Source organism: Malaclemys terrapin, chromosome 4 (assembly GCF_027887155.1).
Source record: "Malaclemys terrapin pileata isolate rMalTer1 chromosome 4, rMalTer1.hap1, whole genome shotgun sequence".
Classification (NCBI taxonomy): domain Eukaryota; kingdom Metazoa; phylum Chordata; order Testudines; family Emydidae; genus Malaclemys; species Malaclemys terrapin.
Window position 1 is genome coordinate 4,467,055 of NC_071508.1, and position 70,190 is coordinate 4,537,244.

General features: G+C 46.7%; 4 protein-coding genes across 10 annotated transcripts; 2 read left to right on the forward strand and 2 right to left on the reverse strand.

The window, feature by feature from the left end:
- The first annotated feature begins 845 nt into the window (after positions 1-845).
- Positions 846-7,814, forward strand: LOC128835576 (up-regulator of cell proliferation-like). Its single transcript, XM_054025123.1, has 3 exons — positions 846-954; positions 1,088-1,210; positions 2,925-7,814. The coding sequence occupies exons 1-3, from the start codon at positions 846-848 to the stop codon at positions 7,643-7,645; spliced, it is 4,953 nt and encodes a 1,650-aa protein (XP_053881098.1). The 3' UTR covers positions 7,646-7,814.
- Positions 7,815-13,213: 5,399 nt separating this feature from the next.
- LOC128836902 (olfactory receptor 1019-like) lies at positions 13,214-22,102 on the forward strand. Of its 4 annotated transcripts, none has more exons than XM_054027618.1 (2): positions 13,214-13,225; positions 21,167-22,102. In XM_054027618.1, exons 1-2 carry the CDS (start codon positions 13,214-13,216, stop codon positions 22,100-22,102), a joined length of 948 nt encoding a protein of 315 aa, XP_053883593.1. The 4 variants fall into 4 exon arrangements, with proteins under 4 accessions (XP_053883593.1, XP_053883592.1, XP_053883591.1 ...); XM_054027617.1 differs by lacking the exon at positions 13,214-13,225 and adding an exon at positions 16,657-16,677; XM_054027616.1 differs by lacking the exon at positions 13,214-13,225 and adding an exon at positions 19,862-19,932 and having other exon boundaries at positions 21,134-22,102.
- A 2,643-nt stretch (positions 22,103-24,745) lies between these two features.
- LOC128836905 (olfactory receptor 1019-like) lies at positions 24,746-28,596 on the reverse strand. 2 transcript variants are annotated; one of them, XM_054027627.1, is made up of 2 exons: positions 28,546-28,596; positions 24,746-25,636 (listed from the first exon to the last, which is right to left on the reverse strand). In XM_054027627.1, exons 1-2 carry the CDS (start codon positions 28,594-28,596, stop codon positions 24,746-24,748), a joined length of 942 nt encoding a protein of 313 aa, XP_053883602.1. The 2 variants fall into 2 exon arrangements, with proteins under 2 accessions (XP_053883602.1, XP_053883604.1); XM_054027629.1 differs by lacking the exon at positions 28,546-28,596 and having other exon boundaries at positions 24,746-25,702.
- Positions 28,597-35,175: 6,579 nt separating this feature from the next.
- On the reverse strand, positions 35,176-43,569 carry LOC128836904 (olfactory receptor-like protein COR8). Of its 3 annotated transcripts, none has more exons than XM_054027625.1 (2): positions 43,554-43,569; positions 35,176-36,116 (listed from the first exon to the last, which is right to left on the reverse strand). In XM_054027625.1, exon 2 carries the CDS (start codon positions 36,112-36,114, stop codon positions 35,176-35,178), a length of 939 nt encoding a protein of 312 aa, XP_053883600.1. In that variant the 5' UTR covers positions 36,115-36,116; positions 43,554-43,569. The 3 variants fall into 3 exon arrangements, with proteins under 3 accessions (XP_053883600.1, XP_053883599.1, XP_053883601.1); XM_054027624.1 differs by lacking the exon at positions 43,554-43,569 and adding an exon at positions 41,790-41,801 and having other exon boundaries at positions 35,176-36,105; XM_054027626.1 differs by lacking the exon at positions 43,554-43,569 and adding an exon at positions 37,224-37,241 and having other exon boundaries at positions 35,176-36,081.
- Positions 43,570-70,190: the final 26,621 nt, after the last annotated feature.

Here is a 70,190-nt window from a genome sequence, read left to right on the forward strand (position 1 = left end):
TTGCTTACATCCAGTGCCCTCTGTATGCCATTCTACAGCCACAGAATTCCCCCTTTGCTGCAGAATTATGATTCAGAATCTGAACTTTTTCATTTAAAAAAAAACATTTATAGCTTTTGTGCTTGCGGAGATAACCTTGAAAACGTGAAGTGCGAGCGAGTGTAACTGCTGTGGTGACATCTGCCTGAAACAACAGCTCTGAGAAGTGTGAACTTGCCCCTTGAATCTCAGTTGAGCCCCTCAGACATCCTGATTCCAGAGCCATGGAGTCTGGCATTTTTCCAAGGTGCCCCAGAATTTAGTATTTTTCTCATGGGGCTGGACCATACAAGAATATACATGAATTTCACACAAGAAGAATATACTTCAAATGGTATTCAAACAAGAGTTCAGAGGTCAGAATGCTACTGAGTCCATTGCATTCTTTATCCAAAGCGTCACATGCTGTGTACCACTGTGTTAGATAAGTAGGTCTTCTATTATCAAATAGAAACTATGTACAGTAACTCCTCACTTAACATTATGTCAAGAATCAGGGGGTAGCCGTGTTAGTCTGTATCTACAAAAACAACAAGGAGTCTGGTGGCACCTTAAAGACTAACAGATTAATTTGGGCATAAGCTTTCGTGAGTAAAAACCTCACTTCTTCGGATGCACTTAACATTATGTTATCTCTACGTTATGTCCCCCTTTCCTCCCCTGCCTCCCGAATGCTGCAAACCAGCTGATTGCCGGGGGCAGGAGGCGGGTGGAGCAGGGGGAAGCCGCTGATCTATGGTGTCCGCCGGTGGGCAGGTGGTGTGTCGGGGGGGGGCATAGGGGAGCTGATAGGGGGGCTGCCAGCCATGGACAAAGCAGGCGGCCAAACGACGTTATTGCAGAACTTTAAACGAGCATGTTCTGCAAAGGAGCAGGGACGTAACATCGAAAGCACGTTAAGCAAGAGGACGTTAAGTGAGGAGTTACTGCAATGAAATGCAGAGGCAGTTGCAGTGTACTAAATAAAACGAACACACAAAAACAGGAAGTGATTGAAGAGAATTACTCATTAAATAAGTCATTTCTCCTCTTGTTTTCTTGCTGGAAGGATTAAATCAGGAACCTCAGACTCTGCAAGCCCCAGAGCAGGGGGAGAAAGGTGGTTTTAATCCACAGCTGGAATTAGACAGTCAACAAGCCAGAGAGCCGGAGGAGACACACCTTTTGAAAGGTAATTTCCTCTTATCACCCTTCCTTCTGTAGTGGGAGTGAACACCTTTAGAAGAGCTTGGCACTGCCAGGTGTGAATGGTGCTTGTGAGAGTGAAAAATTTTCATGGTATTCTGCAGATAAAATTGCTGAGATTCAAACCGAGACACCATGGAAAATGGTAGGTGACTTGGAGGCACAAATACAGGGGCTTCTCTGTATAAGCTTTGTCCAGTATTGCTCAGTGGGGTGCTTAGAGCCACAGCCTGTTAGTTGATCCCTGTTCTTCCTGGCCAGTAGGAAGCCACTGAGTGGAGTTCTAGCCACTAGACATCTCCTCCTGCCTCCACCTACCCCACACCTACTCTCCCCTCCCACCTTCCCCTCCCCACAATCGGGGCAACCAGATTTTTCAAGTGAAAATATAGGACATCTGTACAGGGAGGAAGGGAGACAGTTGTTGGGAAGAAAAGAAATTCCCTGCTGCTAGAACCCTTCCCTGTATAGAACAATTCTGGCAGCAGGGAAAGGCTTTGGCAGAGATGGAAGCAGTGGAGTAAAGGCTCGGCCTTTCCCTGCTGCCTCCCTGCATACCAGAGACTTTCCTACGTGTAGTGAAAGGCTCTGGCATGGGGAGCAGCTGAAGCCTTTCCCTGCTGCTGCCCCTTGTAGTAGAAGGAGAGAGCCTGGGACATGAGGCCTGGTATGAGGCCTCAGGCCTAAACTAAAGTAGTACTCAGGCCCTGCCAAGTGCGGGGTATGCACACCTCTCTGACATAGTTAGTTACCACCCCCCTGAGGTGGTTTGCTACCACCCATTACCTTGTACATGTTGGTTCGATCAAACATCTCTATCCATCATACTGTCATCCTGACCTTATCTTAAAGGGGGGTCTTGTTATCTTTGGGAGTGTGTTTGTACCATACTTGGTATCAGGGTGTTCTGGTACCACTCTTCTGGAATGTGATTGCGTGAGTGTCCTGTGCCTAGCACTTCTTAGGAATGTATGTGTTTTTGCAGTGCCAATTCTTTTCTTGCCAAGTTCTGTGAACTTGAAAGTAGGTGTGTTTTTGTAACAGGGCCTGACTTTTGCTCATAGTTTGACTCTTGCAAATTTTGCTTTATATCAGCAGGGCCTGAGTACTACTTTAGTTTAGGCCTCAAGCCTCATACCAGGCCTCATGTCCCAGGCTCTCTCCTTCTACTACACTGGGGACAGACTTTAAGTTTGCAGTTTTCTGAGCTGTTTGAGGATTATGGTAGGGTTAAAATGTCTCTCTGGTTGGAGGAAAAGAGGTTGTGCAGTGTTCATCTTTTAAGTTCTTTGCTTTTCAAGTTTTGTGTTAGCTGTGTTTTCTGTAGATCATATCTGATCTCAGCCCCTGCCTCCTCAGGCAGCCAGTCCACACACTCCACATGTGCTGCACTGAAAGGGCTAGAGGCCTTGAGTCCCTCCTCCCCATCCCAACTCCGGCTGCTCTCTTCACTGTGCTTCTGGAGAAAAGAGGGGAAAGAAATGAATGTGAAACAAAGTATTTGTCTAAAGAAATAAAGGAGCGGGCTCTAATGGGTAGGTCTTAGTCCCATATGCCCCTCCTTGCCAGTTACCATTGTATTTTTCCATTAAGTTAGTACTCAACGTTTACAACATGAACTGCAACATAACAAAAGTTTCTGTTTGGGAATCCCTGTCTTCAGAAAGCTGTTCAGATCATCTTTTCATTTTGTTTTCCAGGGAAGGGGGAAGCTTTTCAAGAACTCCTTCGTAAGCTAGAACTACAGGAACATCTGAGTAGGAAACTCAGGGTGAGTGATGTCCTTGAAATCAGCCAGGAAAGTCTAAAGAATGGAACTCCAGAGACATTTGCAGATTTACCTTGGCATTTCCTGAGGAAACTGGTGGCTCTGAATATGATGGCCAGAAACACAAGCCTTGTGCACAGGGCAACTGATGATAAAGGAGGCAGTGAGGAGAAACAGAGGTTAGATGATATTTTGAATTTTAGTGACACTGACACCAGAGTTTCCCTGCACCCCCTCGATGTTCTCTGTGCTGTTCTGCTTTGCTCAGACAGTTTCCTACAGCAGGAGATCCTGTCCAAAATGTCCATGTGCCAGTTTGCCCTCCCTCTGCTGCTACCCGCCCTCGACACCCCCAAGTGCACCCTAATGCTGTGGGCCATGAGGGACATTGTGAGGAAGTGGAGGCCGCACTCCCTGGCAGAGAGCAGGGGATTCAGGGAGGAGAGCCTGGTGCTCACCAAAATGCCAACCATTTCCTTTGTGCGGATGGGGAGCTGCAACTTCTCCAAGTCCAAACTTCTCAATGAGATTCTCAGCCTCTCCCAGCAGCACCACGATTTCTTCATCCATCGGGACATGGAGTCTGGGAATGTCCCTCGGGAAATCGCAGATGGGCTGGTCGAGATTTCCTGGTATTTCCCTAGTGGGACGGAGAATTCAGACCTTTTCCCAAAGCCAGTTGCGGTTGCAAACCTGCGAGGAGACATTGAGTCCCACTGGCTGCAGTTCAGCTTTTTAACAGAGATCTCCTCAGCAGTGTTCATAGTTACTGAGAGCATCAGTGAGAGCGAATACGCACTCTTATCATCTCTGCAGGGATCAGCCACTAAATACTACTTCATGGTTAATAATCAGGCTGTGACATCCAAGGAAACACTGGGATTCCTGAACAAGTTGGCCCCAGTGCTGAAACTGAACAACTCATGTGTGCTGCAGAAAGGAAGTGCCACAAATGAGGCGGCATATGTAAAAGTTCTGCAGTCTGCAATGGCAACTATAATGAAGTCTTCTCCCAAGAGAGTGAGTATCGAAGCCATGGCTGAGACTGCACGTCAGTTAGGCATCCAGGTAGATGAGGATAATAAGAAATGTCAGAGTGCCCATAAATATGCCAAGGAAATCACCATACACATAAAAGATGTGGCAAAGTACAAGAGGGAAAAGCTGAGACTCCAAGGGGAGCCATGGAAAAACTTGGCTGAAGTGGAAAAGGAGCTGTGCCGAATGAGAAATCAAGGGGACATCCCTCTGGAGAAATATAAGTCTCAACTGAAAGAGAAATTATTAGAGTTACGTGTTCAGCAGAATACACATGACCTGACTGATAGTTTGAGTAAATTTATTACTGGACTAGGCCTGCTGCCTCCCGAGGAGAAACATTACTTCCTGAAATGGATGAAGTTTGACCTGGATCACATTGCTCGGGAGAATATTTCTAAACTACGGGATCAATATAAAGAGAAATGCAAAAACTCAAAAGACGACCCCAAAATGTTTCCAGAACACGATAAACTAATCTCTACCAGTTCCTTAGGGGTGGAGCATTTCATGCGTGAGTTGGGGCAGTTCTATGAGGCTGAATGCTCCATAGTTCAAGAAGGTAAAATAGCAGAAAGCCAAAGACAATTCGTCCATCTCCCAGGCATAGCAGCTGACCTGATGCTGGAAGGGTTTCCCTTGGAGCTGATCGATGGAGATGTGTCCAACATCCCACTGCAGTGGGCGACAGATGTTCTGACCCAGCTCCATGCCAAGCTGGGGGGAAGGTCCAGAATGCTGGTTCTAACAGTGCTGGGAGTGCAGAGCACTGGGAAATCCACCCTCCTCAACACCATGTTCGGCCTGCAGTTTGCAGTGAGCAGTGGCCGATGTACGCGAGGAGCCTTCATGTCACTCATTAAAGTGGCAGAGAACTTTCAACAGGACCTGGGCTGTGATTTCATCCTGGTGATAGACACAGAAGGCCTGAAAGCCCCTGAACTGGCCAAGCTGGAGGACAGTTATGAACATGACAATGAGCTGGCCACACTGGTGATTGGACTGAGTGACATAACCATCGTTAACATGGCCATGGAGAACGCCACCGAAATGAAGGACATTCTGCAAATTGTGGTCCATGCATTCCTCAGAATGGAAGAAATAGGTCAAAAACCCAACTGCCAGTTTGTGCATCAGAACGTCAGTGATGTGTCTGCGCATGAACAAAACATGAGGGACAGGAAACACCTCCTGGAGCAGATGGATGAAATGACCAAAGCTGCAGCAAACATGGAAAAGAAAGGCAGGGAGCTGAAATTTTCTGATATTATGGACTATGATCTGGAAAAAAACAACTGGTACATTCCTGCTCTGTGGCATGGAGTCCCTCCCATGGCTCCCGTGAATATGGGATACAGTGAAAAGGTTTATGAATTAAAGAAATATTTGTTTGAATTTCTGAAAGGCTGTTCACAAAACAGATCTCCCAAGGACATCCCCCAATTTCTTGAATGGGTGAGGAGCCTGTGGAATGCTGTAAAACATGAGAACTTAATTTTCAGCTTTAGAAACAGTCTCGTCGCTGAAGCCTATAACCAGCTGTCTGTGAAGTATGCAGAGTGGGAATGGGGTTTCCGCAAGATGATGCACCTCTGGGTATCTGAAAAGGAAACTTTCATCCAAAATCAACCACCAGATAAGCTAGACACAAGTGTTTTAACCAAACTAAAGAATGAAGCACAGGAGAAACTGAGACAAGAAGCAAAGAAGATTTTGGATCATTTAAAACAATATTTTGAAAGTGGAGCAACAAATCTGCACCTGATAGAAAAGTACAAAGAGGATTTTAGGAGAAGTGCAAATGGTCTGAGGAATGAACTGGAGAGTTATTCATTCAGCAAGTTGAAAGAAGCGATTGAAATTAGAAAAGGCCGACATAAAACAGATGCTGTCCTGTCACAGTACAAGAGAAAAATTGAAGAGAAAGTTGACAGGCTTCTGAACCATTGCAGGAAAAGCAAATGCAAGCTAAATAATGATGAACAGGAGAAAGAGTTTGAAACCATGTGGAGAGAAACATTGTCAGAATTATCACTCATTCCTTTACAGAAACGCATCATATATAAAGAAATGGAGTTACATTTGAGAAGAGACCTAGAGAATAAGGGGAGTGCAGCATGGCGGATGTTAGAGGGTGCGAGAAGCTTGCCTACTTATAAAACACAAAATTTCAAAATGAAAAATGAATACTTAAAGTTCAAAATATCAGTGTCAGCTGTGAAAGAATACTTTACACAGGAATGCTGGCATAAAACAGAGGCTCTTGCTACATCCTTAATAGATGAGTGCAATAGTTACACTGAAAAAAAGGCAAATGGCAAAGCAGATTACGATGATACTTATTGCAGAGAGTTGTTGCGGATGATTAACGAGCAGCTTCAGCAGGCTACTGTTCAAAACCTTCACCTCACCGCTTGCTTTGAAGTTGACCTGAAGCTTCACATTTTGGGGGATGCAGCTCATGCATTTCAAAAGATGCATGAAGAATTCATTAAAGAAAATGATCCTCTGCAACGTCTGAGGAAACTGGAACCTCAGTATCTCTCCACATTCAAAGTTCTGTACTTAGAGAAGGATGAGTGTCAAGACAGGGCCTGGAATTTCTGTGATCAGTGTCTCAGACCAGCCTTGGTAGACTATATGAACAAGAGACTCGGTACAGAAATAGTGGACAACATTCTCAGCAGTGAACAGTCTGCTGAATACAGCACCCGGAGCTTTTTCCAATTATTTGTTCTGAAGCAGCTGTTGGAAGAAAATGACTTTAACAATTATTTGCAATACACAAGGAATTATGTATATTTTATCAAAACTCGGATATGGACACACTTGTTAAAACTCTACAAAGAGAAGGCAAGATTGAGAGATTTGGAGAAAAGGATTTTATCCTCAATAATTAATAAACTTGGCGATGTTCTGAAAAACTCCAAAGGTGAGATGACTGAGACAATCTCTGCCTTTTTAGACAACTTGTGTGAAAAGCTGCAGCAGGATCTCGTCATTCCCAAGGACAGCTTAGAAGTGATACTGTTTAAAAACACAGCAAGTGCAGACCAATTTTCAGCTTTTATAGAACAGTTTATTCCTGATCTGGAAAAACAAGTTTTATCTACCTTTGAAAATCTGGATATTGAGTCAAAACTCTCAAAACTTGCAGTGAAGCCCCAGGATGAGATCTTCAAGCGAGTGTTTGGCTGTGGGAAGCAGTGTCCATTCTGTAAAGTCCCCTGTGAAGCAGGAGCCCCTGCGCATGACGAGCATTTTGCAACAGTACATCGACCTGAAGGATTAGGGAAGTTCCAGTGGAATGAAACAAGGAGACTTGCCTATGATATATGCTCCTCTTCTGTGGCTTCCAATAACTCATTCAGATGTACAGAGACAAACGGGGTATTTCATCCTTTTACAGATTATCAGAAATATTTTCCGGACTGGTGCATCCAACCAGATCCCAGCATCACGGCTTCCGATTACTGGAAGTTTGTTTTCAAGGAATTCAATCACCAGTTTGCTAAGGCGTTTGATGCTCTCCCTGCCGATCTCCCCGAGGACTGGTGTAAAATAACCAAAGAGCAGGCACTGAAGAGCCTAAAGGAAGCCTTTATATTGAAGTAAAAAACAGGCTGAGAAACTCTGTTGTGAGTGGAAAGTTACAGCAGTGAATTTTCTTTAAATGTGGCATGTGAAAAAATCCCATGTCTTCTAAATATGGAATGTCGTTTCTCTTTTAATATCAGACACAGGTTGCAGCTTCCAAACAGATAAAAAACCAATGCTTTTTCACATTTCACATCCCATAGCAAGGTATGGCAAAATTAAAAACGATGGAAAGACCCATATGTGGAGTTTCTGCATCTTTGTCTTCAGGACCAAATGACCAAAATCCCAAATTTGTCCTCACCACTGCATTTTGCTGGTGCAGGGGTACCATGTAGTGCCCTGCAAACCCACAAAGAGCCCCCTGAATACCAACCATCCACTTCTGCTACTTAAAGAATCAATAACCTGCACTTTTGCAGCTCATCTGACACCAAGCAGCCTGGCCCTGATGCTCACCTTCCACGGGGAACCACCTGGGAGGGAAAAAGTACTTCAGAGACACCAATGAGGGAGGTTTGCAGCGTAACGTAATGGGGAAGGGAGGGATGCAGGCAGCAAACCCAACAGACCCTGAGGATTCAAAGGGAATGCCCACAAGCCCATCCCATCCCTGAGAATGGTCTTTCCATCTCCCCTGCGCTCTGCCCCGCACACCCCTCTCACCCAGGGCAGTAAGGCTGAGGCACCCTGGTGCTATTGGCTACTCCCCCTGCGATTGCCGGCCACCCTCTGCAAAGGGGTGCTGTGGGGATGGGGGGATGGGCGAGGAAGGGAAGTGGTGGATGCTGCCCCATCCAAGGGATAAAAAAACCCTAGAAATGTCACTTTTGGCCAGGCATGCAACGCCCTTACACCCCGCTTGGTGCCATTTCTCTGTCTGTCTCTCTGTCTGTAATGGGATAATTTTTCAACACCTCATCTGATCAATTCCAAAATTTCAGGCAGTGCCCTGGGCACCAATGGCCAGAACCCTTTTGAGTTTAGGGGAAATCAGTAAACCAGAACTGGGAAAATGGGGGACAGATGAAGTCCCTGGCATCTGTTTAGCACAGCCACATCTTCAAGCACCTTTGAAGTTGTCTATAGATCAAACAACTAGCTGATGGCTGGATTAACGCCTTCCAGCATCATAACACCCCCAGCTCAGCACTGCCCATCCTCCCAGTGGAGTGTAAGATGTTGGCCACCTGAATGACTGATCTCCCAGAAAAAAATAATATGGAGGAGGGATGGAAGAGGGAATGGGGAGAATAGGGACATGCACACAGCCCATGACATGGGGTGGGGAGAATGTGGGACCCTGGTGTGAAGGGCTCACATAACTCCTGGTGGCAGATGTGAGGCCGACAAACAAGCTCAGGCCAGAGCCAGAGGCCCATTCACTTGTGTGTGAATATCAAAGGAGTTAAATGTATTAGTAAATATTCAGCCAATTCACTTGTGTGTTAATAGAGATCAAAGGAGATGTTAATTGTATTGTTTTTGCCTAAATATATCTTGTTGTTTACTAGTACATTACATTTACATTACGCATGCCTGGTAATTAGATAGGCCTAGATCAAAGTGTGTGTTAATCTAAGAGTGTATTCAGATGTCAGCACTTCATGAAACTAATGGAATGTTACTTGTATTGTTTTCATTTATCTCTTCTTATTATATTGTAAAGGCAGGCAGTTATATTGTCTAAGCTTGTAATTAAATAACTCATTGAATGCAAATGAGGAGTGCTAAATTCAAAGCAATTGGCCATGGTGTGAGTAAGAACACTGCTCTGATTGTTGTGTGGAGAAGAAGCTATAAATACTGATTCAAAGGAAGATCCTTTATCTCTGGACTGTTTGGATTCTATCAGGGTGGAATAACTAACCGGGAAGATGGAGATCCCCAGAGTTATTCTGGGTAGCCCTGAACTGGCAGGTTACTACATCTCTGCTATCCTTTTGGGTTTACAACCTTTGACTCACCTGTTAATGTATTTTACCTGCTTTTACGTCTCAAGAACACTCATTTCTTTTGTCAGCTAATAAACTTGTAGTTAGTTAACTATAGAATTGGCTACCAGTGTTGTCCTTGGTGTAAGATCCAGAGTACCAATCAATGAGGGGGAAGTGACTGGTGTCTTGGGACTGGGAGCAACCTGATGTGGAGTGATTTTTGGTTTATGTGACTATTATCACTAAGTCCAGTTTGTCTGCGTGGTAAGATGGGCTGGAGAGATTAAGTGGACTGTCTGTGACTGGTAAGACTGGAACAGTGATCCAGGAGTTCACATTTGTTACTGGTTGGTGAAATCTAACTATAGACCACACCATCGACTTGGGGTGGCTGTCCTGTTTTCTGACAGTCTGACCTGAGATTGGCACTCACAGTTGTAAGCCACTCCAGACAGCATGAAATTGCGGGAACCTGGTATGGGCAGAATGGGGCACACAGAACCCCTGGCATGAGGGGAATTTGGGAATGGGGGGCAGACAGCGCTTCTGGCCTGAGAGAGAAGGGAGCTCTTTTATAGAGGGAGGGAGAAATGGGGGCACACACAACTCCTTGTGGGGGGGGGAGACTAGGGAATCCTGGTATGGAGGGAGTGAGGGGATATGGGGGGGAATGGGAGCACATTCAGAGCCCCTGCCATGGGGGAGAACTGGGGACCCAGGCATTGGGAGAGTGAGGAATAGGGGACACAAAGCCCCTGGTATGGGGGCAATGGGAGGCACACAATGCTGCTGGCATTGGAGGGGAAAACGAGGTCCCTAGGATGGGAGGATGAGGGAGTTTGGGGGGCACACAGAGCCCCTGCAATTGAGGGGCACGGGATGGTGGCGCACAGGAAGGTTGTGGGTGGAAATGGAGGGATGTGAGAATCCTCTGGTGTGTGCAATAAGTTCACCCGCCAGCAGCAACCGAGTGTGTGACCCTCTAGGACACGTACACTAAACCCAGAACATAAAGTTAGCAACATCAGCCTTATCCACAGGCCTGAGCCGGGGTGACTGAATGGCAGGATGTCCTCGGCCGCGCAGGGTGACCATTGAAGAATGAGACAAATGAAGGAGGGGGTGGGGCAGGCTCGTCTGAGCCAGAGACAGAGCTTTCCCGGAGCCATCCAGGGCTGGGAATGAACTCCCCCAGGATCTAAAACGCCCATCGGTTCTAAACTCCAGCAGCAACCTCACCAGCTTTTGTTTGAACTGCAGGATGGATTGTTGCTGTCACTGATACAAGCACCCAGCCCAGCAGACATAAAAAATTCACATGAATGTTACACTTGCTCACCCAAAATCTTACAGCCTTAGCTTTTCCCTCAAGGTCACGCTACTACTGCTTCTCTGGCTGTGTCTGGGGCTCCTTCGCTCCTTCTCTGTGTCCTCCTGTCTGGGCTGCTCCCCGCTCACCCACAGCCCCAGCGCTCAGTGCCCCAAGCCCTGCGTTTGCTACCTCCGTCTCCAGAGAACCCCTTGGAGCACACGGCTCAGCTTTTTTATGTTTATTTTTTACTTTTTAACTTACTGAAAATTTCAAAAAAGTTGGTTTTGGTTTGACCCAAAATGATTTAAAAAAAAAGTCAGACTTGCCAGTGAACAAAAAAATCTGTTCTTCAGGTGCTCGCACATGCTCCTTCCATGTTAGGTGTGTGTGCTGCATGGACAGTCACAGGATATTTTTTCCCTCGGTGGTATCCGCCGGGCCAGTTCTAGCACCCTCCTGTGCTGGTAAAAGGGGGCCCGGCCGGGCCTGAACCCTCTCAGTTCCTTCTTACCACCCATGACAATCACTAGAACAGCTCCTCCTTGTTCAGCAAGGTGATTGTCAGTGGTTCTCACTGTTTTTCCTCCATCCCTCTTTTCTTTTTTCCAAGAGTTCTTGTCTTCAGTTTACCTTTTAAGCAGTTGTGTAAATAGTTGGATTCTCACATTTGTTTAGGGGGCATCCTCCACGTCTGGAGCCAGATGTGCCCCGGTCTCTGGGCTTCAAACCCTGCGGCAAACCTATGCCAGTGAGCAACCCACACGCCCATCGGCGCCGACTCCATGGGTGCTCCAGGGCTGCAGCACTCACGGAAAATCATTAGAGTTTGGTGCAAAGCCGCGTATCAGCTGTTTCTCTCCCAGTTTGTGCAGCTCCTGCAGCTCCCAGCCGGGCTCCCGCCTCCCCCACTGCAGGCAGGTGAGTCTTTTCAATGTTCAGGGCAGAGGGAGCTGGGCTAGGGGGACAAGTAGGGGAACAGGCAGCTTCTGGGCTGGCCGCAGGGGACTGGGGGGGCATATGGGGGCGTTTCTCAAGGACTGAGCTAGCCATTTTCAGCCTCTCCTGGTGTCTCCCCCAGGGCCCCTGCCCTCCTCCAGCCAGGAGGAAATGGTTGCAGACCCCCTTAGTGCTGGGCCGGGGGGACAAAGGATGTGTCTCCTTTAAGAAGCTCTTCTTGCATCTGATGACTAAACATGGGCTGGGCCCGGTGCTGCACTCCCCACCCCACGCTCCAGCCAGCCGGGTGAATCCAATGGCAAGCGGGGCTTCACTGCAGTCCCGGCCTCCGGTGCAGACAAGTAGCCTCCACCTATCACCTCCCCCAGCCTGGACCCGGACGGCTCCTGCCTGGCCATCTCCCACGAGGGCTCTGGGACCTCCCAACCCTGATCCCATTCTGCACGGTTCCGCACTAGGTCCCACTTTGGATCGGGACCTGGCTGGGGCTCCCCCAACTCTTCCCCGGTGTGTGAGTGTGTGTGTGTGTGGGGGGGGTGATGGGAGTTCGCTATGCACCATGGGTACTTCTAGCTGCATCCTCCCTGCCCTATGCCAACCTGCTTTAACGCATCCTCTATGGTAAAGGTCGCAGGCATACATGGAACTTATGCTTTAGCTCATCACCATCTATCTAGGTGAAAGGTCCCAAACATATGTATGAGAACTTTGCCTTAGCTCAACATACAGGATGTGGCCTGCAGGTCTCTTGTGTTACAGCCAAAATATTCTCTAATATAAACCTATAAACCAGAGAGTGACAGCTTCTGGTTAGGCACCTAGCCCAGAAGGCAGCACCACCGCCAGCAGCAGTGGAGAAGTAAGGGTGGCAGGGTATGGTATTGCCACCCTTACTTCTCCGCTACTGCTGGCATCACCACGGCCTTCAGAGCTGGGTTCTTGGCCAATAGCCACCACTCTCCAGCCACCCATCCCTGAAGTCAGTGCTGAAGTAAAGGTGGCAATACCATGACCCTCCTACAATAGCTTTGCTCCCTGACCTTCTTTTGGGTCAGGACCCCCAGGGTTACAACACTGGGAAATTTAAAATAGAACACAAATCTAGGAACACAGCACACTGTGCACTGTTTTGCATTCAATTAAATACGTGCAGAGATTCCATCACAATATGAGAGATTGTCCAAATCTGAATCCTTCCCATGCCAGAGATGTCCCTTAGGGCACAGGCCTTTGCCATCCCTGTCTCTCCCACACACCCTCTCTGTTGTTAAGTTAAATTAGTTTGGAAAGGAGGGAAATCATCTCTTGTAAATGTATAGACAATAACGAATGGTGTAGGATGTTTTCATTTACACTGGCTTTCTCTTCCGGCTTCCAACAATGTCAGTGGGAGTTGATGGCACTTGGCACCACTGAAATTCAGAGAAAGGGTCCTACGAAGGATCTGTGTCCAACGCTGTGAATCCCCAGCAGAAAGGTGTTGCAGGGATAGTATGTAGCTGTAGAGACATTCATGTCACTGAATGTCTTTTTTCTTCCTGAAGGCTAGATATTAAATGGAAAGATCTGCTCAACTTTATAGAGTCACTGGCATCAAAGGGCAATAATATATTTAGGTGACCATAAGTGATAGCTAACATAAGGACCGTAACAGGTTCTAAAAATTGGTTTTTTTTCTGATTGGGTCTATCTATGCACCATTCCAAGGTGTGATTTCAGCTTGGGTGTTCCTCAATCCCTATGGCAGTGGGTACAGAGTAGACATGGGTAGGAAAAGGATTTCCCATCCCCTGAACATTTTCAAGATTTCAAAATATTTTCCCATTCTATATTGGGATGAAACCTGGTCTTCTGGAAAAACTTCACAGAAAATGAGAGATAGAGAAGCCCAACCCACGAATAGCCAGTAGCCCAGTGGTTACGGTACTCATCTAGGATAAGGGATGAACTGGTGGATTTTCAACAGCTCCAGGGAGACCAGCTGACCGTCACTAATGTGACTTAGCCCTCCAACTAAGCCCCAGATACCACCACTCAAAATGCCACCAAGCAATTGCCTGGTGGGTCAGGATGACTTGACCAACACAGAAAAGGTTGGGGGAGAAAGGATGCTGGGGAGAATGTAGTAACATTTATAGAAAGGGGTGCATCAGTTTGTCATCATCCAAGTCCAAAGAGGATGGAGCTTGGCTGTTTTCAGTAGTAACAGGTGACAGAACAAGGAGCAATGGTCTCAAGTTGCAGTGGGGGAGGTCTAGGTTGGATATTAGGAAACATTATTTCACTAGGAGGGTGGTGAAGCACAGGAATGGGTTACCTAGGGCGGTGGTGGAATCCCCATCCTTAGAGGGTTTTACGGCCCGGCTTGACAAAGCCCTGGCTGGGATGATTTAGTTGGGGTTCAAGCAGGCGGGATGGACTCGCTGATCTCCTGAGGTCTCTTCCAACCCCAATCTTCTATGATGCTGTGTCCATCATCTGTAGCGCCATTCCCCATAGCGCTCTTCCCTCTAGGCAAACCCACGCAGTCTTGTGGACGCTGGTCCTGAGGCCATGCCCAACGCTCCCCAAACTCAATATTCCCCCCTCAGGTGATCACAACTCCTTCTTCCCCTTTTGAGAGCTGGTTTATTTTCCCCTCCTTAGCACTCCATCAGTCTACTTAGGCATTGCCTCTACTCCTAACTCTTCTGGACTGAGTGAGGTCTGGATTATATAGTCCCCAGACTCCTTCTACTCACAACAGCCACCAGAAGGAGGAGATCATTAGAGTCAGCTGCTTGGCTTCTATTTGTTTGTTTGTTTTGTTCCCCATGTGGTTCATACTGGCACATGAGGGAGACTCAGATTCAAGACCCCGTTCCAAATCAGGCACTTGGACCTGGGTCTCACGTCCCAGATCAGGCTTACAACCACTGGGCTATCGAGATAGACTTTCTCTCTCTCTGTCCCAATGAATCCTTTATTATTCATACAAAGTGGAACAGCTCCAACAGGAGAGATTGAGAGACTGAGATACGCCATAGAATAGAAAATAGGGCAGACATTAGGGCACTCACCTGTCATATTGGCAATATAAACCTATTTCCCTGCTCTTAATTAGGCAGAGAAGGGACTTGACTAGGGGTCTCCCACATCCCAGGTGAGTGCCCTGATAGCTGGGATTTGGCTATTCTGGGGTCGCTCTCTCTATGGCTCTGGAGTTTAACCAGAAATTCCACCCTGAACCTGAGAAATGTTTAATCAAAACTGAGACATTCCAACTAAAACATTTCGATTTGGCAAATCCATATTTTTGGGGGAAAATCCATTTTATTAAAAAGCTCCCAGACAGTTTGAGTGCAGAGCATGGACAGGGCCCACTTTGTGAGCAGCTGTTCAGGATTTTGTTTTAGCCTCATCACTCAATGTGTGGGCCCAGGTGTGACGGGCGGGGCAAGAGCTGGTCACTCAGCCCCCTGTCACGCCAGCTCCCATTAAGGGAAGCAAATTGGAGCTGGCTAGAAAAACCTGCACCTAATTGGTGAATGGGAGACAGTTACCCACCCAATTAGCCTGGGGCTATAGAAAAGGCTGGGAGGAAGGAAGCCAAAAGTGGGGGAGGCTAAGGGAGGGGTAGTAGAGATAGTGCAGTGCTCCTAGGGGTAGTCATGAGAACCCCAAGCTGTGTATGGCAAAAAGGGGGTGGGAACAGAACCTGTAAGTAAATGACACCAGTGGTTACTGAACCTCAGGGTTTCTGAGTGACTCTGTCAGCCCAGCAGGTGCCAAGAGGGATCTGCTATACCAGGTCTTATTTAAACTATTCTAACCCTGCTCTGAAGACAGAATTTATAATTTGCTTGTGTGCTTTTCTAGGGTGTTCATCACTAGAGTGTCTGAATTTATTTTCAGATACCCCTGTGAGGTAGGGAACTCAAGCACAGAGAAATTAAGATCAAAACTTGCCACTAATTTTGGGTGCCTAATGTGAGATCCTGCAACAGCCCAGATCTGGAATTGCTGGGAAAATCCTGCTCAGCCCCCAGAATCCCTGGGCTGTTGCCTGCCCAGGGCAGAGGGGATCTTGAGGGGATTAAACTGGGAAGCTCTCACAAATCTTCATTGATCCTGTGTGAACAGCCATTTTTCAAATAGTCATATTTGGGCTGATTTTCATGGGAATTGCGTAAGGCACCACCCTATCAAATTGCAAGTCACTGCTGCCAAGCTGGGGGCACCAGAGCTTCTCAGAGGAAAAGGCATCAGATTATATATATATATATATATATATAAAATGTGGGCAAAACAATGTCTTTTTTCCCCCTAGCTTCAGTCTCAGAAATGGCAAACCAAGCTGAAATTTTCCAAATAAATACATTTCAATCTGAGGCAGGCAGCAGCCTTTTAAGTCAGGTCAATACCAAGACATGAAACATTTCAATTTTGGAATGTCCAAGTGTTTCATGTTCATCAAAAATTTCAAACAAAACATTTTGACATTTCCAAAATGACATTTTTCAGAATTTCCATTGAACAGAAGTTCAAAATGTTAATATTTTAACTTTTTTGCCTTGATTTGGGATGGAGACACATGTTGAAAAGTCAGTTTTTCCTATGGCATGGAAATGCTGAATTTCACTCAGTGCTGCCCTGTAGCATAGCCTCGGTTGCAGCACCATGGGGTAAAGGTGTTTTATTCTAGGCTAATGCTAGGGAGAAAGCACTCATGCAATGTGATAGGGAGCTTTAGGGTGCAATGGCTAGTCCATGATCCCTGCTAAAGGGCCTGGTGCTGCAAAGATTGGGGGTTCACCTGAATCAAGACTTTCAAAATTTCCTTTATGGCCTGTGTTACAGAGGACGTCAGACTAGCTGGTTACAATGGTCCTCTCTGGCCTATAATGTATGGACCTATTCCAGTATATGGCACCTTTATATTGGTATAACATCATCAACACTGATGCTTATACCAGTATAATTATATCAGTAGACAAACACATCCCTAGCAGATATAGCAAGACCTGCAAATCTTTCGGCTGTAGGCTAGATCTAAGTGTTGGCACATGGCAGAGATGAAATCTGTACTCCTAAATCTAATTGCCACTTTGGGCATCTCAATTCAGAACCAGGCCCCATTGCTATTCCAGAAATCCCCACTCAGCTGAGGCCAAACCCTATAGGTGCCTAAACTCACTTGACACCTACATTTGTGCAGTAAAAGCTCCTTTGTGCCTGTTTCAGCCTCTGAGTATGCACACGGCTACTTCTTTCTGAGCATGGAGATGCTTGGCCCTTCCATCTCACAGGAGAAGAGATTTGACCACCTTTCCTGTGGGCACTCTAGCCGCTGAAGTATGGGATATTCTGGTGTGGTTCTCCCTCAGTCTCTCCTGTTGGAGCTGTTCTACTTTGGACTCTTGTGATTTATTATCCCCAACCTCCAGGAGACATAAAAGCCATTTTAACTATCTCTTCTGAGGTTCATGCTGCTTCAGGGATTTTGTCCCTAGTTGCTACCGATCCAAATAAGAATCACTTGTGTCAGCCACACACCATTCTACTGGGATCGGTGATAACACACCCCTTTCTCCACAGGTCGGCTTAATCCACTCAGCTCTGACAGAGTAGGAATAAATATTTTCTCGATCTTTTAGACATTAAATTAGATTCCCTGTCATCAGCTTTTCATATATTTTGCTTGATATTTATTTTTGGCTTTTCTGCTTCAGAATAAAACACAGTGGAAAAAGGTACATGATGCTACAGGATTGCTTATGTTGAGGGTATCTATTTGCAGAAAAACCAAATATTGTAAGATAAATAGCAGACAGAGAAAACCATAAAATATAATCTCTTGTTTTCTTATGTCTTATTTTGCCATCTCATTTATTTAGTCTCAAATGTGTTCTTTTGCATGATGAATTGTGGTGCTAGCTCTAAAATTCTAGAGCAGATCTGGTTCTGGAGTGACAATTTGAAGAACTGAAGTTCTCTATTTACACACAGAATGGGTACAGCATAAATTAAAGTCAACTCAAGATTCCAGTCTACAATAGCACATCTCCTCCTGAAAGTCTGCAGGGCAAGGCTGATGCACACCAGCAGGTAAGAGGACCAGACACAGAGTCCTCAGAAAACTTTCTGTCACACACCTGGTTGTGTGCCTGTTCTGGGGAGGAACATGATATTTCTGTCTCAGTTTAATATCACTTGTAACTCAGTACTCTCGGTTCTGTCATTGACACTGGGGATCAAGCCCAGGACCTTGGGATCTAAAAAAATGAACTACCTGGTTTAAAATGTCTGTTTGTGTTAGCTCTGTGTGGTCCAGCCTCTGGAGGGGGAGAGAGAACTATGAAGTGTGAGCTTAGGTTACACGATCAAGCCCCTTTATCAGCTCTATATTTAATAATAAAAAAAGAATCCAGCATTTACTACTGGGGGAGCTGGTCGTGTTCCCTGTGTTAGGTTACCGAGCACTTTCCATTCTCACAGCTCCTTGCATTCTTGTTTTCGAGAAGTTAAAACACCTCCATTGTTTGCAGCAAGTTTTTGAAATTCAGTTGGGAGAAAGCCCTCAGACTTGAAGAGTGTTTTTGGTTTTGTTGTTTTTTGTTTTTTCCCCATGAAATTCTATTCAGGTTTAGCTGAGTTATAGCTTTTGACAACCACTGTCACCCCTTTCTTGCTTCAGTTGTGAGCAAAATTTGAGCTTCCTGTCAGTATAACACCTGTATTCTAAACAGATGGGCCCGTGTTACCACCAAAAAAAGCAGCAGATGTTGACAATGTTGCACCTGGAATAGTGACTGCTTTTGGACCTGTTCAACCAGAGTTGATTGGGGCAGGAGAGAGCCACCTCTGCATTACATACGTGGCTCAGTGGTTCATTCCCGTCTCTGGGGATTTTATGTGGGCAGGCTCTCCCCTAGCTTCCCCAGAGGAAGAGAGAGGCAGAATACTGGGCCAGGCGCCCCACAGATCCTACACATCTCCCCGGTCAGCTATAGGAAAACAGCCTGCTCTTGCAAAGGCCTGTAGTGCAAGTGGTAGAAGTCTGTACTGCACTGCAGGTGGTTACAGGTGCAAACCAAGAGGATGCAGAATGGAGGTGTCGTGACAGAATTGAGTTTTGCCTTTTTAAAAACCCAGGAAATTACAAATGCAAAACTATATTAACAGAACATCTGTTAAATCTGTATTAACAGAACATCAGACAACATTTAGGTTGTCTACTCAGTCACCCAAAAGTTAGTCTGTTCTATACCCTGAACAAGGCAGGGATCCAGTGGCTCTAAGGAAAAACAGCATGTGATAATGTAATTAAAGACTATCATAATGCAAACACCCACGAGGGCAGAATTAAGGTTGCATGGGCAACCACAAATCTGGCATTTCCTAATTTTCAATTGCGGAACTTTCCAACCTTAATGAAGTCTTTTGAGCAGGTTTTTTTGTACGTTTTATTTCGGGGGGGCGGTGGAGAGGTTGATTCATAGTATAAATATTAAGAACAGTTACATTAGGTATGATACAGACATTTGCAAGGGATGTAAACCTTCATGCTTCAGAGCATGAGGCAACCACTAATTGCCTGGATGTGGGGTGAAAATACCCCTATAGGCATGTTATTGAATAACTTCCTACTGTGAGGACTTTGCCCCTTTATCTGAAGCACACAACAAAGACTGCTAATGCATAGACAATACTCAATTAGATGCATCATTTGTCTGATCTGGTATGGAAATTCCTATGTTCCCTATATTTACTAAAAATAATTTCATTTCTTTTTACTCGTCTAGCACAGGTGTAAAGACAGAGGGAATATGCAGAATCCAGAGACCTGTGTTTTTCCAGTAACTAGGAAACTCACAAATTATCTCCAACTCATTTTCTTTCTATCCTAAAGATTACAGCCGGACATGAGGTGCTTTGGTCCCATCCGCACACATCTCACGTTGTGTTACCATGTCACTGACTAGATTCTGATCTCAGTCACACAAGTGTGAATGTATAGTTCAGCTGAAGTCAATTGGTTAATGAGGAGTCAAACCAGTCCATATCTTCCTCCACCAAATACAATGGAATTTACTGCGTGTACACCTACACCATGACTGGTAAGAAATCTCATTATTATTATCTTTTGAGCATCTTTATGCATGTAGCAGTGAAATTCCATAGAAACATAACAGCCATACTGGGTCAGACTAAAGGTCCATCTAGCCCCGTATCCTGCTTCCGACAGTGGCCAATGCCAGGTGCCTCAGAGGGAATGAACAGAACAGGTCATCATCAAGTGATCCATCCCCTGTCACCCATTCCCAGCTTCTGGCAAACAGAGGCTAGGGACACCATCCCTGCCCATCCTGGCTAATAGCTGTTGATGGACCCTATCCTTCATGAATTTATCTAGTTCTTTTTTAAAACCCGCTATAGTCTTGGCCTTCACACCATCCTCTGGCAAGGAGTTCCACAGGTTAACCTAGTATTTATCCCTAGGAGATGCATTTTCTCATTTCTAGGCTCTGTGAATCTGAGTCAAAAGTAATCCTAGAATCAGTTACAGTCCACACCACCTACAAGTGTAATTACCTCTAGGAGGATTTGTAACAGGGAGGAAAAATAATGCACGTGGTTACAAAGAATGTCTGTAAAACATACGCTGACTCCAATAGGACAGTGACACTTTAGTGATACCAAACTTTTTCACTGGGGCTGCCTCATATTAGGTCCTAAATCTATATTTAGGCACCTATATAAAAGGGGCACTGAGCATCACTTGTGCCCTTTGAGGTCATTTTGATTAGGAAGAGAAAATCAAAGACCATGAATAAATTCTATAGCATTGATTACTTGCATACATTGATAGATTATTTGCCTCCCTTCTAAACTAAACACTCCCAATCTATATATCTCTTATTTTATAGAAGATTTGACCCACTGGATGGTTTCATGCATATTAAAACAGAGTAGGGTGACCAGAGGGGAAGTGTGAAAAATTGGGATGGGGGTGGGGGGTAATAAGTGCCTATATAAGAAAAAGCCCCCAAAATTGGGACTGTCCCTATAAAATTGGGACATCTGGTCACCCTAAAACAGAGTCCACAATATTTCTGTAGCTGGAACATGTCCTATCTGTAATGGAAAGCATGTAGGGAATACAAAGAGAACATTCCCTAGGAGTGTCCTTCGATGTATTTCAGCTTTCCTATGTTTATACACTGTTTCCCAGGAACAATCACAGGGATTATGAGGGATCTGTACTCAGTACTTTATTGGCCAGTGATTAATTTTAATCTTTTTTTTTTTTTTCACCAGCAGAGGAGAGCGTTTCTGGAATAAATGGCAGAGAGAAACCACACCACGGTGACCGAGTTCATTTTCGTAGGATTCACAGATCATCCAGATCTACAGATCCCCCTCTTTATGTTGTTCCTAGTGATGTATGTGGTCAGCCTGATGGGGAATCTTGGGATGATAGCGTTAATCATGGTTGAAACCCGACTTCATACCCCCATGTACTTTTTCCTAAGCCAGATGTCCATTGTAGATATTGGATATTCCACTGCCATAGCTCCCAGGATGCTAATGACCTTTGTAGCAGAGACTAGAACCATTCCTTTGATTGAGTGTGCGGCACAACTATTCTTCGTCTGTTTCTTTGTGACCAATGAATGTTGCCTCCTGGCTGTGATTGCGTATGACCGCTTCAAAGCTATCTGTAATCCTCTGCTATACAGAGCCATTATGTCCAAGAGACACTGTGTCCTATTAGTGGCTGGTACATATGTATGTGGCTCTGTGAATTCAGTTGTGCAAACTCTATTTATATTCAGTCTGTCCTTCTGCAGCTCCAATGTTGTCAACCATTTCTTCTGTGATGTGCCCCCCATGCTGAAGCTGTCCTGCTCTGACACCCATGTCACTGACCTTGTACTTTTCACTTTCTCTACTGTAATTGTCACGACTACTTTCCTGGGTGTCCTAATCTCCTACATGTGCATCCTTCTGGCCATTCTCAGGATCCGTTCTGCCAAGGGGAGACGCAAAACCTTTTCCACCTGTGCCTCCCACCTGACAGTTGTCACTATGTTTTATGGGACGCTGATATGTATATATTTAAGACCCAGTTCTAGCTACTTGATGGACCAAGACAAGGTTACCTCTGTGTTTTATGCCCTTGTGATCCCCATGTTGAACCCCCTGATCTACAGCCTGAGAAACAAGGAGGTAAAAGATGCCTTTAAAAGGGTGATATACAAGAAGATTTTTTATTGGTCATTATAATCATTATATTTTAACCAATAAACAGTAGATGGAATAAGAGTGAGTTCTCTGTCATTATCCTTATTTCTATGACTCAGCCACTCCATGTGATGTACAGAAAATCATATAATGGAACCCAGTCAAATACAATATTAGAAATTGCTGTTTTTAAGATCCATGAATGAGGGTCTGTGACACTATGCAGAATCAGCAAAATGCTCTGACATTTGGCTTAAAGGACAATTGCCGTTGCCTGTTATGTTTTAGGCCAGGTTGGAGTTCCGGTGAGAGGATGAGAAGATTGTATGTATCCTTCCTCGGTTCTGAGATTTCATCCAGTGGAGGGCACTGTTAAACATACTGAATCAAAGCAACCAGAACTGAGGTAACGATTATCAAAGCTCAGCTTAGGTCGATCGGCCATGTTCTCGGAATGTGTAATGATAAATTCCCCAGAAAAGTCCTCTCTGGTGAGCTTAGGGACTTAGTCTGAATAATGCAGAGTTGACCTTCGTCATTCAGAGCTAGCCTGCACCAAATCAGAGTATCTTCTCTCACCGCTGCATCATGCCGACATGAAGAGGACGTTGTTTTACTCCTGAGTTCTCAACAGAGGAGGTTGTTTCCAGTCATCACAACCAGCTGCCCTGTCTTCACGGCTAGATGGAAGGGGAGCATCCCAAAACTTAAGAGGGATCTCAAACCTTTTTTTCTGTTTAACATGGGGTCACAGGACGGAGAATGTTGAGAACCACTGGTTTTACTCATTGAAAACTGTTGCTGTTTTATGTAGGGCTTTTGTTTATTTATCTTCTCTCCAACCTATGAAAGAGTTTCTCTGGCAGTCCTGAAATTACACCTCTACCTCAATATAACGCTGTCCGCGGGAGCCGAAAAATCTTACCACGTTTTAGGTGAAACCGCATTATATTGAACTTGCTTTGATCCGTCGAAACGTGCAGCCCTGCCCCCTGCGTGGAGCACTGCTTTACCGCGTTATATCTGAATTCGTGTTATATCGGGTCGCATTATATCGGGGTAGAGGTGTATATCAATGGTCTGCTTTGTTTGGCTTTCTTTGGACTTTGTAAACAGTGAGACAGGTTCATCCCTGAAGTAACTCCCTTGTCTTGAGAGAATGATATGGGGACAGATCAAGAATGAATGTAGTCCAATCAATTTATAATGATGTATGATTGTGATGTACTAGTACACATTATGAAGTACTAGTGTGATGGGGCTATCACTATTCATAGCACCAGCAAGCTTCCTACACACGGTGACATTTGAATATTCATACTGGATATGCTCTGGTTAGTCCAAGGAAGTTTTGTCTGAATCATCGATCACTTAAATCCACTTCTTGTGCTCCTAGGAATACTGCTTATGATTTTTCCATATATGTACAAAATGGAATGACGCTATAGTGCCATAACATAAAAGGACTATTTTCCTTTCAACACTTTAATACCGGTACAGGATTGGAAACCCCATCGTGCAATCAACCACTGCCCATGAGCAAATACACATTTTCAATGAGCAGTTAGACATCCAGTTCCCTGGACAACTCCCTGGAATGGGAGTTTGGTGCCTTTATATCCCCAATTAAACTCCTGCAGACTGAACCAATATTGACTGAAGTCAATCGGAGTCTTTTCATTGGCTTCAATGAGCTTTGGATCTGTTCCTTGTTGGGCGTGGTTGAAAATTTTCCACCTAAACTTTCAGTTGATGGGGAAGAAATGGAACGGTTGCCTGGTAGGGGTATCGGGTCATCGGAAGAGGCTGATCATGAGGTCACCTGACAGAGAGTAAGGTGGTTATAAAAGGGCAGAAGCTGCTCTATTTGGGCTCTACCTGGCCATGTTTGACCAGCTAGAGCTGAGAGGAGCTGCATGTAGGAGCTAGATGAGGAGGGAGAGGAGCAGTCTGTCTGAACACAGAGGGATACCCAAGGAAAGGATGAGCTGGTGAGGTCCATTGAGGTTAGGATGTGTGTCCTTTTCTAAATGGGCTTGTGCTTTATTGGTGGAGTATTAGCTCTACAGTGTTAGATTCTGGTCCAGAGTGTCCCTCTCTGTGTTACATTCTTTACACATACTGTGTGGCCCTATGGGAGAGTTCAGCTGTAACCCACAAGGCTCACACTGTTCGGTGGCATTCTAGGACAGGGAGTGTTTAAGCTACGGCAGAGTCTGAACAGTCACCCCTGAGCCCAGGGACTAGCCAGCTCGATAGCAGGTTCTAGCTCTCCCAGAAAGGGTGCTAGGCTGAGGGCCTGCACCCTGACTGTGTGCCTAGGAACCCCGAGACTGCAGCAGTGACTGGCTCCATTCAGTCTCTGGCAGCTTAAAACAGCTGGGGATCCAAGCTGGGATTCCCCTCAACACAAGCTGGTGGGTATCCAGCAAGGGGAGCTGAAGGGGGTCTGTGACAAATGCTCCCTTTCAATAGTGATCTTTGCAGCCTCACGGTCATTCCTGAACCTGGGAAACTGAATTTCCAAGATGAACATGCCTGGATTCCATTTTTTGTTTTGTTTTGTTTTTGGAACAAGCCACAGAATACAGTTAAAACAAAGGAAATCAGAGCTATGACACAGAGAATTCACTATTTATTCACCACTTGTTTATTGATAAGCACAAATCCCAATAATTATATTAACTATGAACAAATCTTCTTGTTTATTGTCCTTCTGAAGGCGTCCTTCACCTCCTTGTTCCTCAGGCTGTAGATCAGGGGGTTCAGCATGGGAATTATGAGTATATAAAACACAGAGATGATCTTGTCTGGGTCTGTGGTATAGCCGGAACTGGGTCGTAAATACATGAAGATCACAGTCCCGTAGAAAATTGTGACGGCCGTCAGGTGGGAGGCGCAGGTGGAGAAGGTTTTGCATCTGCCCTTGGCAGAGTGGATCTGCAAGATGGCAATGAGGATGTACATGTAGGAGAATAGTACAATGAGAATAGTAGTCATGACCACTATACTGGACAAGGTGAAATGCACCATGTTAGCGATGTGGGTGTCGGAGCAGGACAGCTTAAGGACTGGGGGGATGTCACAGAAGAAATGGTTGATGACATTGGAGTCACAGAAGGACAGGGTAAATATAAATGGAGTCTGAACAACTGCATTCACAAAGCCACATATGTACGAAGCAACCACTAGTAATACACAAAGTCTCTTTGACATGACGACGCTATAGAGCAAGGGGTTACAGATGGCTATGAAGCGATCATATGCCATTACCGCCAACAGGCAAGCTTCATTGGTCAGAAAGTTACAGACAAAGAAAAACTGTGCTGCGCACGCAGCGAGGGAAATGGGTTTGGCCTGAACCACAAAAGTCATCAGCAACCGGGGAGCAACAACCGAGGAATTACCAACATCGGCAAGAGACAAATTGCTGAGGAAATAGTACATGGGGGTGTGGAGTCGGGAGTTGAACCTGATCAACATGATCATCCCTAGATTCCCCGCCAAGGTGATAACATAGATCATTAGGAACGACACAAAGAGGGGGACCTGAAGCTCTGGATGATCCATGAATCCCTGGAAAACGAAGTCTGTAACCATGGTGTGATTTCCCTCCGCCATTTCTTCCAACCATGATCTCCTTTACAGGGGAAAAGTGAAATGTACAATTAAACAGGAGCCAAGAAAAGACCAAGAGTGGATCCTCCACACTCATTCTGACTTCCCTCGTGAAATATTGTACCAACCCGAGGCAGTGGGAATACATCAGGGGACAATCCTAGGGAATGCACTGTTTGCATTACGCTCACACTGACCACTACATCTCAGGCTTTGTCATGCTGAGAATTAGCGCATACTGTGTATTAAAATGCATCCAACCTGATAGCCTATACAGTCAGAGGCAACAAAGAAAGGTAATGTTCCGTATGAAAAGGAAAGTCAATGAATATACAGAGAGACCAGTGAATGGTCTAGAGTTCATTCACTAGCCCTGCTTTTCTGTTCCTGATCCCACGGCCATCACTGGGAGCTCTGGGACTCCTCCCCTTTGAAAACTAGACCTGGAAAGAAATTTCAATTGAATTTTTTTTTCCAGGAGAAACGCAGATTCAGCAACACCAAAATCTTTTTAGTTTACATGACTTGTAAGTTTCAACATATCCTTCATTTTTTTAAATTAAACAATCATTTAAAAATGCTCAAAAGGAAAACAAAACTTTTTTTTAACCTGAAACATTCTGTTTGACCCTGATTTTTTTTACTTTAACATTTGCTGAAAATTTCAAATAAATTCCATGACCCAAAATGATTTTTTTCTGACTTTTTGAAATTGTTACAAACCAACAAATATGTTATTCACACAGCTCTATTGAAAACACAGGCCAGTTTAAATGCATTAACTAAATATGGATTTAGACCCCTAACAGTGGACATCTATAACAGAGATCTGTTATAAACCCACAGGGGTAACACATACCTTTTGCAGATGTGCATTATAACTATTTTCTCTCACACATTGCAAATCTTTCTACATGGCAGTGATGCTTTTAGCTGGCATAGACTAAAAGCCTTTTCCATGTAGGGTATCAGAGGGGTAGCCGTGTTAGTCTGAATCTGTAAAAAGCAACAGAGGGTCCTGTGGCACCTTTGAGACTAACAGAAGTACTGGGAGCATAAGCTTTCGTGGGTAAGAACCTCACTTCTTCAGATGCAAGTCATCTGAAGAAGTGAGGTTCTTACCCACGAAAGCTTATGCTCCCAGTACTTCTGTTAGTCTCAAAGGTGCCACAGGACCCTCTGTTGCCTTTTCCATGTAGATTCAGCAGGGAATGTGCTATGGTATCAGGCAACCTAGTCTGCAAGCTGCTGGTCTTGGCTTATCCAGCACTAGGCACTGACAAGTTCTTGTCTGGGTGTAGACCTGGGCAGGTCTCAGGCACTCACAGAAAATGGAAGCGCACAGGCAGAATTCAGGGAGAATGGTACCACTAGTGTTCCCGGGGTGATAGGGGTGGGTTAGCTAGAGCATGCAGAGAGCTGCATGGGCAACTGGCTTGAAGATAAACCAGAGCCTGGCCTCACATCCTGTTGTCTGATAGCACTGGTCAGCCTGAGTGGACAGAGACTGCACACTGGATAGAAAATGCTTCTGTGATTAAGCTCTCCCGTAACTCTGATGCATTGATACAAGACAGCCATTGCCCCAGAACACGAGCAGAACAGGGCAGGAAATGGTTTTCCTATCCCATGACAATTTTTGAGATATTGACAGTTTTTCCTGTCTTGAATTGTGACGGAGTCAAAACATTGAAATTTTTTGCTAACCAAAAATCAGGAGAAGAACTAAATTCAGGTCAATTGAAATATTTGATTTGGATACATTCTAGACCATTTTGGTTTGGTTGCAAACATTTTTTTTAGCTGCAATTAGCTGAAATTTCAAAATGACTTTTCACGTTGAATCATGAAAATGGATTTTTTTTTATTTTGAAACAAAAACATTTCAACAATTTATAAGCTCCCCCCAAAAAATGTTGAAAAAAATTGCCCAAACCAATCCTTTCCTGCAAACAGTTCCAGTTTTGATGAATGGGTGATGAAAAATGTGTTTAGTGGGAACATACCTGACCAGCTCTGATCACAACATTTTCTCTGAAAGCGATGATACAGACAGACTCCCAGCAAATGGGTGTTTGATACGTTTCATTATGATCTCCATTTGCTTCAAGAAAAGTTTGCAGATGATACTAAACTGCTCAAGATAGTTAAGACCAAAGCAGACTGTGAAGAACTTCAAAAAGATCTCACAAAACTAAGTGTTTGGGCAACAAAATGGCAAATTAAATTTAATGTGGATAAATGTAAAATAATGCACACTGGAAAAAATAACCCCAACTATACATACAATATGATGGGGGCGAATTTAGCTACAACAAGTCAGGAAAAAGATCTTGGAGTCATCGTGGATAGTTCTTTGAAGATGTCCACGCAGTGTGCAGAGGCGGTCAAAAAAGCAAACAGGATGTTAGGAATCATTAAAAAGGGGATAGAGAATAAGACTGAGAATATCTTATTGCTCTTATATAAATCGATGGTACGCCCACATCTCGAATACTGCATACAGATGTGGTCTCCTCATCTCAAAAAGGATATACTGGCATTAGAAAAGGTTCAGAAAAGGGCAACTAAAATGATTAGGGGTTTGGAACGGGTCCCATATGAGGAGAGATTAAAGAGGCTAGGACTCTTCAGCTTGGAAAAGAGAAGACTGGGGGGGATATGATAGAGGTATATAAAATCGTGAGTCATGTGGAGAAAGTGGATAAGGAAAAGTTATTTACTTATTCCCATAATACAAGAACTAGGGGTCACCAAATGAAATTAATAGGCAGCAGGTTTAAAACAAATACAAGGAAGTTCTTCTTCACACAGCACACAGTCAACTTGTGGAACTCCTTACCTGAGGAGGTTGTGAAGGCTAGGACTATAACAGAGTTTAAAAGAGAACTGGATAAATTCATGGTGGTTAAGTCCATTAATGACTATTAGCCAGGACGGGTAAGGAATGGTGTCCCTAGCCTCTGTCTGTCAGAGGATGGAGATGGATGGCAGGAGAGAGATCACTTGATCATTACCTGTTAGGTTCACTCCCTCTGGGGCACCTGGCATTGGCCACTGTCGGTAGACAGGATACTGGGCTAGATGAACCTTTGGTCTGACCTGGTACGGCCGTTCTTATGTTATGTTCTTACCTCTTAATTAGCCCAATTACTTCAGCTGAGCGACTCTGGGTGCATATCTGTGTGCATGAGAACAGTATGCGGTCAGCAATGTTGCTGAAATTAATATGAGATGTATGCCGATGGCAGTGAAGTATCTCATTCCTGTTTCCGATTTTTAGTCTAGATAGAAAGTTACCTGAAAATAGCTTGGGTAATTCCTATTTATTAAACAAACTGCTCTCAATCCCGCCAGTTCCTTCTGTCATGTTACCTGCATCAGGGGTTTAAAAAGTTAAGTTATTTAAATTAAATATACAGAACACAGGAATTTCCAGAACAGGTCCCCTAATGATCTATTTCTTCACTGTGATAGTCATTACAGTATGCTTCAGAGTTAGGTGCAAGCCATCATCATAAGCATTATGGAATAACATGGTTCTGGGGGAAGTTTCCTCCTCAGTCTAGACAGTAACCTGCATCAAGCCCCATGTCCCAAAGCCTGAGGTTTTTTATCTTTAAATGTTGTTGCCATTCCACTGTAAAATACAAATATTCTTAATATTCATACCTATGTCAAATCCTTTTTTGGATGATTAAGTAGATAGATATAAGGGTGAGTGGGGACAGATTCGATAGATTAATTACATGGCTCCAATCTACAGTGACTTCAATGGAATTATGGCCCACTTACACCAGCTGAAACTTTGACCCATTAATTCCAACGGAGCTGAACTGACTGACACCATTCTGAGATCTGACCCATTGCTGGCTAAGGGGCTGTTGGAGGCTATTGGAATTGAAATCCTATTTTTGGTCTCAGAACAGGCACCGTGAGGAAAGCGCTTTGCACCCTTCCCACGGACTCGTCCCTGTTTTCCCTTCCTCCGAATGTGAATTCTGACCGGCGGAGAATATCTGAATACCATGGATGTACTGGGTCTGATTTAGGCTGCACATATTCTGTGTATAGACTGAGAACGTCCAGCCCTATGGAAGTCATTCCATGCCCTTAAACCAGTAATAAATCCACTTTCAAAAAAAATCAGAATTCTTGGCACTTTAGGAAAAGTGAAAGTCTTTTCGACTGAATAAGTTACACAAAACATCAAATATTAGACATCCAAATGCCTTATTTTCAATTTTCTCCCTTACTCTATTTTGTTCTTACCAAAATAAATATCTCCAACAGTCAGGAAACTGTATTTTATGCTAAAGAAAAAACAAAATAAACAAGGTTGAAATAGCCAAAAATCAGAGTGCAGAAAAATCTAACTTCAAAAGAATAATCAGAGATAATGTTTATTCCACTTCTGTTGGAGCCATACTCATGAGACTTACCAGCGGAGAAAGAGCTATTTCATTCTTCTCTCTAAACACTGGCGTGTTGATTATACAGAGTATTTATATTTGCTTCAGTGGCCATTAGGGACAGCACCTCAAGACTCAGAATCACAGCCGAGGCAGAAATGAGATAATTAAAAATCCTGTACGTCCTTCTGGAGATTGGGGATAATCACAAAGATTTGTTGTCTCCGATAGTTGGGCATAAAAGTTCAAGTGTCTTCTGTATTCTCCTTCTTTTAGTTTCCAGATGAGCTGCCCCATTGCCCTGAATCAGAGAAATTCTCAACTGGTAGCCCCACCATTGCCAGGAGTACATTGTGACATATATTTGATAACAAAGTTTTTGATCTCAGTTGGCATGTTCTGTGTCTCTGGACTGATGGCTAGATGAAGAATTTATATCATTCTTCGCACAGGCAATATGGGACACCAGTTTCCACAGATCATTTCTTGGCCTGCAATAACCTGAGCAGAGTGGCTAATAAGATTGTGTCCCATCCCTGTGTTTCTCCAGAAGTGAGACGGCAGTGAAAGTTAACACTACAGACAGAAGCTGCATTTTCTATCTTTGCTGTTCTTGTCTTTTCCTTTTTGTGTTTGTTTATCTTATTTTGTCTTCTAAAAAGCAGGATCAGACGTCAACAACAACAGCAGCATTAATAACAGTTCCAGACCATCTCAACTAACTAAAAAGTGAGAAAGTCAAGCAGTAGGCATGAGCACAACATAACCCCGGAAAAATCTAGAGAGAGCTTCTGTCACTGCGGCTACATAAGCTGGGGGTGGTAAAGTAAAAAAATTGGTCCTTTCTTTCTTAGGCCCTCCTGAGTTCAGGGAAACAGGAGACTGCATTAAAACAAAATACCAGAGCCCATCAGTTTCTACTTCCCACTGGAACATCCCCAGGGCCCTGAAATGTAGCTAGCTGCTTGGCCCATGTATTCCGTTAACATTAATACCGCAATCCATAACACTCATTGACTGGATACAGCCGCGTGCTCAGTTACAGTCGGTTTAAGAATATTATAGAACGTTGACATATTTTTCTAATAAAATTATATGGAAATTTTCCATAAGGAATTGGCTTCAGGTTTGAATACAGTATAAAACCTCTTCTACTGGAGGCTGGGGGAGATGCTTGTTTATTCACTGAGTGGATTATTTTAGTTTGGAACCAAAGATTAAACCTGGGCAGGAAATGGTTTTCCTGTCCCATGAAAATTTGGGAGATTTTAAAAATGTCCCATCCCAAAAACTGATATTTTCCTTTTTTCCACAAACCAAAAAGCTGGGGGAAAGTTGATTTTGATCAATCAAAATATTTTGTTCCAATAGTTCAAATTAAATGAACATTAAACAAAATAATTGTCTAATTAACATTTTGAAACATTAATTTTGAACTAAAAAAAGGCAACTTTTCGTTTTGAAAATGTCAAAAATGAACATTTAGACAATTTTAAGCTTCTTTTTTCTTTCAATTTTTTTTAAATGAGTAATTCATTGAAACTGGAATTTTCCCACAAGAATATTTCATTTTTGATGAATCAGTATTTTCCAGTGCAGAAAGCACTGGGCTTAAATTGCAGCAAGGGCGGTTTAGGTTGGACATTAGGAAATGTTTCCTAACTGTCCGGGTAGTTAACCACTGGAATAAATTGCCTAGGGAGGTTGTGGAATCTCCATCATTGGAGATTTTTCAGAGCAGGTTGGACAAACACCTGTCAGGGTTGTTCTAGATGGTGCTTTGTCCTGCTATGAGTGCAGGGGACTGACTTATGACCTCTTGAGGTTCCTTCCAATCCTATGATTCTATGATTGATCCAATATTGCGCTCTAATATTTTTCATTGAAACTTTATTAATGCAAGATAAAAAGAACCCCCGTGAATAGGGTTGGGTAGCGGGTCAACTCTTGAATCCTGGAGGAAGTTGCATCTGAGTGTGCTTCAGTGGATTTATGTCCCCTCACCATTAATCACAACGGGCTAAACTCTATTATCCCTTGGCTCAAGTCTACCTCGCAGAGTTTAAGTGTAAGGCATTTCCATGGGGTAGAAAGTATCCTAACTACAGCTGGCCAAAATTCTTTGGCTGAAACTTTTTTTCAGAGAAAAATGCACATTCAGCTACACCAGAATGTTTGCCCAATTGTATTGGGTTCTTCGGGATGGAAAAACATCAAATAAATTCATTTCCCCACTGCTAAACCTTGCTGTTCAGTGTCCCACCTCTGCATGGAGGGGTGAAAGTAAAGCTCTAAATCAGTGTTGGTGAGAACAGGGGCTTGTTTGCATTGGGAAGCTATTCCTGAGCAAGGTAATATGTGAATTTAAGGCACTAGGGCTATTCCTGAATAGCTCCTGGTATGGACACTCTTAATTTACTGGATTAAACTAAACCGGAAAATGGCATTCTTCTATGCGGCCATGTAGGGAGTTACATTAGCTAGCTGTAGAGTCCGGTTCCTAACGCAATAGAATTGTGTCAGTGGTGAGAATAGGGCTAATCAGTGTATAGCAATGATGAGAAAAAAAATTGTATGATCAAAAGAGCTCTGTGAATAGCTGATTTCTTGGGTTGCTGGCTAGTCTGAAACATAAATGAAAAATTTAGTTTCTGGTTGATCCAAATTGATTTTTTTTTTTTCAAAAATTTCAATTTTTTTGGCTGACTGACAAATTGAATGAAATGTTTTGTTTGATCAGTTGCTGTTTTTGCAATTGTTATTTTTTTAAATAAAATTGAAGTAAATTTTGAAACAAAAAGTCTTTTAAATGGAAACCTTAAAATATTGAGACCTTTTAGATTTTTCTGAGATTTTAGATCAAAGCAAAACAATTCATCTCATTTGACACAGATTCATAAAATATTTCAGTTAACCCAAATCTGCGTTGCTCAGAAAAAAAGTATTTTGGTCCAACTCCCCTCTCCCCCCAGTTCTAATGAACAATATATCGTGTTGCTCAGAGTAAAACTATCCCAATTCAAATTAGTCATGAGGCTCACATTTTCAACAGTGAGGGTGGTTAATGGCTGGAATGAACTACCATGGGAAGTGACGGTTTATCCAGCTACAGCTGGTGTGAAATCAAGACCCGATGGCTCTCTGGAAGATACACTTAATAAAACACCAGTTAATGGGCTTAATACAGAGGGTAACTCTACAGAATTGTGACCTGAGTTATACAGTCAGACTAAACAATGTCATTGTCCTTTCTAGCCCTTAAAATATATGATCAATTTATAGCATTGCTGTAAGTAAACCTATAAAATCACTATATGGCATTGACAACAAGGAGTCCTGTGGCACCTTAAAGACTAACAAATGTATTTGGGCATGAGCTATCGTGGGCTGGAACCTTCTGGGTTCTCTTTGCTGAAACAGACTGACACGACTACCCCTCTGAAATATATAGCATTGGTGGGAGTAACATTACATGACCATTATTGTTGATACTACTTCATTAATTCATTAGTATTGGGCTTAATCCCAACCCCATTCTGTTAGGTGCTGTACCAACATATAACAAAAAAACAACCTCTGGCCAAAGGAGCTTGTAATCTAAGCTGAAAATAAGAGACAACGGTACAGATGACAAACAGATGGGGAGCAACACAAGGTGACAACAAGATGACTGAGAATAAAGCTGAATAACAAGTTGCTAGAGCCTTGTCAGAATTTGATTTTTAAGTTTTTTAGAATTTGAATTGATAATATCAATGTTTTATTTTTAAACCTTTTTTATTTTAAATGTTTAAATCTTTACAATTGCGGGAAATTATGGGGGATCAGACAATGGGAGGTCAGACATAATTTTGTTAATGACAGCCGACACTGAGATTCAAAAAGTTAAAGCTTTATAACTGTTAAAACACAAATTGTCAACATCACATGTCAAAATATACAAAATAAATATCCTTAAATCAAACTCTAATACATTCTCAAGCTGCAGTTTTTCTTATTCTGCCTATCTGTAAATTTCAATTATTACTGATGGCAATATTTTTTTCATTGGTTTGTGTGCATATGGTGAAATCAATAATGACCAACATTTATTGAGAAAAATCTATTCCTTCCAAGCCTAAGTATATACGATAACACTGGTTAAGAATAGATGGATATAGCACTAGTATGAATATAGATGTGATCAATATAAAGACAAGTGCAAAGTACTTCACTCTAGAAGGAAAAATCAAATGCATAAATACAATGTGGGGAATAACTGGCTAGTAGAAGTGCTGCTGAGATGGATCTGGGAGTTCAAGTGGGTCACAAGTTGAGTATGAGCCAACAATGAGCTGCAGTTGTGAAAAGGGCTGTCTGGGGTGTATTACCAGGTGTGTTGTGTGTAAGATCAAGGCAGTGATTGTTTGGCTCTGCTTGGCACTGGTGAGGCCTCAGTTGAAGTTCTGTGTCTAGGTTTGGGAGCCATGCTTTAGAAAAGACGTGGGCAAATAGGAGTCCAGAGGGGAACAACAAAAATGACAAAAAGGGTTTACAAAACCTGATCTATTAGGAAAGTTTTAAAAAAATGGACATGTTTTGTTTTGAGACAAGAAGACTGAGGAGGGACCTGATAACAGTCTTCAACTATGTTAAGGGCTGTTCTAAAGGGGATAGAGATCAAATGTGGCAGCCCGTATGAGGCCCAGACACTAACGAGAGCAAAAGCTTTGAATTCTCATAGTGCAAGTTACATACTGAGCATTAATTAAAGCAACACATTAAGAAATTAAACCTAGAAGCAAGTTTATTTTATTTTTCATCTCAGATAACCTTGCAGGGCACCATTTCAAATAGATTAATGGTCAAGAAACAAGGAAGGGTGTCTATATTCCAACAGCCACATAATGACAGGACATTAGGTAACATTGTTCCTCTCAAGCAATTGTAAAACATAATTTCCACATGCTACATCAGTTCTTTGAGTTTCATTTAATTCTTGTACAACACTTGTGGTACACAAATCAAGGCAGTAACACATAGACCATACTACGATCCTTCTTCCAATTGTCCTTCTCAATTGACTGGAATTGTCATGGTGACAAATTAGCTGGGAATGTTTTTCCAGTCTATCACCCTCTTAAGAGCATCCTTAACCTCCTTGTTCCTCAGGCTGTAGATCAGGGGGTTCAACATGGGGACCACCAGGGTATAAAACACAGCAGAGATTTTCTCCTGTTCCAGTGAGTAGCTGGAACTGGGTTGTATGTGGCTTAAGCTCACAGGTCCATAGAACATGGTGACAGCTGTCAGATGAGAGGCACAGGTGGAGAAGGCTTTGCGCCTGCCCTTGGCGGAGCGGATCCTCAGGATAGAGAAGAGGATGTACAGATAAGAGATTATGACAAACAGGAGGGTGGACATGGCAATAACTCCAGAGAATGTTACAAGCAAAATCTCATTGATGTGGTTATCAGAGCAGGCAAGCTTCAGCAATGGGTTAGTGTCACAAAAGTAATGATTGATGATGTTGGGCCCGCAGAACGACAACCTCAGCAAGCCACATGTGTGGGTCAGTGAGTTCATGAGCCCCCCTACATATGAGCTGGCCACTAGATGAATACAGACTCTCTTAGACATAACAGCGGTGTAGAGCAGAGGGTTACAAATGGCTACATAGCGGTCGTATGCCATCACGGCCAGCAGGACCCCTTCTGTGGTCACAAACACGACAAAAGAGAAGTGTTGGGCAATAAAGGCAGAGTAAGAAATGCTTTTACTCCCCACTAAGAAATTCACCAGCATCCTTGGAGCGAAGACTGAGGAGTAGCAGAGGTCAACCACAGACAGGTTACTGAGGAAGAAGTACATGGGGGAATGGAGTCGGGGATCAACCCTGATCAACACAATCATCCCAAGATTCCCAACCAGCGTAAGAATGTAGATCACCAGGAACGCCGCGAAGAGGGGTATCTGCAGCTCCTGATGATCCGTCAGCCCCAGGAGTATGAACTGGGTCACCATGCTGTGATTGCCCTCAGCCATTTATACAGGGGTGCATGAAACCATACCTGCTGGGATAACAAGAGTGAGCAGCATGGAAGAAGGAAATTTCATGGCATGAATTAAATCTGAATGACACCGCCGGGCTTGAATGTGGGTAGTGAATATCTTACAGGAAACCAGCTGCCGTGATGTCTGGGAAGAGTTGGGATGGACCTTTAGATTTACACTCACTTTTTAATAGGGCTGAGATTTTAAAGGCTGTCTAGGAGATTTAGACATCCAAGTCTCCATAAAATTGACTGGAATTAGGCATCAAGTTCCCCATAGGGAGTTTCCAGATTCATGTCCATTATCACAAATGTTCTCCAATGAAATATGCCTGGCATGTGTTTGAGTTTGAGCTTGGTACTTTATATTGTCTGCTCACTGAGGGTAAGTTAGAAAGCACTCATACTTTAAATCCTTCCGGATTAGGGTGACCAGACAGTAAATGTGAAAAATCGGGACGGGGGTGGGGGTAATAGGAACCTATAGAAGAAAAAGACCCAGAAATCGGAACTGTCCCTATAAAATCGGGACATCTGGTCACCCTAGTCCAGATCATCCTTTTAGATGACTACAATGTCTGTTATGTCCCAGTCACTTGGTTACTACTGCTTTGTAAAACATCCCCTGGCAGTGTTGCTAATCTGCAACATCATGCAATTGGCTTAAAATCTTGAGATCTTTAAAAAATAACACACACGGGGTTTAGAGATGGGGCAGGGAAGGATAATTCTGTTTTGTGCAAGATTTTTATTTTTCAGAATTTGGTTTAGGAACAAACCCACAGTTTTTGAAAAGTCTCTGAAAAAGGGAACGGATCCCTGGAGTCATGGACACTGACAATTTTGGATGTTCCCAGCCCCCAGAGCAATCGGCATGTGTGTCTGTTCCAAGGCCATGGACTCTGGAAGCTCTGAGGTTGCTAGCAGGCCACTGGGCAGGTTGCAAAGGAGCTGGGCAGGTGAACTAGCAGAAACCAGGCAGGATTCGGATGCAGGCAGAGTTTCCTCAATTCCATGGTGCTGCAGTGAAATTGGCCCTTCTTCATGAAATGTCCCAATTTCACTCAGTCAGCAAATTGCAATGGAACAATGTTTCTGGGCCCTGGAGAGAGTCACGTTTTCAAGCTTTTCTTAGCAACCCTTAGGGCTAGAAACATACTTAAAAAAAATCGGAGATTCTTAACTGATCACATGACTGAAGGACCTGGGGCTTTAAGAGAAGCACCAAATATCATGAGAATTGGCAACTGTGCCTTCAATCTATGCTATCCTTGCTCTAGGAGATTTCTGGCCACTTGACTCCAGTCCCAATTTCTTATGCCTACTAGTGGTACACACTGCCAGGTCCTTCATCTCTCTAGGTCATTCGCCGTGACACAGGAATATGATACAGGTGGGAAATGGTGAAGAAATAATTTTGGCACAGAAGCGACAATGGAAAGCAACGTGCAAGGCAAGGATCTGAAGGAGGGGGAGGGAGGATGCTTGAAGAGGGAGCATAGGGGGGTTGCATGAAGCCACAGGTGAGAGAATGAGATAAAAGGAGAAATTGCTGTATAGAAGAGGAGTGTGGGGAGAGTGGAGAGAGAAAGAAAGAAGAAATAAGGCTGAAGAGACATGAAGGCAAAACTATGTAACGCCTCAAAAGTGAGACTTTCTCCATTTGTTTCCTTCTTCTGGCTTCCCCCTTTCCCCATTTTATCAAACACAACCAGCTTGTTTTCAATCCAAGGCCCTTCACAGGCTATCAACACCGTGAGGCGCATCTGCTATTGCAGTGTCATCTACCACCTCCGCCCTTCCAATGCTACCCATTGGTTACATTTTTCAAACAAACACGGGCATGACTGGGGCTGCTGCAGTGCAAATAATTATTGTTATTTCCCCCTTATGGTTCGAGATCGGCCACACCAGAACCCACCGGATCCCAGTGTCCGTCTTCCCCCCTCCCCCACTCACACGCACACACAACACTGGATAATGGTCAGACTGGCACTAGGGGCACGATTCTGAGATCGGCCTTTAATTCCTGGCTCTGCTACAGGCTTCCTATGTGATTCTGGACAAAGCAAAGATTTCCTCTTTGCCTCAATTCCCTCTTTGTAAAATTTGGGTAATAATCCTTCCTTTCGCCCACCCTCTTCTGTCTTGTTTAATAGACTGTAAGCTCTTGAGGGGGGGAACTCTCTCTTACTATGTGTTTCCAGAGAACCTAGTACAGTGGGGCATTGACCTCTAATTGATAACACAACAACAATAAATTACAGCCCTGACATATCTCTATAATTGGCTGTAGCCAGAATCTGAAAATCCTCAAAGGTTGCAGAAATCGGATCTGAATCTGATTCCAGATCTGAAGTGTGTAACTCATATTCATCTCTATGTCTAATACCAGATTCTTACCTAATATCCATCTGGACCTTTCAGGGTCTTCCATGAACCATATCCATTGCCCCTGTAATTTATCCTGAGACAGAAAAATGAACAATGTCTGTCTCAAGTTGCAAAAATGTTGCAAAAACAGCACATTTCCAAGTAAATGGAGAAAATGGAAAGTTATGTCCAGGAATCAGAACTGAAGGAAAATAGCTATCCCACCTCCACTGAAGGAAAGAAGTATTGTATCATAGCTACTGGTGGCAGAGAGAGTTCAATCACTCTTGATCCCTAAGGGATCATGTTAGGGCACCAAATACCTTTATATATACATCTCTGTGTCATTTAGAGATCAAGTCTCTGAAGTCACACCTCCAATTACAGTCTCAAGCCAGGCACAGAGGGGCTCATTACAATGCCCTCCTTGGTGCCCTAACATGCTACGTAGATTTGTTTATTTGCCTTTGCTTAGTTTTACGGAAAGCTCTCGCTGTTTTGCGAAGCCCCAGGAAGAAGTCTCAAGAGCAGTGTAACTGCAAAGGAATGGCTCAGTCTTTCTTTCCGTAGGGAGCACTCAGTGAATTCAGCGTCAACGTTAGGCTTAAAAGAAATCCAGACATGTTAAACTATGGAAAAAGCGCAGTTACAGCAAACAAACAACTGTAACTTTGTTCTGTGTAGATGCCAAGCAATCACCCTACCCTTACAATTAGTGCCTAATAATGCCTTACAATTTACCGCCCCTGATTGGGTCAAACTGATTTTTCATACAGTTTAAGGCCAGAAGAGGTCAATGTGATCATCTAATCTGACCTCCTGCATAACAAAACCTTGCCCAATAATTTATGTATCAAGCCCATAATTATTATTTTTTTTTAGCTCTCACACATCTTTTAGCTAGATATCCAGTTGGAAAGACTTCAAGTGACAGACAATCCACCATTAGCAGGAGTGTTGTAAGCAAGACAGGAGAAGTAATTCTTCCAGTCTACACAGCTGCAATAAGGCCTCAACTGCAGTATTGTGTCCAGTTCTGGGTGCCACATTTCAGGAAACATGGAACAAATTGGAGAGAGTCCAGAGAAGAGCAACAAAAATGATTAAAGGTCTAGAAAACATGACCTATGAGGGAAGATTGAAAGAATTAGGTTTGTTTAGCCTGGAAAAGAAAAGACTGAGAGGAGACATAACAGTTTTCAAATACCTAACAGGTTGTTGCAAGGAGGAGGGAGAAAAATTATTCTCCTTAACCTCTGATGATAGGACAAGAAGCAATGGGCTTAAATTGCAGCAAGGGAGGTTTAGGTTGGACATTAGGAAAAAAATCCTAATCGTTAGGGTGGTTAGGCACTGGAATAAAGTGCCTGGGGAGGTTGTGGAATCTCCATAATTGGAGATTGTTCAGAGCAGGTTAGAGAAACACCTGTCAGAGATGTTCTTGATGGTGCTTGGTCCTGCCATGAGTGCAGGGGCCTGCACTTGATGACATCTCGAGGTCCCTTCCAGTCCTATGATTCTGTCATGGGTTAAGTGATGCTTTTTGTTAAGATGGCTGGTGCTAGTAGCTGGGTGTGGCTCTGTTTTTTGCCCCCTTCCTCTGCCTGCACAGTTCTCAGCTCTAGGATACCGCTGCTTCTGTAGGCCACGCAGCAGGCTCCCCAGCCTTTAGAATTGCTTTTCCCCCTGCCCTGGGTCTGAGCTGTGTTGGGGGCAGGGGAGTGAGATGAAAACTCCACGGTGTTTGGGTGAGGGCAGAAAGGGTAGGGTTACCATACGTCCGGATTTTCCCGGACATGTCCAGCTTTTTGGGACTCAAATCCCCGTCCAGGGAGAAATCCCAAAAAGCCGAACATGTCCGGGAAAATCCGGCGCCGCTGGGCCGGGGGCTGGCCCGGGGCCGGCCTGGGGCCGGCGGTGCTGGGAGGCCGGGGGGTGCGCCGGGCCGCCGGGGGCCGCCGGGGACCGGCGGTGCCGGGGGGTGCGCCGGGCCGCTGGGTACCGGCGGTGCCGGGCGGCCGGGGGGTGCGCCGGGCCGGTGGTGCTGGGTGGTGCGCCGGGCTGCCGGGGACCGGCGGGGACCGGCGGTGCCGGGGGGTGCGCCGGGCCACCGGGGACCGGCGGTGCCAGGCGGCCAGGCGGTGCACCGGGCTGGCGGTGCCAGGCAGCCGGGGGGTGCGCCGGGCCGCCGGGGGGTGCGCCGGCGGTGCTGGGCCGCCGGGGACCGGGGGTGCTGGGCGGGCCGGGGACCGGGGGTGCTGGGCGGGCCGGGGGTGCTGGGCCAGGGACCCGGGGGCTGGGCCGGGGGTGCTCGGCCGGGGGCCTGGGGGCCGGCAGTGCTGGGCGGGCCGGGGGTGGTCGGCCGGGGGCTGGGGCCGGCACCCCAGGGCCCGAGCCGACCCAGGCTGGAGCCGCCAGGGGGGCCAGCCGGGGCCGCGCCTCCTCCCCCCACACTCCCCTTACCTGCTTCAGGCTTCCCGCGAATCAAATGTTTGCGGGAAGCAGGGGAGGGGGCAGAGACTTTGGGGAAGGGGCGGAGTTGGGGCGGGGGCGTGGACGGGGCTGGGGGCGGAGCCGGGGCCCCGTGGAGTGTCCTCCATTTGGAGGCACAAAATATGGTAACCCTAAGAAAGGGAGTGGCAGCAGTAGGAGGCAGAAGGGAGCAAATTGCATGGAAAAGAGGGGAAATGTTTGACTGGGCGTCATGGGTCTGAAAGGCAGCGGGCCTAGGGTTTAGGCTGTGATACCTCAGACCACTTCAATCTCGCCATTCCTGAGGAGAGCCCTGTTGGGTCATACATATAAAATCAAAGGATCCTAAAAGGAGCCTGGCATGTGGTTGAAACTTGCCCGTAGCTCAATGTTATTAGTTTTACAGTAGCAACTGGAGGTGCAAACTGAGACCAGAGCCCCAGAGTCCTTGATTTCAATGGGGCTTCTTACAGTCTAAAGCATGTTAAGCATGTGCTTATGTTTCCTTGGATTGGGGTTAGCGAGCTCAGTACCTTGCTGGTCTGAGCTCTTATTCTGGGTGAGCTGAGAAGTTGGGAAATGTCTGTAGATCCTAGGAGAGCTGTTAAAGCAGAACTGCAAAGAAACTGGAGGGATCTGACAGCTTTATATGGCATAGTGTGTGGATGCGGTTGCTTAAGGGATACTAAACATCACACTTCAGGGCTTAAACCAATCTCTAATTATTAGAGATCATGGCAGGATGTGGGGAAGGGCTGATTATTCCACACCTGCCTATTGAAGGTTATTAAACCTTCTTTTGAAACCTCTGATACTAGCCACTATCAGAGACATGATACTGCACTAGATGGAGCTCAGGTCTGATCCAATCTGGCAATTTCTATGTGTTTATCCAGGATTTCATAAAAAGACCGGTGAATCCAAATGCTTCTGCAGACCAAAGTCCTTCTAAAGAGAGAATCTGAACCAGTGGGTGCTGCCCCATTCCAAACGGAGTGACCGTAGGCACTTATCGGCCAGAGAGGGGGTGCTCGTGACAGGCGGGTGTCGAGGCCGTTACACTGAAAACTGAAATCTGAAGTCAGATTTGATTCAGGTCTCTCTTAAACAGCTATAAACAGATGCAAATCAAGAGGAACTGCATTGAAATCCCCTGGAGTTCCATCTATGTAAAACCTGTGCAAACCAGATCATAATAATCATAATAATAATAAAAACCTCAACCACAACAATATACTCCACTGGACAGAGCTTTCTCCATGGGGTACTCCTGGGGGAATTCTGCAACAAAACAATATTTTTAAATTCTGCGTATTTAATTTGTCACAATAACACTATATAATCACACCGGTTTCAATTATTTTGGTAATTTTTCAAAACACCTGCCAGCCACAGGGCCCCCCTGGCCCAGACACCTGCACCCCCTCCCACCCCCCAGAGCCCAGCTGCAGCCTTCCAAGCCCAGACACTCACACCCCTCCCTTTCCAAAGTCCAGGGAGCCAGAGGGAGAAACAACCTGATGCTGGGCCCTGTGCTTGTATGGAGTTTCCTGCATGTCACCTCCTCCTTTCAGGGTGTGCCAGGAGCCCTTCATCTCCATTTCCCTACCCTGGCAGCATCTCCTATGTGCAAGCTGGGAGCTGGACTCTGCTGGGTCCAGCGGCCCCTAGTGGCAGCCAGCAGCTCTGCAATGCCAAATCTGGGGGAAAGGGAGGAAATTCTGCACAGAATATTAATGTGGTGTGAATTCTGCACTGTGCAATGGTACAGAATTCCCCCAGGAACAATGGGGAGAAGAAGTGAGAACAAATGATCATGTCACTTAATACACTACTGGTCGATGCTCAGATATGATGGTGATGTAAATCCATATAGACTAGAATCAGAAAATGGAGCTTTATTTTGGGCCTCCTTCCACCCAAATGTGGAAGATCAATGATCCTTGTGCAAGAAAACGGGAATAGAAATAGTGGGCATGTGAGTAAAAATCTCTTCTCGCACCCCCGCTCCCAACAAAACAATAGATCTGAGGGCAATTAGTCTGTACCCAAAATGTCTGGCTGCAACGTGAGTCTTAGTTACTTAATTGTGCGATTCTGTCATCAAGAGATCTGAAAACTCCCGGGAATCTGTCTTGGCTTTATAAAATAGCAATAAACACTTCACCTTAAAACTCCGTCCTTTTACTAATGTAAATCCTTCAAAGTCTTTCAGTAAATGCCAGCTTTCATCAGCAGGTAGGGTTATACTTGAATCAAGCTGGGATAAATTATTAGAGTTCAGGTAGTTTGAATTCAATTGAAGTTTTGCCACTTGTCTTTAATAAGATCAGGATTTAGTGCAAAATATAGTCATATATGCAACTGACATGAAAAGTATCAATATATTTCTAACTGGTAAAGCAGAACTAAATGACAAACTTCACTTTTCTTCAACACTAAAAAAAAATGTCCATGTGGCTCTAAGTTAGTGGTTCTCAGACTTTTGTACTGGTGACCCCTTTCACACAGCAAGTCTCTGAGTGCGTCATACATTAAAAACACTTGTATATATTTAATACCGTTATAAATGCTGGAGGCAAAGCGGGGTTTGGGATGGTGGTTGACAGCTTGCGACCCCCATGTAATAACCTTGCGACCCCCTGAGGGGTCCCGACCCCCAGTTTGAGAACCCCTGCTGTAAGTACAATGTATGTACTGTATAGCAGGGAGGTAGTGCCACAGATAAGGCTGAGTTTGCTTCCACTAAAGCAGAGATTCACTGTGGTGTGCTGAGGTCACTGCCTTTCATGCTGATAATATTAACTCCTTGTTTTCTTGTACTCCCCTATTAATCTGTCTGTGTCCCGCTGTTCCCTCTTGACATATTTAAGCCATGTCCTCCTCATATTTACAGCACTACGCCCTGACTAAAGAATGAATTTTCTGAGAATTTGCTAGTGAATCTGTTAATTAATTTCTGAGTTAAAATTAATTTTAAAAATATGTCCTTTAAAAATTTAACAGAGTGTCAATCCATTTATTTCTCCCTAAATAACCCAACCCAGGTCCTCCCTATTTCAATGGAAATGACCAAAGAACTAAGTCTTGGGTGGATCTGGGGCAGTGGGTGGTTTTTGAGAAGAACTTTTTAGGTCTTTTTCCCTGTTATTTTACTTAACTGAAAATGTCCCCTTCACAGCAAGATGTATTAACAACCCACTATTGATAGTGTCATAGTCTTTGAAACAATTCACATAGTCATTTATTTCGAAATCACTGTGCATGCAAGCTCGTTTTCATTAGTACTGTCTAAAGGGTCACCACTTTTCCCAAGGGCAGGACACACAGCCTCAAATGCTCTGGGACTGGCTGGTGGAGCTCCAGCACCCCCTGTGTCCCGTTGTGAGCTCCTATACCAACTCCATCTTAGTTCAGACTCCCGTGGAGATTTTACCTTCCTATGGGGTGATGCAACCCAGCAAGTGTTTACAGTGACCCGGGGCAGCCTTTTCAAAGCAAGGTAGCATTTCATAGTCACCTGGAGTTTTGCATGAGCAAGTCCCAAGGCTAGCAGAGGAAAACCAAGCTTAAGAGAAAGTGAAGTGTAATAATAAAATCCGGCAGGCCATAAAAGGATTTGAAGAGCAATTAGCAAAAGACACAAAAACAGAAAGTTGTTTTTAAGTACCTCAGCAGCAGGAAGCCTGTTAAACAACCAATGGACAATTGAGGTGCTAAAGGATCACTCAAGGAAGATAAGGTCATTGTGAAGAATCTCAATGAACTTTTTGCATTGGTCTTTACTGACGGACCAGATGGTATTCACGCACAAATTCTGAAGGAACTCAAATATGAAATTTGCACAACTACTAACTGTGGTATGTAACCTATCCCTGAAATCAGCCTCTGAACCAGATGACTGCAGGAAAATAAATATAACCCTGATTTCAAAAAATGATAGAGATGATCCTGGCAATTACAACAGTAAGTTTAATTTCATTACCAGGCAAATTGGTTGAAACTATAGCAAAGAACAGAATTATCAGATACATAGATAAATATGATTTGTGAGGGAAGAGTCAACATGGTTTTTATAAAGGGAAATCATGCCTCACCAATCTATTAGGATTCTTGGAGCGAGGTCAACAAACATATAGACAAGGGTGATCCGATGGATATAGTGTACCCGGACTTTCCAAAAACCTTTGACCAAGCCCATCACCAAAGGCTCTTAAGCGAACTAAGCAGTCATGGGGTAAGAGGGAAGGTTCTGTCATGGATCAGTAGCTGGTTAAAAGACAGGAAACAAAGGGTAGGAATAAATGGCCAGCTTTCACAATGGTGAGAGGTAAACAACGGGGCTCCATAAAGAACTGTATTAAACATATTAATAAATTATCTGGGAAAAGGGGTAAAGAGGGACGTTTCAAAGCTTGCAGATGATACAAAACTACTCAAGATAGTTAAGTCCAAACCTGATTGCAAAGAGTTAAAGAGGGACCTCACAAAACTGGACGATCAGCCAAGGAAATGACAGATGAAATTCAGTGTTGATAATGCAAAGTAATGCACATTAGAAAACATAATCCTAACTAGACATACAAAATGATGGGTCTAAATTAGCTGTTACCACTCAAGAAAGAGATCTTGGGAGTCAGTGTGGACAGTTCTCTGAAAACTAAGTGACGTGGTGGTTCAAAAAGCCAACTTAATGTTAGGAACCATTAGGAAAGGGATAAATAATAAGAAAGAAAAGATCATATTGCCTGTATATAAATACATTGTACCCTCAGTCCCTGAACACTTTGTGCAGTTCTGGTTGCCCTATCTAAAAAAAAAAGATATATTAGAATTGAAAAAGTCCAGAGAAGCGAAATAAAAATGTCCAGCATTCAAGCTTTATTTTTTTTTTTTTGAGAAAAAGCTGAAATTTTCTGCTAAAATGGTTAATGCATAAGAATTTCTGTGTATGTGTGTAAAAACTCCATAGGCAAGGGGAACATGTTCCGAAAGTTTTAATGGTGAATCGTTCTTCTTCAGAGAATTGCAGCCTTTCAAAATGGCCACCAGCTCTCATAATTGTTGACAGGAATGAGGCTAAAGCTGCCTTTAAGGAAAGACATCCTCTTTCAATATGAACACCTCTGCCATTATTTCCAAAGCAGTAAAGTCAAGCTGCCCTCACAGAAGCTGGTAGTCCATGTCCGCACAGAGAGCCGTCCTTGAGAATAGAAGATGCAAGCTGTTTTGAAAGAGGGCCGTTCCTCTTGGTATCTTCTGAAGAAGAATTTTACTCTGGAAATATTTTGATTCAAATTGAGGGCTAGGGACAGAGCATCTTTTGGGGAGAGAGAGTCACCAGCTTTCAAACTCACTTCTACTTTGGTCCACAATCCCTTGGATGTGTTAACATTCTGGGAATGTGGTCAAGCACATCTTCTTTCCCAGGCTAGATTTGGGAAGATGTGTGGATGAGCTGATGCCTCCAGCATGTCTTTGGTTGAAGCTTGTAGGTTACTTTTATAGTTACAAAAGACAATTCTCTAACCTAGGACTTGTTTTTCAGATCTTCAGTTTTGACGTACCTGTTTCAAATTAGGAAGAGCACCTACAGCCTGTGATACAACCCCCACCTTTTCATGTTCTCTGTATGTATATATATCTCCTTACTATATGTTCCATTCTATGCATCCGATGAAGTGGGCTGTAGTTCACGAAAGCTTATGCTCAAATAAATTTGTTAGTCTCTAAGGTGCCACAAGTACTCCTGTTCTTTTGTTAAAAAAATCAGCTCCTCGCTAGAAGCTGATGCTGCATCACTGACCACCAAGTTCAATGAATGAGAACTGCATGGGACAAAAAAAGCTCGAGGGTTTAGCACTCGGATCAGTGTCTGCGCTCCTCTCTTCTTTCCTCTCATGTTGGCACCATTATCGTAGACCTGACTTCTCATGTCAGCTATCGCAATTCCCATATCTTCCAGCTTTTTAAGAAGCATATTTGCCATTCCAGCTCCTGTAGTATCATCAGTGTCAATACATTCTAGAAAATGCTCTCTGACAGCCACCATTGCAGGGACATTTTCACTAGGTTCTGTTGTTGTTACAACACGCACCATTAAAGTCAAAAAGAAGAACAGGAGTACTTGTGGCACCTTAGAGACTAACAAATTTATTAGGGCATAAGCTTTCGTGGACTACAGCCCACTTCTTCGGATTCATTTGTTCCGTACAGCTGATGTCGGTGTGCAGTCCAGAATAACAGAGTTATATCTTGCTGACTTCAGATCTGCCACAATCTTCTCTTTGACTTTTGTTGCCAGTAATTGTATGACCTCATTTTGAATTATTTTTCCAAGGTCGTGGGGTGTGTCCATTTCTTGGGTGGTGACTCTTCTTAGATGCTCCTGGAGTACAGCATCAAACTCAGCCATCAGCTCCACAATTTTAAGGAAGTTTCCATTGTTTGGCACATACAGCTGATCTGAAGTGCCACGCAGGGCTAGGTTTTGGGTAGCAAGCATTCTCACAATGGCAATGAGCCTTTTCAGAACATTTTGCCAGTAAAGAGACTCTGATGCAATCTTCTCTTGATGCTGATCATCTATGGTGGCCTTTAACCTTAGTCTCATCTCAAGTTCTTTCCACCTACGGAATGCTCTCGCTTGATTTGCTGCCTTCTCATGGCATGCCAGATTTCTAGCCAGATTTTTCCAGTCCTTTGCTCCTGTAGAACCCAATGTGGCTGGAACATTAAACTGGAAGAGTTTGCAACAAAAACAGTATGCAGCATTCTGGGTTTTTGAGTAAATAAGCCATGGCCTCTCCACTTTGTCACCATTGGGGATTTCACACAAGTAACGTGTTGGAAGGAAACTTCTATTTTCATTGTCTTTGGGGAACATGACGTTTTTCACCTGCTGTGGCCCATGCAGTACAAGGAAGTCCCTCAGGCTACTGCTCAAGTGGGTCCACCGTCCTGGATCATCTAGATTTAAGGAACTAAACTCAGCAGCAGCTGTTTCTTGCACCTCCACCACACTCTTCTCTGATCTACACTTTTCTTCAGGAATGTGCATGGTTACATCCATTGGAGATGGAGATATGGATGCTGCAGTAGCTGCCAGGTCACCTGCACTCTGACTAACTGGACGATCAGGCATCTCCTCACCACTCACATCCTCACTGGGGCCGGAAGGCTCACCGTGAACATCTGTGTCTGTGTATCTCAGGAGAGCTCCTTCCTGCTTAGATAGAAAAGCTTCTTTTGCTTGCTTTCTTTTTCTGAATGCTGCCCCAGAGGACAAATAAGCAGGCTGGTAGCAGGACCTGAGTGAGGGAAGATATCAGCGTCTTAAGGGCCTAACTGGCTCCTACTACCTCAATTCACTGCCTGTTCTCCTCAAGTGGGTTCAGGGAAGCAGCAGGAAACAGGAAGCTCCCTGAGAAGCTGGTGTGACTCAATCCAGGCTCCTGGGGGTGCTGGAGAGGTACATAAGAGGCTCCTCCTCCTCTCTCTTCCTGCAGCTCCTGTTGCTTTCTGTTATTCCATCTCACCTTTTCTCCTGCCTGCCTGTTATATCTCTTGTGCCCTCCTTCCTCCAGCCCAGCACGCCACCATCTCTGTGCGTCTAGAGCAGAGAGGATACATATGCACCAGCAGCAGACACAATTTTCTACACTCTGGGTCCTAGTGGCGCCCTCCACAGTCTGTCACCTGAGGCAGCCGCCTCAGTTCGCCTCATGGTAACGCCAGCCCTGTCCTGTGGGCACGGAGAACCTAACTCCCACTGAGGTCATCCAGGGAGGCTGGATGTGGACTTTACAGGAAATAGACAGTCAGGACAGCATAATCCACTGAAAAAATGGCATATTGCTAATTGCAACCCAGGCTCTCATTGTGTGGCTCTTTGTCCTGCCTCTGCTGTCTAGAGCGTGAGCAGAGCTTGATGAGACAGCTGCTGCGGCTGTGGCCCCCATCGAAGCGCGTTACCCGTCGTCTCTCTTCTGGCTGTGGATGCTCGACTGCAGCAGCTCTGCAGAGGTCCCAGCCTCGCTCTCTAATGTCCATTCTCCCCTTGCTCGCATGGTGCTTCATGGACCATTGAGTAGCCTCATGAAAACATCCCAGTTGTAGACACAGGCACCAGAACTGATTCCCCAAGCCAAAGTCCCCTTCGCAATCCAGAGAAAGAGCCTGGGTTGTCTGGAGCGCAGGGTTTGGCCCATGGTGACTGCAGACATTGCACCTGCCGCACAGCGACTCCTGGGACCCCTCTAGCCCATCAGCACTCGGCTCTCCTGCATTCTGCTGAGCGGCTGAGATCTGGGGGAACAGAAACCCTTTGTTAGAGACGGAAAATCTCCTCCCAGGAACACTCTGTCAACGGCTGCCAGAGGCCTTCCCTGTGAAACCCCAAATGTGCAGCCCCTCGGATTCCCACAGGGGAGATCTCAGCTCATTCTCTTGTCACCCATGGCTGCAGTCTCTGACAGGGGGAATGAAGAGGGGTTTTTGCCAATGGTCCCTTCTACAACGCCCATAATGGGAGGCGGTTTGGCCTGGTGATGTAAGGCCCGGGTCTGAGAATCAGGGCTCCTGGGTTCTGTGACAATGGACAAGGATGTAATCTAGTGGGTGGAGCTGGATTGGTTGACACTGAGTGAGAGGGGCTTGTGCTGAAGGACCCTGGTTCAATCCCCACCAATTCCTGGGATGTCTACACATGGCCATGATTTTACTTACCTATCAGTGTAGGTTGTTTAGCCTATTCCTGGACACATGTGTTACATCTGCTGCTGGCCATCCCTGAGATGTAGGTCCTTCATCCACACAAGGACATGGCACATCAAGGTCAATCCAGCAGCACCCATCCGGTCTTCACTTCCACAATGCACGGCGAGTCTGAGCTTGACCAGAGAAAGACAGGGTGGTGTTCTTCAGGGGAATCTGCTGGAGCGCCCGTCTCCCCTGCTCCACCTCACACCCCAGCACCCTAAGTGTTTTCCAAAGATACCACTAATCTCGGATAAACAAAGCAGCTGAGATGAGGTCAGTGTGAGTGGATTTACTGAGCAGTCTCATTCTAATGGAAGAACAGATTTCTCCCCTGCTCTAGGGAGATTCCCATAGGAAAAAGTCTCTGATGGTGGAGGCAATGCAAACCCTCAGCCCCTTGAATTGTAGGAAATCGGGACTCGGGGAGTTAAGGGGTGTCTCTGTCCTGCTGGAGGGAGCAGATCTGGAGAGCAGAAAGAGCACTAGTGGCATTGTAGGAAAGACAGTGACTTCTACCTGTGAAGGTGGCTGAAGCTTCTTGCAGACATTAGAGTCCAGGATCCTTACATCTCTGTTGGGGATCCTTTCCCTAGGAATAAAATAAGGACATCACACAGAGAATGACGTCTGTAGCCCAGGTCTGGGATCCAGGGAAAAGGTATGATCTCAGCCAGGCTACATACCAGGAACCTGATTTTTGTCCCAAGAGCCACAATTACCCAGATGAGCTTTTCTTCTCCATTTGCTTTCAGGTTATTTACTCATAGTAGTCATTTGTTTGCTTTGCCGTGTTTCCACTCTCCGCATCTGTTCATTGGTTTCAGTAACATTCTTTCAGTTTTTGCTTCTGTTTCCTCTTATTACAGTGTAGCATCTGCTTAGCACTTTTTAAACAAATCAATTAGAAATAAAATCCTGATCCTCCATTGAAGAGGAAGGTTTCTGAGAATTTGGCTGCAGAACTTTAGTGTCTGCATATTTCATTCACTATTATTTATTCAAGTGCAGGTCTGATGCAATCTGCCCACCCAAGAATGCCCATATGAAGCACGGGATGCCCTTAGAATACCTGTTAAAAGAGAAGAAGAGAGTAGATTACAAGGTGGGGAAATCAACCAATGCATCAGCACTTGTCTGCATCATTGAAGCACCAGTCATGGGAGCCAAACAGGTTAAAAATCCCCATAGTTTTTCCCCACTAGACAGCCATCCAAAAAGAAAAAAAGGCCTTCAGCCAATTATTTCCTTACACTCTGAAGAGGTGAAATTCAGGCCTGTGCAGACAGCAGGGCAAGGTCTGTGCATCACAGCGGGTTTAAGTGGCACTTCACTGCACAGGTGCTGTGAGATTTCAGTGGCACAGTTTTCCTCCTGGATTGGAACAGCCGGCTGCAATCCTGCGAGGTACAGAGCAGAGAGAGGTTTGGGCCACAACGTTCACCTCAGAGGCTGAGCTTCTGCAGACATTTGGGATGTTCCCATCTGAGGAGGATGCTTTCAGCCAGCCCCAGTTCAGAGCTTTCAGTCACCTCAACCGGTGATTCTCTGGCACAACTCATCTAAAGTAGCTGAACTTTTCAGGCCTTGCCCCCATCTCCGACACCCCTTGTACCTCGCATTGCCTTCTAATAGCCCCGTCCCTTCTCTTGATCCCTGCCAAGCCCAAATACAGAGCCTAGCTCACCCTCCTCCTCTCTTAGACCCTCCCCTCACACGATCCTCCCCTACCTCTGACAGACTGCTCACTGTGCCCTTCCCCAGCTCCTGGAGGAATCCTGGCTCCTCAGAACAACCTGGGAATGGGCGGTTCCTACCTCTGTGTGGGGTGCGTGGTTTTCCGTCTAGCATCGCTGAGAGCCAGCACGTCTCGATTTCACAGGGTGAGGCGATGGCTCCCCAAGCTGGGCCAGCTGCAGGCTGCATTGCTGGGGACTGATCCCAGACATTCGAAGACAGAGGAGGAGGAAGCCCCTGCTCATTCCCGGTTCAGAGATCCCCATCGAAGACGGGCCAAGGGGGGAGGAGAGAACGAAGGGCAGAAAGTGAAGCTGCCTCTGTGGGGAGGGCACTCCTGTAAAACCCAGTCCAGTTCCCAGATCTCCTCCACATTTCCAGGTGTGACTTTGGAGAGGTCATTTCATCACCTTCATTCCCTGTCTGTAAAATGGGGGTAGTAGTCCCCCCCACAAGGAGGAGAAGGTAGGACAGTCCCATTGTCTGTGAGGGGCTCGGTCCCTCTGGGCACGGATTGTGCCAGAGTGAGGGAAGAGACCCAGAGTTTGCTCCCTAGAGCCAGGGGAGGAGGATGGGATCAGAAGGTCATCCAAGGGGGATAGGTCAGGAACTGCTGCAACAGACGGGGCTTAGGGATTCGGTCAGTGCCAGGGACTTGCTACCTCCCTTCAGCAAATGGCTTCCCTCTTCTATCTGACTCCTTCCTAGTGTCCTCGAGGGGCTCCCTTCGTTCTTCTTGAATGTGGTGGATTCATTGACCCAGGTCGATAGCTGGGAAGTTTGGAGAGGCCATTAGTAGTGTGGCATGAAATCAGTGGGAAATCTATAGTTAGCAAAACAAAGGTGTCATTGGCCTTTGGAAATTTGGAGCTGATCTTTCCTCTTAGCCGAAGGTACTCGTGCACAGAGGGATGAAGCTCGCGTAGTCCACGAAAGCTTATGCTCTAATAAATTTGTTAGTCTCTAAGGTGCCACAAGTACTCCTGTTTTTTTTGCGGATACAGACTAACACGGCTGCTACTCTGAAACCTGTCATCTTGGTCATGTGATCTATGAGAGTCAGTTCCATCATGTGGCCATTTGAATGAGTGAAATTCCTGTCAATGGCTGCCATGTATGGAGCAGGGTCTTCAGAGGCCTGAGATGCCAAGAAGTTAGGTGCGTGGTGCCTTGGTGAAAGCACAGAAGTCACGTGTGTCAAGCTAAGTCTGAATTTCAGTCCACATCTGGCAGCACCAAACAAAGCAGGCCCTGGTGGTCATAGTAGATGCATCTACTTCCATGAAGAATGCTGTGCGTCAAAATAGATGCAGTGGTGAAGGCAATTCTGAGCTGTTTGCGGGTTTGTTGGAACTTGGATGACCAAACGAATGTGGCCATTATGTGGAGGAGAGCTCTCGTGGGGTTTACTGGCTCTGAGAACCCTGGGCCAATGCAGCAGTAAAGCTGGTGAAGTCTAGGAAGCGCAGCTCTTCTTGAGGACTTCAAACTTTGTCCCATTTATGAATGGCTTCCACCTTATTTGCATCAATCGTAACATCTTCTGGGGAGAAGATGTACCCCCTAAACTCTGTGGAGAGTTCGCTGGAGATACGCTTTACCAATTCTGTGTTGAGACCACGCTGCCGAAACCTCTCCAGGTCCGGATGAGGTGTGTGTGCTGCTCTGGGTTCTCCGAAAAGAGGAGTATGTCACCTGAATAGATGACACTGTTCCCAGATACATCACTGATGAAGGGTTGCAAGGTCAGGGGACCATTAGTTAGCTCCAATAGCATATCAGACAGTTAAAATGTCCATAGTGTGTTTTGAAATCTGTCTTCCATTTGTCCCTTGCCCAAATGAGTGTTAGATTGGAAATCCTCACAGATGAAGTTTGAGGAAAACCTTTGCAGATTTCCTGGGAGCCAACAATTGTGAGATTCACAGCCGGGTGTAATGGCCTGGACTTGGACACTGGCTCTGGTTCTGCTTCTGCTTTGTTGATGGACTCTGATCTCGGTTTTGATCCTGGTGTGTCCCTGGATCTTGATTCTAGCACCAGTCTTAGCCTCACTCTCACACTTCTTATCAAACTGTCTGTACTGGGCTAGCTTGATTATCACTTCAAAAGTTTTTTTTCTCTTAATTAATTGGCCTCTCAGAGTTGGTAAGACAACTCCCACCTGTTTATGCTCTCTGTATGTGTGTATATATATCTCCTTAATATATGTTCCATTCTATATGCATCCGAAGAAGTGGGCTGTAGTCCACGAAAGCTTATGCTCTAATAAATTTGTTAGTCTCTAAGGTGCCACAAGTACTCCTGTTCTTCTTTTTGCGGATACAGACTAACACGGCTGCTACTCTGAAACCAGTCTTAGCCTAGGTGCCATCCTGCACCTCGCTGCGACCTAGGCTCCTACCACTGGACCTAATTATCAGATGCAGCATGTGACATCAGGTTGTGCAACTTTTTGCATAAAAGCAGGCTCTCTGCAAGTAAGTAGCCAGATCACTCCAGGTGTGAACCATGGCCTCACTACATGATCCTGGCCCGGTTCTGCCCCTACTGGAGTTGTGCAATGGAAAAATCATGGAGCAGGTCCTCAAGGAATCAATTATGAAACATTTAGAGGAGAGGAAAGTGATCAGGAAGAGTCAGCATGAATTCACGAAGGGGAAGTCGTGCCTGACTAACCTAATTGCCTTCTATGATAAGATAACTGGCTCTGTGGATGAGGGAAAAGCAGTGGATGTGTTATTCCTTGACTTTAGCAAAGCTTTTGATATGGTCTCCCACAGTATTCTTGCCACCAAGTTAAAGAAGTATGGGCTGGATGAATGGACTGTAAGGTGGATAGAAAGCTGGCTAGATCGTCGGGCTCAACGGGTAGTGATCAATGGCTCCATGTCTAGTTGGCAGCCGGTTTCAAGCGGAGTGCCCCAAGGGTCGGTCCTGGGGCCGGTTTTGTTTAATATCTTTATTAATGATCTGGAGGATGGTGTGGACTGCACTCTCAGCAAGTTTGCAGATGACACTAAACTAGGGGGCGTGGTAGATACACTAGAGGGTAGGGATCGGATACAGAGGGACCTAGACAAATTAGAGGATTGGGCCAAAAAAAACCTGATGAGGTTCAACAAGGACAAGTGCAGAGTCCTGCACTTAGGACAGAAGAATCCCATGCACTGTTACAGACTAGGGACCGAAGGGCTAGGTAGCTGTTCTGCAGAAAAGGACCTAGGGGTCACAGTGGACGAGAAGCTGGATATGAGTCAACAGTGTGCTCTTGTTGCCAAGAAGGCTAATGGCATTTTGGGCTGTATAAGTAGGGGCATTGCCAGCAGATCGAGGAACGTGATCGTTTCCATTTATTCGACATTGGTGAGGCTTCATCTGGAATACTGTGTCCAGTTTTGGGCCCCACACTACAAGAAGGATGTGGAAAAATTGGAAAGAGTCCAACGGAGGGCAACAAAAATGATTAGGGGTCTGGAGTACATGACTTATGAGGAGAGGCTGAGGGAACTGGGATTGTTTAGTCTCCAGAAGAGAAGAATGAGGGGGGATTTGATAGCAGCCTTCAACTACCTGAAGGGGGGTTCCAAAGAGGATGGAGCTCGGCTGTTCTCAGTGGTGGCAGATGACAGAACAAGGAGCAATGGTCTCAAGTTGCAGTGTGGGAGGTCCAGGTTGGATATTAGGAAACACTATTTCACTAGGAGGGTGGTGAAGCACTGGAATGCGTTACCTAGGGAGGTGGTGGAGTCTCCTTCCTTGGAGGTTTTTAAGGCCCGGTTTGACAAAACCCTGGCTGGGATGCTTTAGTTGGGAATTGGTCCTGCTTTGAGCAGGGGGTTGGACTAGATGACCTCTTGAGGTCCCTTCCAACCCTGATATTCTATGATTCTATGGTTCCTTTAACCAACCTCCGTCCCTGGAGCTACTCCACCATTCTTGACTCGGACACCCGGCAGTACTATAAGGGTCCTACCATCAATCAAACCCTAACCCCCGCCTCTTGACCCCTTAGCCCCACCCTTTGACCCTTAGTCCCTCCCTTCTGTCACTGGAAGTCCCACCTCATGGGGGTGTTACTTCCGGGATCAAGGTGACCACATGACCGGAAGCAAGGTGTGTCATGTGACCCCTCTAAGAATTCCTCCCACCACCCTCTACCAATCAGGATGGGGTTCATCCCGAAAGGACCACCCCGAGAGGAGATTTGACCAATCAGGGCGAGTTCCGGAGTGGGGTGACCCGTCTGGAAGTGGCTTGTGTGATGCCTCTAAGAGCTCCCCCCACCGCCCTCACCAATTAGGATGTGTTTTGCCCTGATAGGACTGCCTCAAGAGGAGAATTTGACCAATCAGAGCGAGATCCGGGGCGGGGTGACCCATCCGGAAGTGAGCCGTATGACCCCACTAAGAACTCCTCCCAAAGCCCTCTGCCAATCAAAGTGCAGCACCATTACCCCATAAGTCCCAGCGCTGGACAGAGGAGGCCATCTCTTACCAAGAACACGTGTTTTAGAAATCGTGGAAAGGCTGCTGAGTGGAAACATGGACTCCTTCACTACCCCCGTGAGAACTTTGGACTTTGTTTTAGCCCCGAGGCCTCTCTTTGTCCACCCCCTTACAGGTGGAATGCGATCACGGCTTGGGGGAGTCACCGGCGGACAAAGTGAATGGAAAAGACGTCACACAGGTAAATGAATGATTAAGAAGCGACGGTCGAGGAGGAGGTATAATGGGTTAGGAACTGGGGGTTGTGTAAATCGAAAAACAAGCAGTGGGGTGCTTACACTATTTCTTTTCTGAAAGTTTTCATGAAGCATCTTGGTTTGTTTTCAAGGAGCTGTATGACTTTTAAATAAAAAATCAATTGTTTGTGAGCACCTAGCTCTTGTGGGGTTTTTGTGTAAAAGTGACCCATTTACAGCAAAAAGCTGAAATGTATGTTGTGGGAGGGGGAAAAAATCCTAAAAAAATGTGCTTACAATAAAACAAACAGGGCTTGTTCAGACATGTGTTTGAGTACAATAGAGTTGAACTGAATGGGTTTAACTACACCTCCCCCCCTCACTGAATAGCCAGGGTGACTGCGATTACTTACCCTTGTTGCCATAGGGTTAAATTTGATGGGGGTGCACCCATAGTAAGGGGGGTGGGTGGGTGTGGATGGTGAGTTCTGATTAATATGAAATGAAATAAAACCTCAGGAATTCGCAGATGCGACTGGAAAGTTTAAATATAACCCCTGGAGTTGGCAGAACTCCATTGGACAGTTTAAATATGACCCCAGGAGTTGGTGGGACACTATTGGACGGTTTAAATATGACCCTGGAGTTGGTTGATTGCTATGGGTCATTCTTTCTAGGAACCCCCCCCCCAAACTTTAAGCATGAAAGACATGTTTAATAAAAAAGCCCCAAGACATTCATTAATATCTGCAAAGGGCCCCCCACTTGGAAATGGGTACTGTTCGATACTGTAAGATGGCCCTACTGAAAAATTTATTTTAACTTACTTAAAAAAATAGCCCTGTTGTGCAGACAACTTGGTTCCCCCACCCCAGATCACAAAAGGGTGTGCTATGGGAGAGGTGCCTAAAGTCCTTAAGGATCTATTCTTTCAGAGCTGTGGTGATTAAATTAACATGCTAGCTACTATGTTGAAGTCTGTTTGAAACAATGGGCTAAGATGCTATAAAAAGCTCAGGTATGTTGGAGACTGTCCTTTTCAACAGAAACGTTCTTGAATGGCTGCTGGACTGCAGAAAGAGGTAAGGCTTGCTGTCTTTAACTCTGAAATGCCACTCTTTGCCCATGCTGTCTTTGGAAAATAATGGTGTCTAGGGTTAATTATACGTCCTCTTTTTCCCGGACATGTCCGGCTTTTCGGCAGTCAAACCCCCGTCCGGGGGGAATTGCCAAAAAGCCGAACATGTCCGGGAAAATGGCGGCTCTGCTCCTCCCCGACTCTTCGACTCTGTTTAAGAGCCGGGCTGCCCGAGCGCTACCGGCTTCGGGCAGCCCCCGTGCCTCCAGACCCTGCACCCCCGGCTGGGCGCTTCCCCTCCCGGGCTCCAGCTGCGCTGGGGAAGCGCCGGCTGGGGGCGCAGGGTCTGGGGGCTGCCCGGCAAACCCTGAAGCCGGTAGCGCTGGGGCAGCCCTTTCCCCCTGGCTGGGAGTGGGAGGGAGGAAGGGGCGGGGTTAGGATGGGGAAGGGGCGGAGTTGGGCGGGGCTAGGGGTGGGGGAAATGGGCGGGGCCAGGGCCCGTGGAGGGTCCTCTTTTTTTATTTATGAGATATGGTAACCCTAATGGTGTCTATCTTCCTTGCAGTGTGATCTGCTTAGCATGGAACCAGTAACTTTAAGCTGCAGTTCACCAACAGGCCAAGGTAAAACCATTTTAACTATAGTTGTGCTTAATACTTTTTTTTAAAACTTTAGGTATTACGCAAGTTGTATAGGGATTTGGTGGCAATACTAACTACAATTTGTTCTTGTTCTTTAACCTGAAGGCCCAAACACAAATGGGGGGGAACAGAACAAGCATGTGCTTGCAACACTTTATCCCATAGTGAAAGGGAACTTTTTTGAAATTGGCTTTTAAATGCGTGGGGGCGTTATTGAAAAGTATTTTTTTTAAAATGTGCTGCTTTGTGTGAGAGAGGGGTCTGTGCAAGGCATAGGTGTGGGGTTTTTAAAAGTACTTGGTTTGTTTCAAACTAACAGGTTTTTTTACTGTGCATAATGTGTTGTTTTTAATGGGTTTGAGGCAATTGGGGGAATAATAGTAACTAACTCAAAGGCCCAAGCACACGTGGCTGAGGGACAGAACAAGCATGGGCCATTTAAATGCATGGGGGGTTATTGAAAAGTATAGGGCTGCAAACTTGGTTTGGTGTGTTTTATAAAGCTGCTGTTTTGTGTGTGAGAGGGGTCTGTGCAAGGCATAGGTGTAGGTTTTTAAAAAGTACTTGGTTTGTTTCAAACTAACAAGGTTTTTTGCTGTGCAAAATAGGTTTTAAAATGGATTTTAAAAGCAGTTTGGTTTTTTATTCTGCAAAATGAGATGTATTTTTAAAAAAAAAATTGTGGGTTTTTTGTTGTTTGTTTTGTTTTGTTTTGTTTTTTAAGTGGTAGAAATAAACTCAAAACCTGTGTTTGTTGTACAGCCTGAAATGGATTATTTGTTTTAAAGCTGTGACTTTTTAAATAGAAAAACACCTTAATGAATATTTTATTTTTTAAGTTTACAAGACGGTTTCATGTGTTTTATAATAATGTTGTTTGCTCCGCAGTACGGTCAAAACATGAGAGATCCTTAGACCAGAGGGAAAACAAGCTCAAAAGAAAAAGGAAAGAGAGAGCTGAAAAGGAAAATTCACCAGCATCAGTGATTGATGGATGGATGAAGCCCCGTAAATATATTTTGCTTATTGGTTTGGTTGTTCTATGAGGTTTTGTATTTTAAGTAAATACATAGGTGTGGGTGAGAAGGATGGTAAAGTTCAGTTTTGTAAAATGTTTTTTTTTTTTTATCCTCCCTGAGGTATTGCAACAACACAACCACAACTCCAGTTCCTTAGCGGCCGCCGCCACACCAAACCCTGAGGAAACTGTGAGTGAAAACGCCCACATTCACAAACCAGAGCATGCGCTCTAGGGGCTCTGAACGTGCGCAGAACCACACACATTCACAAACCCAGAGCATGCGCTCTAGGGGCTCTGAACGTGACCAGAACCACACACATTCACAAACCCAGAGCATGCGCTCTAGGGGCTCTGAACGTGCGCAGAACCACACACATTCACAAACCCAGAGCATGCGCTCTAGGGGCTCTGAACGTGCCCAGAACCACACACATTCACAAACCCAGAGCATGCGCTCTAGGGGCTCTGAACGTGCCCAGAACCACACACATTCACAAACCCAGAGCATGCGCTCTAGGGGCTCTGAACGTGTGCAGAACCACACACATTCACAAACCCAGGGCATGCGCTCTAGGGGCTCTGAACGTGCGCAGAACCACACACATTCACAAACCCAGAGCATGCGCTCTAGGGGCTCTGAACGTGCGCAGAACCACACACATTCACAAACCCAGAGCATGCGCTCTAGGGGCTCTGAACGTGCCCAGAACCACACACATTCACAAACCCAGAGCATGCGCTCTAGGGGCTCTGAACGTGCGCAGAACCACACACATTCACAAACCCAGAGCATGCGCTCTAGGGGCTCTGAACGTGCGCAGAACCACACACATTCACAAACCCAGAGCATGCGCTCTAGGGGCTCTGAACGTGCGCAGAACCACACACATTCACAAACCCAGAGCATGCGCTCTAGGGGCTCTGAACGTGCCCAGAACCACACACATTCACAAACCCAGAGCATGCGCTCTAGGGGCTCTGAACGTGCGCAGAACCACACACATTCACAAACCCAGAGCATGCGCTCTAGGGGCTCTGAACGTGCCCAGAACCACACACATTCACAAACCCAGAGCATGCGCTCTAGGGGCTCTGAACGTGCCCAGAACCACACACATTCACAAACCCAGAGCATGCGCTCTAGGGGCTCTGAACGTGCGCAGAACCACACACATTCACAAACCCAGAGCATGCGCTCTAGGGGCTCTGAACGTGCCCAGAACCACACACATTCACAAACCCAGAGCATGCGCTCTAGGGGCTCTGAACGTGCACAGAACCACACACATTCACAAACCCAGAGCATGCGCTCTAGGGGCTCTGAACGTGCGCAGAACCACACACATTCACAAACCCAGAGCATGCGCTCTAGGGGCTCTGAACGTGCCCAGAACCACACACATTCACAAACCCAGAGCATGCGCTCTAGGGGCTCTGAACGTGCCCAGAACCACACACATTCACAAACCCAGAGCATGCGCTCTAGGGGCTCTGAACGTGCGCAGAACCACACACATTCACAAACCCAGAGCATGCGCTCTAGGGGCTCTGAACGTGCCCAGAACCACACACATTCACAAACCCAGAGCATGCGCTCTAGGGGCTCTGAACGTGCACAGAACCACACACATTCACAAACCCAGAGCATGCGCTCTAGGGGCTCTGAACGTGCGCAGAACCACACACATTCACAAACCCAGAGCATGCGCTCTAGGGGCTCTGAACGTGCCCAGAACCACACACATTCACAAACCCAGAGCATGCGCTCTAGGGGCTCTGAACGTGCCCAGAACCACACACATTCACAAACCCAGAGCATGCGCTCTAGGGGCTCTGAACGTGTGCAGAACCACACACATTCACAAACCCAGAGCATGCGCTCTAGGGGCTCTGAACGTGCCCAGAACCACACACATTCACAAACCCAGAGCATGCGCTCTAGGGGCTCTGAACGTGCCCAGAACCACACACATTCACAAACCCAGAGCATGCGCTCTAGGGGCTCTGAACGTGTGCAGAACCACACACATTCACAAACCCAGAGCATGCGCTCTAGGGGCTCTGAACGTGACCAGAACCACACACATTCACAAACCCAGAGCATGCGCTCTAGGGGGTGTGAATAAAAAACGAAGGACTGAAAACTCCTGCAATGCTGGAGTTTGCTAGGGAAAAAAGAGTCGCCCAATTAACCTAAATACAAAGTACATGGTTCTGTTCAAAACCCCAGGGATAAATGACAAATCGCTACGCTCGCTCGGCAAATGTACCCCGGCAAAGCTCAATTCCTTCTAGAAGCTTTTGAGGATGCTACCAAAAGACCTTATGGCTACCTAGTGGTGGATTTAAATCCTTCCACACCAGAAGCTTATAGACTAAGAACTGGTCTTTTCCCTCCAGACTGGCCAGCGGTTTATACTTTGAAAAGAACAACAGGGGGTATAAAAAGAGATGAATTATTGCCAGGCCCCCTTTTAACAGCCGGGGCTGCCGACTGAAAACCTGTCTAGCTGCGTGAAGAGCAACCTGGGCCTTTTAAAATGACTTAGCAAATCGTCCCCGCAGCAAAGGAGGGCTATACTGTGTTAGGCCTCTGACGATCTAGTAGTGGCCATCTCAGAAATAGCGCTCAATACCTTAAAAGGAAACGTACCTTTAACACAGAATCAAGTGCGCGTGCTGAAAAAGAGACGCACGCTTTCCTGTTCTTTTTGTAATAAAAGTGTTTCACTTAAAAGAAAGAAGCATCTGGTGAAGAAGTCTGGGGGGTTTATCGGCCCTCTGTTAAGTTTTGCTATCCCTCTGATAACGGGGCTTTTAACTAATCGATAATGGAGTATGCAGAAAAAATGTACCTGGTGCCCAGCCACCCGTTGGAGCAATTAAGGGCTCCCCCTCTGGCAGAGGAAAATATTAGAACGACCGCAACTCGCTTACTGGATGCTGAAATGAAGTCTGTACTTCAAAGAACTGATGTAGCCGAATACAAAAAGGCTAAACTTTACAGCGCCGGGCTTCAAAAGTACCTAATGTACGTGAAGCAGAACGATGTGGATAAAGGGAAAATAAGTCTGTTTCTACCAGAACAGGAACAGAGTGTAACTGCCAAACCTCCAGAAACACCAAAGACCTCAGACTCTGTTGCTCAGGAGGTGTTGGATAACGTGAATAAGCGTTAGTATTGCTAAATAAACTGGGCCAGGATGAAAATATCTCTTCATGGAACGATAAAGGGGCTTTTGTGTATAAAAGTTCTGTGGCTAATGGTTCTAACATGCTCGACTTAGGCAGGGCCATCACCCAGACGCGCTCTGTTCCTAGCAGACATGTACCTAAACAATGGGGTGTGTTTCTGAATGCCATGGCAGAACTGAACGTACTATCTTCCGTCATGGGCAATGAGGTGTTCCAAAAGATCTATGTTGGCCGCAAGACCTCGACCGTCTCTTCTTAATCGTTCATTTACCTGAGCGCTGTCTTTTCCGTTCACCTTGTCCGCCTGTGACTCCCGCAAGCCGTGATCGCATTTCACCTCTAAGGGGGTGGACAAAGAGAGGCCACCATGCTCATCAGGGTGTCTCACAAGCAGTTTGGTTCGGGTTCCGGCATATCCATCAATAGCCGGGCCAAAGGGCTCCCCTCGGTCGCTCCCTCCTCCTCCTCCTCAAACTGTTGCTGATGTAGCGCTTTCTCTGCCTATGGTCAAAGACAGTCGGGGCTAAAACAAAGTCCGAAGTTTTCACGGGGTTGGTGAAGGAGTTCATCTTTCCTCTCAACAGCCTTTGCACAATTTCTAAAACATGTGTCGTTGGTAAGAGATGGCCTCTTCTGTCCAGCGCTGGGACTGATGGGGTAATGGTGCTGCACTCTGATTGGCAGAGGGCCTTGGGAAGAGTTCTTAGTGCGGTCATACGGCCCACTTCTGGACAGGTCAGCCTGTCCCGGACCTCGCCCTGATTAGTCAAATCTCCTCTTGGGATGGTCCTTTCAAGACGAAACCCAACCTGACTGGTAGAGGGTGGTGGGAGGAGTTCTTAGAGGGGTCACACGGCCCACTTCTGGACAGGTCACCCCCACCCTGGAAGGCACCCTGATTGGTCAAATCTCCTCTCGGGGTGGTCCTTTTGGGATGAAACACATTCTGATTGGTAGAGGGTGATGGGAGGAGTTCTTAGAGGTGTCACATGACATCCCTTTGCATCTGGTCATGCGGCCGCCTTGACCCCGGAAGTAATACCCCCATGGGGCGGGATTTCCGGTGACAGGTGGGAGGGACTAAGGGGTCAAGGGGTTGGGCTTAAGGAATCAAGGGAGGGGTTAGGGTTTGATTGATGGTAGGGCAATTATACTATGGCCGGGTGTCCAAGTCAAGAATGCTGGTGGAGGTTGTTTAAAGGAACCCCTACATTTTCAGTCATTTCCATTGCACAACTCCAGTAGGGGCAGCACTGGGCCAGGCTCATGTAGTGAGGCCATGGTTCACACCTGGTGTGATGGGTCCCCTTTTGCACATGGATGGCACTTGGCTAAGAGTGATGCTAGACACACCAGGATCAAAACTGAGATCAGAGTCTATCAACAAAACAGAAGCAGAACCAGAGCCAGTGTCCAAGTCCAGGCCAGAGGTCGAAGCCGGGTGGTCAGACCAAAAATCATCCAAGTCCATTCTCAAGCCAAAGTCCATAGACACGCCAAAGGTCAAATCCAGGTAGTCAAAATCCGACGGGTTGGGGAAGATCAGGAGGAGGAGGCAATGCTGGAGCGGGTGGGTGGAGGGACTGGAGCGAGGCTAGAGAAAGGCAAGGAAAACACTGAGGCGGGGTTCATAACCAAAATCTGGAGCCAAGAAGGGTCATACCAAAGTCATAGCCAGAGACCTGAGTCAAGAGTCAAGCCAGAGGCAACAGCGAGGAAACCGGAGGGCAGGGCAGGGCAGGGTGGTACATGCGGGAGGGAATGAGGATGGCTTACTGGAGCCCGAAAGACCCCTCATCGGTGGACTCCCTTCCTAGCAATAGAAGAAGGACAGCAGGATGACCAAGATGTCTCTGACCCTGGGGTCCAAGCCAAGGGGAGCTCCCATCCAGGCTATATGCCAGGACCCCATCACCCTCCCTGTTCATTTCACACTCACAGACCCCCTAGCTGGAGAGGAGAATAAAGGGCAGAAAGTGAAAGTGCCCCTGCGGGAAAGGCTCTAGGCTGGGACCCAGTCCACTTCCCAGATCTCCACCCAGGATTGTGTGACCAGGCCCACAGCCCTTCCTCTACGTCTCAGTTCCCACCTGACAGATGGGGAGGATCCTTCCCTGCCCCAGACTGTTAGGGGCGAGTTTCATTCCTGGCTGGGAACGGTTCAGATACCAGGTGGGTGGATTGGGCCCGAGGTGGGGGATGGTCAGACATTTGCTGCGTCAGGGGTGACACGGGCCATGGGAAGGTCTGAGCAGTGACGACAGGGGAGGGGCTCCATGTCAGGCCACCCCACCCAGACTGCAATGGCTATTGAGCATAACCCCTGGTTCTGCGGATGCTCTCATTTCTGGGCCAGCCCCACAGCCTGATTCTTCCGAACCATTATCTGGCCTGGCCCCAGCTCCAGGGGTCGGGGTGGGGCAGGGTGGTGAGAGCGAGGTGCTCGGCCTGGCTTTCTCTCAGTGCTGTGGGCTCTATGGCCGCTTCCCCCAGCCCTTCCCCCCCAGGCACAGTGAGACAGAGCAGTACCTGTGGCAGGGGCTGGGGGCTTCTAGTCATGTGAAGCGGGGGGTGGGTCTTCAAGGCTGCCACGTGGAGCATTGCCCCTCCAGTCCTTTGGGCACCAGGCCAGATCTCCTGATAGCAAAGAGCCTGTACATCACGTTTGCTCTAATGTCCCCCTGTTGCCAGAGAACAAGGATCAATCAGAGACTCGGACACCCATGAGAACAAAGGGGATTAACGGCACCGGGAGCCAGCAAAATTTCCTCCCTACCCCCCATGTCTGAGGGACGGATTCCCCCACCCAACCCCCGAGACAAAATCTTGTCTCTTCTCCAGTGACTCCCATCCCCTCTCCCACCATTGGGGAATGAACTCCTGCCCCCAGTCCTCTCAGTCCCCCCGAGAGCTGTTCTACCTCCCAACACAGCTGAGGATTCAGCTCCGCTCCCCAGAATCCCCTCAGCCGCCCTCGCCCCCTCCAGCTGCGGGGCTGGGAGGCTTTGGGCAGTAGTGCCGGGGGGTGAGAGGAAGTGGACACCTTTCCCCAAGGGATCCCCCATCCTTAACATGATGCCATGGGCAGTAGCTCTGGGGAATGGGGCACTTAAGCAGCCTCCGCTGACTGACTCCTCCAGCTCTCCCAGAGCAGGTGGTTGCTGGGATAACATGATCCCAGAGCACTAGGAACCGGCCTGAGGCCCGGAGGGGATGAAAGGCTCACAGGGGTGGCTAGGGGAGTTGGCAGCCCCTAGCATGAGCAATGGCAGCGTGTCGTGTTGATGTGATGCCTGTTAGGAAATAGCCTTGCTGGAGAGCTGGGTCTGCCCTGCTTTGAGCTGCTCAGGGGACAAGCTGGCACCTACCAATGGCACCTGCCTGGGTTCATCCTCTCCTTGCTCCCAGGTCAGCGCGTGGGGATGGGATGGGAGTGACTGTCAAAGGCCTGGAGGTGAAAGGCCCTGGGGTTCCCTCCCCAGTTGATCCCTCTTTGGTTACCTCGTCCCCTATCAGCAGGTCGGCTTCCCCAATGATGGAGTAGGTCAGCAGCAGCCCAGCCTGGCTGACATGGAGCAGGGGGTGATGTATGGCCTCCAGCGCCCCGTGAAGAAAATTTTTTTTCTGCTCTTCCGTGAATATCTCACCAAAGACCTAAAACCAACAGAACCAGAGCCCTTGCAATGGCTCAGAACCAGGCTCCAAATCCCTCTGGTGGCTCACAAGGTGGAGAAGAGTCCTGGGGCAGCCAACCTTTGGGGTCCCATGGACCAAAGAACCTCCTTCAGTAAGAGGCTGCAGGCACTGAGTCCTCCAATAGCTCTTTCTGGAGCAGGATTCAACCCAGGTGCCATGAGATGCTGGAAATGGGTCTCCGCACTTTGAAACCAGCTCACCCAGACACTCTACTGCTCCCAGCAGCGATATCTCCTGCAGCTCACCCGCTAGAGGTGAGGGGTCTTTTAGATCTGGTTCATTCCCACGCCTCACCCCACTGACATTCCCAGGAACCTCACATACTCTGCTGCAAATAAGTAGCAGGCTCTTGCCCTGTGTCCATGACACACTCACTGCAGGGGGAGACAGCTCCACATCTGAGCTGCTGCAATGCACCGGCAGAGAGTCCTTACCTCTCCCACCCTGGCCAGGTTTCTATAGCCCAGGCGCTCGGTATCCTGGAGCCCTTCCCGGCACCACAGCTCTCTTCCCTCGGTGATGTTGAGCCCTGGGGGAGAAAGACACACCCATTGGGGAGGTTTGGCATTCCGCTTTCACTGCCGGTTTCCGTCTGGGTGCACACTGGCCAGGGTCCTCGTGGCATCCACAGCCCAATGGAATCGCAGGGTCCATACCAGGCGGTTTAGTACCAGAAGGGGGATTTGTTTTAGTCATCACAGTAATCATGTGACCCTTAGAGTCATTGTGCTCTGGGAGTGGGTGCCTGTTAATGGTGGTGTCTAATACTGAGAACCCCCCACACCCACTGAAGTCAGGATCTGGCCCTGACTACCCAACTGGTGACATCCTACAAGCTTTGTGTCCTTCCCCTGTGGTCTCTGCTCCTACCCCTGCCCTCATGATGGGCTCTTTCCCTCCATGTCTCTCAATAGCTCTGTTCCTGTCCCCTCACGAGCTGGCTGCCCTGTGGGTGGGCTATTTCCCTGGGCTGGCGACAGAGCCGGGCTCTGAAATAAAGCAGCCAATTTCCCTGACACTTTCATACTCATCTCCCTAATTCAGAGAGAGGGGAAGAGAAAGAGTCATCATCTAAGGTGGGATTGGTCTCAGAGGAGGGGGCTTCTTTCTGTAGGGTCCCATTGCCCAGCAGAGGGAGTCTCAAAGGAGGGGCCTTGTTACTATTGGGGTTCCTCTTCCCTGCTACAGTGGGTCTAAACAGAGAGGCCTTAGTCCTCTAGGCGTCCCAATGGCCAGCTGGAGCTAGTCTCCGAGAGGCTTGTTTCCATGGGGTCCCATTGCCCAGCTGGGTTCTTACCCCTCTTCTGCACCAGGAGCCTGTGCAGCCAATATATCCCACTCCTGGCTTGCCGGCTGATGTCCTCGGCTGGGTGGGATATATGGAGACCCAGCTGGAGCACAAAGTCGCCTGCCATGGAGAAGTCGGAGGAGGTCTGGTGGAAGGAGGAGGAGAGGGGAATCCATCAACCTTCTCCCTTCAGCTCTCCAGCGCCCCTGGGCCAGAGCTCTGCTCCCACCCCTCTGTAGGAGGCGCTGGGCGAGAGGAGCGAGAGCTCTCTGCCCCCAAGGGAGCTTGGAGCAAAGGGACCAGGGCAAAGGCCCTCTATGAGCACTTACTGCCTAGCTGCTCCAGAATAACAAGGGCCCTGAGGCCAGGCACAAATCTGCCAGCCCGTGGCCTATGGAACGCAGTCCCTTGCGGACCCAGGGGGGACCAATTAGCCACGGGATGAGGAACTTGACTCAAGCCCTGACTCTGCAGGATGCTGGGGTCAAAGGTCACTTACGTCAAATCCAGGCAGGGAGGTGGCGAATTCGAGCAGGGCAGCGCTGCTCTGTATGGCCCTAGCTCTCTCCAGGGCCCTTTTTGATGGGATCCAGACATGGATGTGCTGCGGGAGAAGGAGGCAGGGGAGGGTCAGTGGGCAGGCGTACATGCTCTACAAACGAGCCTCTCCCGGTCCCCATGGGGCTTACACCTTGCGCTCAGGGTGGAACAGCTGACCCCTGGTCGCAGAGCTTGAAAAGGGGGTCCATGACACTGCCCACGTCTTGCTGGGCACAAGCTCATCGTCTCTCCAGGCTGGGACAATGGTCAGTCTTAGGGCTGGTCCATTTGCCCTGAACCCCTGATCCATGAACAGCACGTCAGGATCAAGGCACATGCCCTGGACCCCAGACCCCAGCTGCAAGGGCCTTGGTAGGATGGATGGAACGGCTGTGAGGACAATCCCTCCGGGAACTGCAGTGTCCCTAGGACAGAAGAGCTGATTCCCTGAGGCTCCTCCTGTATCTCAGGGTCTCCCTAGAAAGGAGCCAGAGACTTTTCTCAGAGGCCCATGTCCTGCATCTCACAGGGGTTTCAGTCTCTCAGTCCCCAGCCAGGCCTGCTGCTCACTGTTAGTGCTTAATGCAATCGGGCAGAGCGCTGGCTGACAGTCCCAGCTCCTTCCCCCTGCACTAGCAGCTCTGGGAAAGTGTGGCCGGCTGGGTCCAAGCTGGAAGGACACAATGGAAATGTGGCTCTTCTAATCTCTCCTTTGCTGCCCTCCCACAGGGTTCAGGGGCAATTCCACCCCAGACCGTCCCATTCTACTCACCTCCAAGAGGTGCTGCAGCTTCTCCAAGCTGGGGGTCTCGCTCAGCAGGCCCCTGAGCATGGTGTCCAGGCTCTGCAAATAGCTCTTGTGGAGAGCCTGCAAGAGGAGGGAGCACCCACCAGTCAAGGGACATGGGGTCACACCAGTCAGGGGACAATTAGGAGGATTCTCTAGGAGCCCTGGCAAGACTCAAAAGGCACATCCTGGCCTCTCCCATTCACATCACTCCAGAGAGACTAAGCAAAAGTTCATGGCCGGATGCCTGCTGCCTCTTCAATCCTTGCTCTTAGCAGTTCTCTGCACAGCGCCTGGTACCCAGCAGACTATGGAACAGCCAAACTGCAGTGGGTGGGAAGTAGGATCCCCGGGAGAGTCCAGGCAGCAGAGCACAGAATGAGGAGAGGAGGGAAGGCTGGGATCAGCCACGGAGGGGTAATGCAATCCCCTCTGGAGGGAAGGGGCCCCCACTGCCAGTTTCTTGCAGGCCTGTTCCCAGCTCTGCTCACCCCTCCCCTATTCTCAGCAGCTCTATCAAAGTGAGGGAGCAGGGACCAGAGCCTGCTCCTGCTCCGGGGACAGAGAAGTAGGATCAGGACCTACCTGGAAGTGGGTGGTGTCGTTCCCAGTGCCCATGGTGAAGATCTGGTGGAGGAGCGCGCTCAGGAGGCGAGATTCCAGCTCCAGGGACAGTGGTGGCTTCAGTTTGCTGGCAGAAGAGAGGAGCCTGTCGTACACTTTGCAGCACCAGCATGGTGCTGGCACTGGCATGGACATCACCCCCTCCCCCACAGTGATCCCCTCCCCACGGCCACTGTAACGTTCCTGGAGTGAAATCCACCCCCCAGCCAGGAAAGAGGGGACGTTCCCGCCTCCTCTGCTGGGGGATGGGAACAGCCACAGCTGGGGGTAACCTAGGCTGAGGAGGATCTGTGACTCCCAGCTCTGGGCCCGATCAGCACCAGGGTTAGGGCAGCTGGACGGGAGGGTCCTGATACCTGAGGCTGCAAACCACGTCCATGGAGCTGGAAATGATGGAGCTCGGCTCTGACACCACAGGGAGAATTTCAATCAGCTCCTGGGAGACCCCAAGGAAACAAAACCATGTGTGAGACCAGGCCTCGCAGACCCATAGGCACTTCCCAGGGTGGAGGCCAAAGTGCTCTGCAGAAACAGCCAGTGTCACCCCCACCCCCAACCAGCTGGGCCCCCCCATTCCTCCCATCCATCAAACTTCCTTCCCCCTCTCCCACCCAATTCCCCCCTCCCCTCTCCTCCTTTCCCCTCCGGGCTTACAATTCCCCACTGCCAGCTCCTGATCAGTGTCACAATTATCCCCTTCCCTGCTCCCCAGCCCTCACCCCAGGAACCCCTGTCCTCTGCTTCCCCCTCCAACCCAACTAACGCTTCCTCCCATGTCTGGCTCCCTCGCCCCAGGGGCCGGGCACGGGGTCCCACTCACCGCAATGCTCTCCACAAGGGCCGCTTTGGAAATATAGGGCTCCAGGGTGTCCCACCCCTGCTGCTGTGCCAAGACACACAGACTCAGCACAGCGTCGAGGAAGCGGAGCTGATGGGCCCTGTTCCCCATCAACTAGGAGTGGGGTGGGGGGAGAGAGAGAGAGCCTGTTACATAGGGACCTCCCCGCCCAACCCAAACCAACTCCAGGGCTCAGGACCTCCATGGGGTTGGACAGGGAAAGCCGCCCCTTCCTGAAACCAGTGTTGCCCGGCACAGACCGGGGTTGTAACTTGGACAGTGTCTGCGGGGAGCGGAAACCTTGGCCTGTGTGGGACAAATGTCCCCACTTTGGGGT

What these genes read in the sequence shown, in the direction of transcription:
- LOC128835576 (XM_054025123.1), top strand. Translation starts at nt 846, where the DNA reads ATGGACAAAGCAGGCGGCCAAACGACGTTATTGCAGAACTTTAAACGA. An exon ending in GTTAAGCAAGAGGACGTTAA is followed by an intron (nt 955 to 1,087) that starts GTGAGGAGTTAC and finishes TCTTGCTGGAAG; the next exon opens with GATTAAATCAGGAACCTCAG. An exon ending in GGAGACACACCTTTTGAAAG is followed by an intron (nt 1,211 to 2,924) that starts GTAATTTCCTCT and finishes TTTGTTTTCCAG; the next exon opens with GGAAGGGGGAAGCTTTTCAA.
- LOC128836905 (XM_054027627.1), bottom strand. Translation starts at nt 28,596, where the DNA reads ATGGACTTAACCACCATGAATTTATCCAGTTCTCTTTTAAACTCTGTT. An exon ending in CTCTTTTAAACTCTGTTATA is followed by an intron (nt 25,637 to 28,545) that starts GTCCTAGCCTTC and finishes TTCGTTTTCCAG; the next exon opens with GGATTCATGGATCATCCAGA.
- LOC128836902 (XM_054027617.1), top strand. Translation starts at nt 16,657, where the DNA reads ATGGCCTGTGTTACAGAGGAC. An exon ending in TGGCCTGTGTTACAGAGGAC is followed by an intron (nt 16,678 to 21,166) that starts GTCAGACTAGCT and finishes TAAATGGCAGAG; the next exon opens with AGAAACCACACCACGGTGAC.